The sequence below is a fragment of the Zootoca vivipara genome, chromosome Z (genome assembly GCF_963506605.1).
Source record: "Zootoca vivipara chromosome Z, rZooViv1.1, whole genome shotgun sequence".
Classification (NCBI taxonomy): domain Eukaryota; kingdom Metazoa; phylum Chordata; class Lepidosauria; order Squamata; family Lacertidae; genus Zootoca; species Zootoca vivipara.
Genome location: NC_083294.1, coordinates 30707013 through 30778600, shown reverse-complemented (window position 1 = coordinate 30778600; position 71588 = coordinate 30707013). Strand labels below are relative to the sequence as shown.

The 71588-nt window shown below is 45.8% G+C and overlaps 1 protein-coding gene across 3 annotated transcripts; it reads right to left on the bottom strand.

The window, feature by feature from the left end:
- Positions 1-42787: 42787 nt before the first annotated feature.
- Positions 42788-69696, bottom strand: OCRL (OCRL inositol polyphosphate-5-phosphatase). Of its 3 annotated transcripts, XM_060270636.1 has the most exons (24): positions 69406-69696; positions 67990-68060; positions 66779-66855; positions 66280-66318; positions 62748-62858; positions 62567-62659; positions 61744-61864; positions 61512-61661; positions 59916-60017; positions 59485-59599; positions 58677-58793; positions 58355-58542; positions 56966-57077; positions 55333-55442; positions 53694-53829; positions 53125-53235; positions 52402-52567; positions 51301-51536; positions 50876-50899; positions 48311-48430; positions 47699-47783; positions 46863-46990; positions 45542-45653; positions 43759-45458 (listed from the first exon to the last, which is right to left on the bottom strand). In XM_060270636.1, the coding sequence occupies exons 1-24, from the start codon at positions 69469-69471 to the stop codon at positions 45334-45336; spliced, it is 2715 nt and encodes a 904-aa protein (XP_060126619.1). In that variant the 5' UTR covers positions 69472-69696; the 3' UTR covers positions 43759-45333. The 3 variants fall into 3 exon arrangements, with proteins under 3 accessions (XP_060126620.1, XP_060126619.1, XP_034969183.2); XM_060270637.1 differs by lacking the exon at positions 62567-62659 and having other exon boundaries at positions 42788-45458; XM_035113292.2 differs by lacking the exon at positions 50876-50899 and having other exon boundaries at positions 43761-45458.
- Between the last annotated feature and the right edge of the window lie 1892 nt (positions 69697-71588).

The window sequence follows — 71588 nt, the reverse complement described above, 5'->3', positions numbered from 1 at the left end:
ATGCGCAGAACGGCACTTTGACAACCGAAGACTTTGACTTACGAAGACGGCCGTGGAATGGATCGTCTTCGTAAGTCGAGGTACCACTGTAGTTGTGCTCTGTGTTATAAACCAAGCACAGCTAGTTGTCATTGTTTTTCAGATGTATTCCTATTACTGAAAAGTTCAGTGTGGCACAAGCAAATTTTTACTCTGAGAATCCCATTTGCACATTTTATGAATGAGAAAATGTGATCTGCACTGGCAAAGGCTTGATTTCAGCCAGGCTGCAGAACTAGGCCATGTGTGTGTGTGTGTGTGTGTGTGTGTGTGTGTGTGTGTGTGTGTGTGATGTGTCTGGTGAAGAATGCCCCTGAGCATGCACAGAGTGTGTTTCCTGCCTCACTGAGTAACTGCACCTTACTCTCAGGCTCTTAGAAGATATAGAGGCATGACTTCCAGATTGATGGTTTTGACTTCTTAGCTTCCCACACCTCAAGATATAAAATATTCTATATGTATGATTATGAACACAGCCCTGGCAAATCAAGCTTAAGACAGATGAGCATGCCAGTTCATGCTTGTGTTTGCTTTAGGGGTTGGCACAGTTTGGACTTTTCAGCCCTGTGTAAGGAGCTGTTTTGTACCAAGTCCAAATCATACCACTGATCCCATCTAGCTCAGGACTGGTGGTAGCTTTCCAAAATATCAAGCAGATCAGTGCTTCTGGTTTGCCCCAGACGGAGCATTGAGAGGAATGTGTCAAAACCAACACATTCATCGCTCTGCCCACTGTGGCCCCCAGAAGGTTGCCTGGGAGGGAATGTGGCCCTTGTGTTGAACCAGTAAACTCTGGTTTACTGCATTTGACCCTGACTCCACGCAGGCCACTTTGAGTAGCTAGACCTGGGGGCTGGTGGAAAGGTGACAGGGACGAAACAGAAAGGAGAGGAAGTAGGGGGTATGGATGTATATAGTAGGAAGAAGGAACTTATGTGACCTGATGAGGTCAGGAGTCCCTTGGGAGATTCCAGAAATATCCCCCCCCTCCCCTTTCATTGATGCTTCCTCCTTAAGAGGAAGGAGCATGGAGCACGGAGGAGCACAATCCTTTGTTCCCAGAGGTCCAGTCCCCCCACCCTTCCCGGGTCCTGGAAGTCTGCCCACACATCAGAGTAAGGAGTAGTCATTGTGGACCCTAGGAGCATGCCCTTCCAAAGGAGGTTTGAAACCCTCATTTCAACATGCACTTTCCCCAGACAGAAGACTGCTTTATGGCCACCTGACAATACATCGCTTACAAATTCAGTGTTCTGGGTTTAGCAAAAACATTTAAACCTGGTTGTTAGTTGAGTTCTAAGCTCACCCGTTCAAACACATGTATCTCTAGATCAGGAATGCACACAGTGTGTGATTTCATGGTATTAGTTTGAAATAAGAATGGTACTTGTTCAGTTTTGCAGGAATCTCCACCGTCAAAAGAAGGCAAATTTATAGTTCTTAAAGCTCTGAAGTCTCTGATGTGTTTGGTTGTAACGGCTGTTTCACTTATGCCTTCATTCGGTGCACCTGATGAAGTGTAAGTCTTGCATCTGCCTGGTTAAGTACAGTTGCAAGGGATGAAGTACTATGAAACACCTGCCAAGTTCTCCTGTAATTTACCTTGTTCTGCCACGCACTGACTTGTGCCTGGGGTGTATCCGTTTCACGTACGTGCATGCAATTCGGTATATAGTTCACAATTCAGTGTCCTGATATGTCTCACCTCTTTCTCTTATTCCTTCCCAAAACAAGATTCTAGTCCTTGTTGTCATTGGCTGTTTTGATACCTGGGAGCGGCATGACTGAATGAGTGTTGTTCTTGGTGCAAATGCACATTTATTTTGTCTCGCTGCTGCTGCTATTTTTCCAAGAGGTTTTTTTTTTTTTTTACACACTATGGAAATCTGTTTATCAGAAGTGATGGCAAGATGAGTGCATACTCACCAAACACAACAGTATCTCTCTCACACACAAACTGCCTTCAACACTCAGGGCGGGAAAGGAGAACACTATCTCCAGTCTTAAAAGTAGATTAAAAGATTCCAGGCTGTGCTCTGAATTGATCTCATTGGATGGCATTTGGAGAGATTTTTTTTTTACAGTTACAAATATCTTTTGATTCATTGCAGTAATGTTAGGTGTGTGGCCCAACACTGAGGTGGCAGGTGTTTGTGTGTGCATGCTCCTACCCAAGAGACATGTCTATGCTGTGCCATCACATATTCCTGAGAAATATGTGTCCTTTATATTATTTGAAGCAGGGGTGGCGTACTTGTGGTCATCCAGTGTTGTCCCAGTCAGCCTGGCCTGTGGACAGAGATGACGGGGGTTGTAGCCCCAAAACATCTTGAGTGCACCAGGTTGAGAAAGCCTGCTTTAAAGCCAGGACAGTGAACCTGTGGCCCTCCAGAAGTGGCTAGACTACAACTCCTATCATCCCTGACCACTAGCCATGCTGGCTAGGGCAAATGGGAACTGGAGTCCAACCACTTCTGGAGATGGCAAAGGCTTGTTTTTGCATACAATGTTTTGAGAGTGGGAATTGGGAGATTTGGGGGGTGCATTTTCACTCAGTAACTTTCTGCTTCTTCCCCTCCACCCTTCTCAGGACCTCTGTCAGAAACATCTGATGGGAACGAACCTGCAGAAGCACACCTCTTGAACCTGGTGCATCCCAAGAGAGTTCGGAGTGCTGTGGGGCACCGGCAGAATGGCTGGCGGAAGTACCGGCGCCCTCGTCCCCGCCTTTCGCACAAGGGGCCTATGCCTTTCTAGAGCAGGTATAGGAACTTCCAAAGTTGCCTTATACTAAGTCAGACTGTCTAGATCAGTATTGTCTGCACTGCCTGCCTGGGGCTCTCCAGCATTTCAAGCAAAGAGTCTTCCCCAACCCTTTCTGGAGATGCAGGGACCTTCTGCATCCCAAGCAGGTGTTCTGCCACTGAGCTGCAGCTCTCCCCCCCCCTCCCCAAGATCAGGGGCAATACAGTGCCAGCACCCAGAGTGTTGTGGTCCTCTGACAATGCTTATGATAGAATGGCTTCCATATTTTGGTCTCTCCCAAGGCATGGGGTGGGGAAGAATAAAAGGGAGTGCATTCATCCACCTATAGGTCTTATTCTGATGGCAGCTGAGGTTATTGGGGTGGGGGTTGTAGTGGGCTGCTTGCCCAGCACTTGTCCAAAAAGAGGACTCTAAATAAATGCCCAGATTTTGTTTTGTCGAACAGCATATTTAAGCTGCTCTCTAGCCAAGCCTATCCTTTGTGGAGGAAAAGGCTACCAGTAGCTGCTAGCCATGATGGCTGTGATCTGCCTTTGCAGTTGGAGGCAGGATTGCTTCTGAAAGACCAGTTGATTGGGTAGCAGAGAAGGAACTTGTGCTCAGCTCCTGTTTGCAGGTTTCCCACGGGCATCAGACTGGCCACTGTGAGACCAGGATGCTGGGCTAGATGGGCTCCTCTTACATTAAAGCAACTTCCAGCTAAAACCCTCACAATGGGCAAACCCTATTAAGAAACAAGACTGTAAAAACAAAAACCACGAAACAAATAAAACAGCATGGACTAGACAATAAAGAGCAAAACCCATCAGGAAAGCTAAGTATAGAAAGGGAAGTTTTGCAGAAATGTATTTGTATAAATTTATTTTAGACCAGAGGTAGCCAGTGTGGGGTTCTCCAGATGTTGCTGGACTCCAGCTCCCACCATGCCAAGCCAGCATGGCCAGCGGTCAGAGAATAATGGGAGTTGTAGCCCATAGCACAGGCATCCCCAAACTTCGCCCCTCCAGATGTTTTGGACTACAATTCCCATCATCCCTGACCACTGGTCCTGTTAGCTAGGGATCATGGGAGTTGTAGGCCAAAACATCTGGAGGGGCGAAGTTTGGGGGTGCCTGCCATAGCATCTGGAGGACACCAGGTGGGGAAAGTTGATCTAGACTAGCGCTTCCCAAACTTGGGTCTCCAGCTGTTTTTGGACTACAATTCCCATCGTCCCTAGTCTTACTAGCTAGGGATGATGGGAGTTGTAGTCCAAAAACAGCTGGAGACCCAAGTTTGGGAAACACTGGTCTAGAGACTGTACATACAGTAGTAGAAGTCGACTGCCCACATTGTTTTGCTGTTTATACCAAACACAACTAAATGTATCCTCTCCTCCCCTTCATAACAGGCAGAAGGGGGTGTTAGACATGGGTGCCTTGACCCGAAAACCTGTCTCAGCTTTGGAAGGAGGCTGGCTTGGAAATGCAGGAGTGGGGAACCTCCTATGGCCCTTCAAGTGTTGCTGAACTACAGCTCCCATCATTCCTGGCCATTGGCCAGGCTTGCTACGAATGGTGGGAGTTGTAGTTTAGCAACTTGTGGAGAGCTAAAGGTTCTCCACTCCATGGTTAGTGTAAGAAAACCAACTCTCTGACTTAGTGTTCCTTTGTCTTTGTTTGCAGGATCAAGTCCCGCCCAGGAAAGGCCAGCCTTCATGCGTCTGCTCTGCTTGGTAAACTATCCGCTTGCATGGGGCTTCCACCCATGGTAGAACGTGACCCCACCGGCCTAGACGACACCGAGTGGAAGGATGTACGAGTGCAGCGCTGTTGTTGTCCTCTTGCGTTATCTCTTAGTGTTATCTCCTACTCAGGCTGGTTTCAGCTGCTTGCACCTCATCTTCTCTATCCCTCCTTCTCTTCGCCTTAACTCAGCTACTGAAACCAGAGGCTGAGGCTTAGAGTACCCTTCTGCAACCTGGTGCTTTCTGAAGGCTGCTGGGAGTTGTAGTCCTGGATGGCACCAGGATAGGGAATGGTGTTTTGAAGGAGATGCTGAGGTTACCCAGAATGGGAGTGGGGGAGATGAAGAAACGGGTAACAATGGGCCTGCAAGGATCCCTACACCTCGTGACATGTCCCTCATGTTTGGAGGAATGTGCCAAGATGTGGCTTGTGGCAAAAGCACTCCTGTCCTCCTAAGTCAGCTGCTGGGCCCCTTCTGCAGCAGAGGACAGAGTTGGAGCCAGAAGGCCTTTGGCCTGTGAGAAGCACTTTGTCAGATGGAGAATGTGCACCCAGGTGTTTCAGCCACCCCATTTTGCATCCGACCCATCACTGGGCCCTCTTAATGTAGGGCAGCCACCTCCTCATTCCCCCTTTGGTGAGGCTCCTGTGTTTTTGACATATGCAGGGAAATGCAGCAATGCAGATGCTAGAACTTTCCCCCTAGATGCAGTTCTACCCTAGGGAAAAGCTGCACCAACCGAATTTCTGCCTGCCCTACAATTGTTAGGTATAAGAGCCCTGCCCAGGGTGAGAATGGCAACCCATTTCTATGCCAGATTACAAGTCTAGACCTTTCTTGGTACCAGGAGCAGATGGTGCTCAGCTGACCTCCCATCAGTTGTGTCGCTGCTGCTTACTGGGAAGTGAAGTGGTGTGGTTGGCGCCATGCAATGTATAAGCTGAGCCAATCCAGTGCTCCTGCTGGTGCGTTTACATCACACCAACCTCCCCTCTACCTCCTTGTAGGCGGTAGTTGGGGCTTCCTTGATGGGAGGTCAGGAGAGCGATGCCACCCCACCAATCCATTTGCTACCACTTGGTGCAGAATTTGGGCATACTCTGAGACATGCATCCTGTAACTGTAAGTACGGACTGATTTGGAAAAACCTCTGCCAAAACCTGTCCCTCAGCCTTTTCCAAAAGCAAGTTTTGACCAATTTGGGCAGGTTTGTTACAATTTGTACTCCCCACTGTTTGACATGGTCTCCAACACATGGAGCCAGGTCACAGGATATCTGGCCAACCCACTTGGCAACAGCTGCTGTAAGAGGTTATGTGGGTACAGCAACCACTTTATTTGGCCAGAGGATGAGAGAGGTAGGCCGGAAGTAGTGACCTAGTGGGAGCCAGCTAAACAAAGTGGCCATGAGCTATAAGTCAGAAAGAATTGGTTCAGACTTTAAACCTTGATCATAAACTTACTGGGTGACCTTAGGCTGAGAGAACAGGGATATGCCTATCCGCAAGCCAAGGTTAATAACATGGGCATACTTTATAGGGGTGTTGTATGGATGAATGAGGCAAATATCTACAAAAAACACTGAACACCTATGAAGTGCCAAGTGTTGTGGTTATGGGCTGATTTGGTTGACCAGAGACATTTGGGGTTCTTTAATTCACTTTTGCTTGTGGCTTTGGCACATGTTAAGCATTTAAGGTGTGTGTGCATGGATCGGGTGAGGTGGGTGTACCTGCTGTCTGTTTTGCACTGGGAGGGTGGTTTGGGCCAAAGGGTCTTGCTGTGAGGAAATGGCATGTGTTGGCAGTGAGCAGGAGCCTGGCCTGGAAGCTCACATCTGTATAACCTTTTTCAGGTGGCTGTTGACTTTCTTTGTACAAAAACACTAATTTATACCAGCTGAGGACATCTTATTGTGGGTTTTCTGTGTGTGTGTATGTGTGTAAAGATTTGTTCTATGTAAATATAGCTTTATAATAAAGAAATATGAAAACAATAAACCCTTATTATTATATTGAACTTGCAGGCAGTGTTTTTTTCCCCTTTCCCTGCCCTCCTTTTTGTGGGGTGGGTACTGGTGGGCTGAGCCATAACAACTGGGAACATGGAACTGATGCAGATGGATGGAGGATTAAATCTGTAAATAAAAATTTAACCTGTCCCACCTGTGTGTGAGAAATCTGAGAATAATCAGGCTGTGAAGCCCTTTTTAGCAGAGTAAACCCAGTTATGTGTTTTTGCAGCTTACTGGAAGCTGGGAATTAGGTGATCACACCTTTTATCCCTGTTTACATGTGATCTGCTGACCTTTCCTCTCTTTGTCCCCTTTTCTAAGAATAAATGACATCTTTTTGTAAGAATAGGAAGGTTTACATTCAATGGTGCCTGTTAATACTTCTAAGTAATATTCAATTAAAAATGCCTCTTGGTTACAAAATACAAAGCTAGTTCCCAAAATGGAGTTTGGGCTCTGAGCATGTTTGTCTGCTCACATCTAGGGTTGCCAGACTCAATAGAGGACAGGACTTCTGTGCCTTTAGTTGCCCTGCTCTCTTTTGAGTCTGGAAACCTTAAAGAGAAACCAGCAGACCCTTTGTTTAATTTCCAAGCAAAGGATCTGCTGGTTTTCTCTTTAAGGTTTCCAGACTCAAAAGAGAGCAGGGCAATTAAAGGCACAGAAGTCCTGTCCTCTATTGAGTCTGGCAACCCTACTCACGTCGCTGGCTTGAAAGAAGAGCAAGAGAGCTCAGAGAGTAAGGAAGTACAAAGGATTGTCTCCTTTGTTAGAAATTCCCACCAAAGCATGGGCGTACCCAGGATCAAAACTAGGGGGGGGGCAAGGGGAGGGGCCAAGGCACGGAAGGGGAGGGGCCACAAAGTGGGCGGGAACAGCGAACTCGCGCTCCGCCGGGCTGTGCCCCTCCCTAGAAGCAGGGCTGGTGGGCGGAGGCGGAGCCCAGCGGAGTGCGAGTTCAGCGTGCCCGCCCGCCACGCCGTGCTCGCTGGTTCCCCGCCGCGCTTGGCCTTGCCAGAGGGCGCGACGGGGAGCTGGAGGGAGGGCGCAGCGCGGCGGGCGGGAACGGCGAACTCGCGCTCCGCCGGGCTGTGCCCCTCCCTAGCAGCAGGGCTGGTGGGCGGAGGCGGAGCCCAGCCCAGCGGAGCGCGAGTTCGGCGTTCCCGCCCACCGCGCCGCGCTCCCTGGTTCCCCGCCGCGCTTGGCCTTGCCTGAGGGCGTGCCGGGGAGCTGGAGGGAGGGTGCGGCGCGGTGCGGCGGGAATGGCGAACTCGCGCTCCGCCGGGCTGTGCTCCGCCTCTGCCCACCAGCCCTGCTTCTAGAGTAGGGCAGCTGCCCTAACTTGCCGCATGGTGGGTACGCCCTTGCACCAAAGCATTAAGGAAGTGACCTCATATAGAAGTCATATAGAAGTCTCTTCTATATTGATTCAGGGACTCTATGAGTGTCGGCCCCCCACGTGCCTGACTAGCAATCATGGATTTGTGAATTCGACTGGAAATCCCACAGAAACCTCAGGCCCAGGGCAAGATATGGTCCTCTAAGCCTCTCTCCTTGGCCCTCAAAAGTCTGACACACACTAGGCCTCATTGACCCAGCTTTGCACTCTGATTGTTTCTGCCCAGCTGGAATGTCCCATTGAGGCTAGATAGCTCAATCAGTAGAGCATCTTTAATCCTAGGGTTATGGGTTCGAGCCCCATGTTGAGTGAAAGATGCCCCTCGTGGCCACTTCCAAGTCTACAATTGTATTATTCTGACACTGATAATGCCTGTTGCTTGTCTGAGTGTGAGTTTGTGTAGAAAGGGAAAGTTTCCATGCATTGCTCCACCCAATTTTGCCTTTGGCCATACCCACCACTCTTAGGTGGCCCTCAGAAGGTAGCCCAGAAGGGAATGCGGCCGTTGAGGTTCCACACCTCTGCATTAAGAAATCCTCTTGGCGAACAGAGGAAGTTGCCTTATGGTGGCCCATACTTCATGTCCATTAAGCCTAGTATTGTCTGCTCTGCTCGGACAGGTAGTGGCTCTCCAGGGTGCCCAGCAGAGAAGGGTCTTTCCCATCACTGGCTGCCTTGTCCTTTCAACTGGAGGCATTTCAACTTGTAACTTTTATTCAATGCATATGATCTAGGCTCTGGGCTCCTTTCCCAGGACTCTGGCATCTTTCTCTCACCAGGGTGTGGCCAGGATTCAAACCCGGATCCTCTCAGAACCTAAGTGAGAAAAATGGCCCTAGACCAGCAATCCCAACTTCCTTTACCATCATTGGGACTATGTTGAGGCTGACGTGTTACAGGAATTGGCTAAGACCCTGAGAAAGACAAGAACCAGACTTAACTGCAGCTCCTGGGTACAAATGCTACTACCGGTACCATTTAGTTTAGTTTACCACATCCCACTAAAAAAACAAAGTTCCAAAACAACTTACCACCAAGAAAAAATTGCAATAATAAAATCACATAAGCATTAAAAGAAAATTTAACAGTGCAGTATCATATGGTGCTGGAGGAGACTCTTGAGAGTCCCATGGACTGCAAGAAGATCAAACCTATCCATTCTTAAGGAAATCAGCCCTGAATGCTCACTGGAAGGGCAGATCGTGAAGCTGAGGCTTCAATACTTTGGCCACCTCATGAGAAGAGAAGAAAGACCCTGATGTTGGGAAAGATTGAGGGCACTAGGAGAAGGGGACGACAGAGGATGAGATGGTTGGACAGTGTTCTCGAAGCTACGAACATGAGTTTGACCAAACTGCGGGAGGCAGTGCAAGACAGGAGTGCCTGGCATGCTCTGGTCCATGGGGTCACGAAGAGTCGGACACGACTAAATGACTAAACAACAACAAATCATTTTATTGGTGCTGACAAAATACTTGGGAAAACTGAAACACCTTTGCCTGGCACCAAAATGATGACAAGGTTGATGCTAGCTGGGCCTTCCTGGGGAGAGCGTACCATAAAGCTGCCACCCGTTTATGTCATGCTGTCTGGACCTCAGAGGTGGCATGCAGAGAAGGACCGTGGATGATGATCTCTGGGTCCCCACGGGTTCATAAGGTAAAAGGGTGGTGGCTTCTGTGATGTTCACCTCTCAAAATTCATTGTAATAGGGGCATAATATCATGATGGGGGATTGGGAAAAATTGTGGAAAAATAATATTAAGTTTACAGCACGTAATGTTTTGAAAGAAAATGTTATGAAAATGATGTATAGGTGGTATTTAACACCAGTAAAACGTGCAAGAATTTACCATACACATGATAATAAATGCTGGAAATGTAAAGTTGTAGAAGGAACGTTTTACCACATGTGGTAGACTTGCTCCATAGTAAAAGACTTCTGGGAAAAGATTTATAATGAATTAAAGAAGGTGTTGAAAAACACATTTATCAAGAAACCAGAAGCCTTCTTATTGGGCATAGTCAAAAAAGAAATTCCCAAAGAAGATGTTACTTTTTTTTTTTGTATGCCACAATAGCAGCGAGAATTTTGATAGCCAAGAATTGGAAGACACAAGAAATACCAACTGTTGGAGAATGGCAGATGAAAATGATGGACTATATGGAGCTGGCTGAACTGACTGGGAGGCTCCGCAACCAGGGAGAAGAGACGGTGGGAAAAGATTGGAAGAAATTTAAAGAATATTTAAAGAAACATTGTAATATTTGAGGTTTTAATATAGACTCGGAAGAAGTTATAGGCTGTAATGTAAGGTTATGTTAAGAGTTTAAAGACAATATGAAAATAAGATTCTAAAGGGTGAATAAGTAGAAATTATTATAAGGAGACTTGAAAAATGATTCATAGTGAGGAGTTACAAGTTACTAAAGATGAATTACAATGAACCGCAGACGGGGGATTCGAGGAAGTCACCCTAAAATGGTAAAGAAAGAATAAGAATTTGTAAAGATAGATTTTTGTTGTTGTATGTGTATTTTTTTTGTGTTTGTATTGTTTTTGTGTGTAGAGGTATTTGTTTTTTTGTTATATGTGCTTAGAAAATCAATAAAATTTAAAAACAAAAACAAAATTCATTGTGATAGAGGGGAAAGAGTGGGAAGACAAATTGTATGAAAATGCTGCAGTCCAGGGATGTGGAACCTGTGGCTCTCTCCGAACCCAAAGGGTGCTCATCAATGGCTCCTCCTCATCTTGGAGAGTAGTGACTAGTGGGGTGCCACAGGGTTCTGTCTTGGGCCCAGTCTTATTCAACATCTTTATCAATGACTTGGATGATGGGCTTGAAGGCATCCTGAGCAAGTTTGCAGATGACACCAAATTGGGAGGGGTGGCTAATACCCCAGAGGACAGGGTCACACTTCAAAATGACCTTAATAGATTAGACAACTGGGCCAAAGCAAACAAGATGAATTTTAACAAGGAGAAATGTAAAGTACTACACTTGGGCAAAAAAAATGAAAGGCACAAATACAGGATGGGAGACACCTGGCTTGAGAGCAGTACATGTGAAAAGGATCTAGGAGTCTTGGTAGACCACAAACTTGACATGAGTCAACAGTGTGATGCAGCAGCTAAAAAAGCCAATGCAATTCTGGGCTGCATCAATAGGAGTATAGCATCTTGATCAATAGTGCCACTGTATTCTGCTCTGGTCAGACCTCACCTGGAGTACTGTGTCCAGTTCTGGGCACCACAGTTCAAGAAGGATACTGACAAGCTGGAATGTGTCCAGAAGAGGGCAACCAAAATGGTCAAAGGCCTGGAAACGATGCCTTATGAGGAACGGCTTAGGGAGCTGGGTATGTTTAGCCTCGAGAAGAGAAGCTTAAGGGGTGTCTTATTTAGTGCAGCTGGTGTTTGATTAACCCCACAACAATAATTTATATTGTGCTTAATGAAGAGATAAGCTTAATTATAATTTATTTACTGCACACCATATGCCATTCCATTTTTGTTCTGATATAAAATCAAGCTCTATCCCCCTAATCTACTATATATTTAGGGAAAGTATCTATGCATTTGGACACCTCTTCAGGTGCTGAACACAGAGTTTCTCTTTATTTGGATACAACTGGACACCTTTTTGAATCAAGATGGTGGGCTGAACCTTTCAAAACTGCACTGGATTCAACCAGATAAGGCAACCAGGTAGAGCAGTTTCTCCCCAAGTTGGTGCCCTCCAGATGTTGTTGGACTCCAATTGCCATTACTCCAGCCAGCATGGCCAATGGTCAGGGAGGTGATGGGAGCATAGCTGCCAAGTTCTCCCTTTTTTTAAGGGAAATCCCCTTATGCTGAATAGGCTTCCTCGCAAGAAAAGGGAAAACTTGGCAGCTATGGATGGGAGTTGTAGTCCACCAACAAACACTTGGAGGTCACCAAGCTGGAGAAGGTTGAGGTAGACTGAAGGAGGAGCCCATGGTGGGTGACTTGGCTCAGGACATTCCAGAACCTGGAACTGGCTTTGCAGTGGAATTCCATCCCTTCTGACTCAGAGGTCCCACTGAATTCAATTAGACTAACTTTTATGCGCTGACTGCAGCAAGTCAGCACTGTTTTGAGCGAAGACAAGTGCGTTGGGGTGTGTGTGTGGTTTGGGAAAGGTGGGGCTCAGGTCTTCCAGAGCTGCAGCCTTTTGATCTATTCCATCTTCAGCTTTCTATCTTCCTTCTGCTTATATTCCATGCTTCAAATATCTCATTCAAATGTTTGGAGCTCCCTCCAGTGGCAGTCTGTGGTTGAGTTCAATCTGGGAGTTGTGCAGTTTTGTCCTATTTGGAGAAAAGTTGACTTAAAGAAAGCAGAGAAAAATCGAACTGAGTTTGATCATCTCCTGCAAAACTTACTAGGTCACGAGAAAGGAACAAGAGATGGAATTAACTAGAGAATTTATTTAAATAGAAGCATGGCTTTTTATTGACTATTGGAATACAAAGCTAAACAATGAAGTGGCATGTCGCATTAGAATTATTGTACTCAAATTGCTCCTATTAATTCTCTCTTCTCTTTCCACCCCTCTCATCTCTTTCATCTCTCTTTCATCCCCCCACTCTCGCTTTCTCTTCCTCACCCCACCCCATATAAACTAGAGTATTTTTAATACTGATTTATGGAGAATTTAAAAGGGTGAAGTAAATGACTTTGAGATTACTTATATCCATAATATCTCCATTAATATGCCTGACTAAATCATACACTAAGGCAGGCTTCCTCAACCTCAGTCCTCCGGATGTCTTTGGCCTACAACTCCCATGATCTCTAGCTAGCAGGACCAGTGGTCAGGGATGATGGGAATTGAAGTCTCAAAACATCTGGAGGGCCGAGGTTGAGGAAGCCTGTGCTAAAGTGTTACAGTATATATATTCCTGCCAAAATAGTGTCTGATTTTTGAGCTTAGCCACTTTAATAAGGCACCCCCATAAATCTACAGTTGCTTCCTTCTCCTTTTTTGTTTCAAAATATTTTTATAACGAAGTTTGGATTCAGCTACTTGGATTAGATTTTTGTGTGATGATAGCTGTCCGTTGTTTTTGAAATTTGAATACGCCGACATGAGAGCTTCTTTGGCCTTAATACTGTACAATCTTTATCAAACCATGGTTGGGATGCTGGAGCAGCCCTTCTCAGCGTAGATTGTGGGTCGTGACTCAAATAGGATTGCAGTTCTTGGGTCAAATTTTCATACTGGATTTTGACCCTGGTCTGTTGATATAATTTGCTGTCTCATCCTCGTAAATATTTTATTTGCTAGGACTTGCTTCAGCTGGAGATCTAATTTGGTAGTCCATCTTTTCCTGCAGTTGATTTTCATTTGTGGAAGAACCTTTATTGAATTGGAAATCTCTGGGTGATACTTCTGAGTAGCAAGTGCTATCTGGATATAAACAGGTAGATGGTCACTGTTAATATAAGGGAGGACTCTGAAGGTCTTCACCCTTGCTAATAACGGTTTGGAGATGGCAAAATAGTCTAATATTGAAGCTCTATTTCCGGATAGGTGAGTATATTCTCTCGGGTAATCTGAATTACGATATGTAAATTTAACTTATTAATAGTCATTGCTATACACAACCCTGCAAAATTTACCTTCATATCTTTAGAATGTCTAGCCCGTGTAGTGTAGTTCATGTCAAGCTCTATCTCAGGAGGGATTATTTGATATTTATTGTATAGTTCTTCATCGGACGGCCCCATTCGTGCATTGAAATCTCCCCCAAGGATTATGGTGATGTCATACTTAGATTCTCGATGTATTGTTCCAGTTTATTCCAATTTGATTTAATTTAGTCTACACGATACTGGGGGGGGGGTAGGTATGCATTAATTATTATCAAGGAAACCGATTATTGTTGTAACAGAACAGCTGTTGCTATTTGTTGGCACGCTGGTAGAGGGGTAAATTTTGCGTTGAGGTTGGTAGAGGCCAGGATCAACAGTCCTCCTTTCGGTCTGCCTTGTCCGTACCCTGTTTGGGCCTTCAATCTGTGGGATATAAACCCTTTTAATTGAGCATCATCAGTAGCCCAAGTTTCCTGTATAAGGATTACATCAAATTTTGAAATAAAGTCAGCACAATCGACATCTTTGGTTCTATTCCAGCTGGCCATATTCCACAAAATGATTTGGAGACTATGCTGGTCTGCTGAGAGTCAGTTATTTTCCTTGGAGATCATTAAAGGTGTACTCGAAGTCTGCATTACCTCTTCTACTGATTTAAATAAAGTTCCATCTTTCCCGATATTGGAAGACCGAAGATATCTGTCGCTCCAGCTGATTATCTAACCCATTTAGAGATACCATCACACAGATGGGCGATTACTCTGGCCAGGTTTCATATACTGCCATCAGAGGTTCTATATGGGAAGTTTAGACAAGTTCCCCAAGAAGACAGACTCTGTCCGTGCAGTTCTGGAGAAATAGAGACCACCGCCCATGTATTTTTTCGTTGCTCCTTTTACAGAGACCTCTGAAACGAATCTACCCTAAAGATATTTGATGAGTTACCCGGACGATCTGAAGAATTGCAAATTAAATGGCTCCTTTCAGACTCTAATCCAAAGGTCACCGCTACGGTGGAAGGATTTTGTGCAAATACTATCAAAATTCGGTGTGCCTACACAGGAAGTACTGAAATTAACTCCTGAAAAGAGCCAGACAGATTCCATCCTAATTTATAGCGCAAAGTAAATAATCAATATATAAATAAGGATCAAAGGTTGATTGATCCATTTTAGATAAGTTATTTTAGTTTATTTTTAAAAAAATGTTTAAAAAAACATTAATGGTGTAATGTAAATTACTGTGCTGGTCGGTGACTGTAATAAAGATTTATCTATCTTCCTGCCAATTGCATTTGTTATATAAACTATTATAAGACATCAGATATGGGAATATTGGTATATTGTTAATTTATATATATGAGATAAAAAACTTAGAATGCTGATATGAAAACACCTTCATGTATGCCAAAGACAACTTGCCTACAAGCTCTTAACTATAGCACTTGACAATACAGAGGCACTCCTTGTGGCTTAACAGAATGTATGAAAAACGTCCAACAAAAATTGCAGCATGGAATACCTGCTGAAAGCTCTACTCTGCAAAGGAAAATTACCTTTTATGACTTGACTGCCATTTAGGAATCTCAATAGCTTCTGAGACTTGTAGGACTTTCAGGAACATCAAACACACACACACACACACACCGCTCGAACAGAGCCATTGTGGCATAGTGGAATAGCGGAATATTAAGGCTAAAGCCTAGGAGACCAGGCTTCAAATCTCCTAGTCAGTGTTAAGCTGTGGTCCAGACCCCTCCAATCCCTGGATCCAGCAAGTGTTAATCAGGTGCTAAAGGTAAAGGCAAAGGGACCCCTGACCATTAGGTCCAGTCGTGACCGACTCTGGGGTTGCATGCTCATCTTGCATTATTGGCCGAGGGAGCCGGCGTACAGCTTCCAGGTCATGTGGCCAGCATGACAAAGCTGCTTCTGGCAAACCAGAGCAGCACATGGAAACGCCGTTTACCTTTCCGCTGTAGCGGTTCCTATTTATCTACTTGCATTTTTGACGTGCTTTTGAACTGCTAGGTTGGCAGGAGCTGGGACCGAGCAACAGGAGCTCACCCCGTCACAGGGATTCGAACTGCCAACATTCTGATCAGCAAGCCCTAGGCTCAGTGGTTTAACCCACAGTGCCACCTGGGTCCTTTAATCAGGTGCTAATCAAACCTAATTCTATGAAATAACCAAACAAGCCTCCTTGTGAGGTGATGGGAGATTAAGGGGCTCGGTGCAACATGGCAACTGGGTGGGACCCCTTCCCTCAGCAGAAGAAAGCCAGGGTTGAGACCTAGAAGTAAAGCAGCAAGCTGGAAAGCCAGAGAGGCAGGACACGGTGTTTGATTTCTGTTTGAACGCAAGGCTGTGGTTATGGGAAAAGCAAGACCCTCCATTGCGGGTTAAAGATTGCATGTATGATTCTACAATCATTTCCCCCTGGTTTCCCCTAATGCAGCTCATAAATGCCAGTGGGAGAAGGCCTTGGGGAAGTAACTCTCAGCCTAAATGATGTCACAAAGCCATGGTGATCAACCTAGAATCATAGAACCGTAGAGTTGGAAGGGACCACGAGGATCATCTAATCCAACGCTTTGCAGCGCAGGAATATTTTCCCCAACGTGGGGCTCGAACCCACAACCCTGAGATTAAGAGTCTCATGCTCTACTGACTGAGCCAACCACTATTAATACACAGTTGGCACAGCAGAAACCAGGGAGACAGGACAATGCCCAGAAAGTGTATAGGTTGTGAATTTTCTTGTTGTTATCTTTTTTTTTTAAAAAAAAGAAGAATATAATTTAGTTTGGTAAGCTATATAAATTAACTGATAGGCAGCCATAATGATAACAACTTAACTAAGCTGCTGAAACAAACAGTCATTTATGTAGTACAAGCAACCTTGGGCCCAGTGCTGCTTGGGAATTACAAGAAACAAACAGAATCAGTGCAGTTTTGGAATCAGTGGTTGAAAGCAGCACAGTTTAGAAAATTACAAAACGGCACCCAATTTTATCCAAAGCATAGATGAAAAGCTGCTTTTTGACTGGCAGAACGATTGTGCATAATATTGTTATATTATATTAATATATGGTAGGATTTTGATTATTTGGAGTTTTGAAGGGAAGATTGCAGGGCAGTAGGAAAATGCAGGCTAAGCTTCCTTTCCAAGCCAGGGCCTCACCTGGGATAGAGTCATTAACATGACAAAATGTGTTGATGGCCCATCTGAGAGGAATCTTGGCAGACTGAGGTTGCCATGTTGTGGGGGTGGGGCGGTGTTTGAAGTGTCAGGAAAAGAGAGGTTTTTTTTAGCAAGGTGTTCTGGGAAGAGGAAGGGAGAATAAAAGACTGGGATCCATCTTGGGCACACTGGCTGAAGGCTGGCTGGGAGAAATGCCTTTGACTCCTCTGCTGTGGGGTACAAGCAGGGACGTCTTAAGCATATCCGGCACCATGGTGCAAAGCTCCCTCTGGTGCCCCCCCCTTTCCCAGAGTTATCCACCTTTTTTTAGGGAGGACGGCGCTGCTGGTGGGGCAGGAGGAGGCGGGCAGCTCTCCGGTGGGGAAGAGGCGGAGGATGGATGCAACGCCTCCTGGCTCAGCTGGCTGCTTCATGCCGCAGTGGACACAGCAGATGGAGGCTCCAGGCACAGCGCTGCTTTGGCGCGGCATGGCAAAGGTGGATGAGGGTGGCAAGCTGGTGCCAGGAGGCGCCGCATCCAGCCTCCGCCTCTTCCCTGGCTCCCTCCAGAACTTGGTGCCCTGGCGCCCTGCGCCACTAGCCTCTATGGGTAAGAAGCCCCTGGGTACAGGCCCCTCTTGAAATGATCATGCTGCAAGCTCTGGATTCCCTCCATGCAGACTGAAGGTGTAAATAGGTGGATAAAACATCTTTCTTGAAGCTGCAATAGTCTCTGCCATGTCTTAGTTCCCCTGCGTGAGTGCCTGGAACTGCATGCTCTTGCTACCGCTTGGCAGAGAGAGTGGAAGATGACCAATTTTGAAATAGTATTTTAAGCGGTGTCCTAATGCATAAGAAGCAGGCATATGACTTTCCAAAAATATATAGCACAAATATATTTCCATTCCACTTCTATCCTGCTTTTCCTATGAGGAACTCAAGACCAGACCCTCCTAGTGTCCCTATTTTCCAGGGACAGTTCTGGATTTACAGAAGCCGCCCCAGTTTCTGATTTGGTCTCAGAATATCCCGTTTTTCCTTCGGATGTCCCTATTTTCATTGGAGAAATGTTGGAGGGGGTGGAGTTATCTAACCCCTGAGCCAGCTGAAGGCAGCCCTGTATGTATAGGGAATATATTTTTTTTATGTTTAATGCTTTATTATGTTTTTATATCTGTTGCACTCTGAGCAGAGTGGCTGGGGCAACCCAGTCAGGTGTGTGGGGTATAAATAGTAGATGATGATGATGATGATGATGATGATGATGATTGAATAGGATGTCCCTATTTTAATTGAAGAAAGGTTGGAGGGTATGCTCAAGGCAGTGTACATGTTTCTCTCTCCCCGCCACCTTCCCAGTTTTATCTTCATTACAACCACTCTGTAAGACAGGAAAGGCTAGGCCCTCGCACTGTTGCTGGACTAAAACTCCCACACACATGACAGGTTATGCTAGCTGGGTCTCAAGGTAGCTTGAGTTCAAAATCTCTGGGTTAGGCAGAGACTAACCTGGAGAGACTGGCTCCAAACCACCCAGTGAGTCTCATGGCGAAATGGGCCTTTGAGCCAGAGTCTCCTCAAGACCTGCTAAACAGACAGGCTCTTCTTTTAGGGCTTCTGAGTCACAGGCTTGCTAAGGAGAATGTCAGGCAATTGGGGGGGGGAGGAATCTCCTTAAAATGTCAAAGACGTACACTCTTTCAGGCCCCAATAGACATCTAACACTTCCATTTCATTAAAAACGACGACAGACAGACAGACAGACAGACAGACACACACACACACACATACACACACACACACCATTTTACTGGTTCCATTTCAATTTAAGAGAGGGTCCTCGATACATTTCTGTCAAATCTCTCGTGTTTTCTGGCCCATCAGCCGGCCCCCAATTTAGCCAAGAATAGGTCCCCAACTTGAGGGAAATCTGGCAAGGAACCAGAAAAATACAACCCTGCAGCAATGATAAGCTTCAGGGCTATCCTATGGCTCCTAAGTTCTGTCTCTCATGATGTGATTATAGCAAGAACAGTTAACCTTTGCCCAGGCCCCTGAAGTTGTTGGACATCAGCTCCAAGCTAGCATGGCCTATGGTCAAGGATGATGGGAGATGGAGTCTAGCAACTTCTGGGAAGGTGCAATCTCCTCATCCTTGGATTACGAAACACGCTGCAGCACATGCACATGGCTGGAGGGGTGAGATAGCATCATGGCCTCTACAGCTCCACAAAAACATCAAGCCAGGACTCCCCCCCCCCAAAAAAACCCTGATAATGATGCACTTCAATTCCTCTTCAAACCCAGGAGACTCCCCTAAGACTCTGAAATGTCATTGACATCTTGCATAGCTTGTTTGGCTGCTTTCAACCTTGAAGCATTAGTACAACAGGAGGAATTAAAATATAGCTACATGTACCTTGGTGTACTCCAAAGCCTTTGTCATGACTGCCACATGCCCCGGAGAGACAGGGTACAGACATACTGTAGTCCTTGATCAGATCATTATGTACAGTTCTATAACAAGAGCTGTGCTGGATCAAGAGTCCAGTTAATCCAGTCCAGTTAATCCAGTGTTCTGTTCCTGCAGAGGTCAAGGAGATGGCTCTGAGGAAGCTCACAAACAGGATATGATTGAATTAGCATCCATCCATACATAAGGTGCTATTTTTCTAGAAAAAGAGGTGCTGGAACTCACCATGAATGCTTCCTTTGTTCTCGTATAAAGGCACAGGTACCCACCTAAGAGGTGCGGGAACTGAATTCCGGTGAGTTCCCCCTTAAAAAAAGCCTCACATTCATAATTTTATTTGTGTTCTGCCTTTCCATATTTAAAACTATGCTCAAGGCATAGTTTTGTATTCTGCCTTTCCATATTTAAAACTATGCTCAAGGCATAGTTTTTTCCCCAACATGACAAAAACACATAATTACAAACACAAGTAGGCATAAATAATATTGCTAAGAGTTTGGGTGGCACAGTTTGTTTGTTTGTGTGTGTCAGTCCCCGCTAATTCCTGGATCCAGCAAGTGTTAAAAGCTAATCAGGCCTTCTAATTCTGTGAAATAGCCAAACTAGCTTCCTTGTAAGGTGATGGGGGATTTAAGGGGCTCAGTGCAAGATGGCTACTAGGTGGGGCCCCCTCCCTCAGCAGAAAAAGCTAGGGTTGAGACCTTGAAGTAAAGCAGGAAGCTGGAGGGAGTCAGTGCAATGTTAGACTTCTGCTTGAATCAAAGGCTGTAGCTATAGGAGATACAAGACCCTAGGTAAAGGTAAAGGGACCCCTGACCATTAGGTCCAGTCGTGACCGACTCTGGGGTTGAGTGCTCATCTTGCATTATTGGCCGAGGGAGCCGGCATATAGCTTCCAGGTCATGTGGCCAGTATGACAAAGCCGCTTCTGGCAAACCAGAGCAGCACATGGAAACGCCGTTTACCTTCCCGCTGTAGCGGTTCCTATTTATCTACTTGCATTTTGACGTGCTTTCGAACTGCTAGGTTGGCAGGAGCTTACAAGACCCTATGGGGTGATAATACTGTGAACCCCTCCATTGTAGGCTCAGATTGCATATGTGTGTGTAAATACACCATATATTCTAAAGACCCCATGGTCTCTGCTGTGCCCCATTTCCATGGAGTCTCACACAGCTCAGAGATTTGGCTGGTGTGCAACAACAAATAAAACATGAACAAACACACAACCAAATTAAAACAATTTCCACATAAATCATAACATCTAAAATAAATATGCAAAAAAATGAATACCAATAACAGCCAGGGGCAGAGGAAGGGGGTGCGGTGGGGGTAGTATGCCCCGGGTGTCACCACTGAGGGGGGTGACAAAATGCCAGGTGGCAGTCACGGTGGGGTGTGCAGCGCGCCCGAGCCACACGTCCCTCCTGGGAGAGACACGGTGGCTTGGGCGCATGCAGGCTCCGCACTGCCCCAAACGGTCCGTCCGCTGCCTCCCCCTCAGCTGTAGGGCGGCTGAGTGGGAGGAGGCAGGCAGACTCCTCAGAGGCCCTGTGGAGCGTCCTGCCCCGGCTAGCTCCGCTGGGCCCAGGCATGCCCGCCGCCCCAGGCTCCCGATTGGCTTGTTCCGCTGCTGATAACAGCAACAAGGCCCTCCCCCACAACATTATCCCAGCCCAATAGTCTGTAATCAGCAGCCTTAGCTTTCCACCTCCCAGGCCAGGTGGAAAAGGCTTGCAAGGTAGGAAGCAGGTCTTCCTGACTCACAGCCGAGCTGGTCAAGGGAACAGTTGAGATAACACCAGCTCCTAAGCAGCGGCATAGCTAGCCGCTCAGGTGCCTGGTGTGGGGGCGTGTCTTGCAGCTGGGGGCGGGGCAAGATGCTCGTGGGGGTGGGGCGATCCACCCATGGGAGCAGGGCAAGCCTCTCCGACAGTTGTGGCCTGTTTGCTGCCTCCCCCTCAGCTGTAGGGCGGCTGACGGAGAGGCGGTGGGCAGAGGAAAGTCCCACGCTGCCGTTTCAGGTAGTGTGGAACCTACAGGCCCCTAAGCCACCATGTCACTCCTCTTAAGGTAGCTGAGGCTAAGAGATAGGGACTGGTCCCAAGGGTCATCCAGCAAGCTTTATGGCTGAATGGGGATTTGAACATGGGCTTTGCTACTCCTAGTCCAACACTCTAACCACTGTATCACACTGTTTAGGGATTTATAGATGAAAACCAGCACTCCAGATTGTTCTTGAAAGCAGAATAGATGCTAGTGGAGATGCTGTAATATTGGTCCTAGGTAACATATGGAGCTTCCATATTCTGAAGCAGTTCAAGTTCTGGTATGTTCTTCAAAAGGTAGTGAACTAGCTTAGTTTAATTAATTCTTTGAGCTACACCAAAAATTGTTGCCAGAATTTCTAAGTAAAATGAAGGCGGATTAAGTTCGTTTTGGGAATGGAACTTTGAACAATCTTGAGTTCCTCTTCAAGTTCATTCATTCTCTGTGGATTGTGGTTGCTTTTCAAAAAAAAAATAAGCAATTCACATCCTGGTATGTGTGTGTTGATGTTTTCTTAGCTTTCTTAAGTATATTTTATACTTCAGCACGGCAGCTTGGGATGAGGTGGGGGAATGGCTGAGGATCATTTGGATGAACCGTAACTGTGAACTGAACTACTGTAATTCATTCTGCAAAGGGACAAATGTGAACTGGAATTAGTTCCTCTTTGGACATGTTGAATTAGAACTAGTTCCTATTTAAAATGAACTTTAACACACTACAAAATAATACAGTCTGCATTGGATAACTTGTGTCCAGACTGTCTCTTCTCAAGATGGGCCACAGCTAGTAACACCAATGTAAACTGACAAAAGACCTTTCGATCCTAGCTTCCGCCTGCGCACCCGGATTTGGCTTCAAATCTAAACATCAAAAATTAAAAAGCACCCCAAGCTGCAAACCTGATGCTTGGAGGCTAAATCTCTCTCCACAGCAGGAAGAACACCATATCTCTGAACCACCCCCGTGTAGTCGGGATTTGATTTCAGTTGATAAGCCTACAATGACAGCCGCCTTAATGGAAAAGTACCACATCTGTTAATGCTGTTATCGGATCTGATGTGATGTCAAAATATGATTTTCTTCAAGGAGTGTCACAATGACTTTTCTTGATCCACTGGCTTAATAGTTCTGATGGTACAAAGAGATGCAGCCTTGGGCCATGCAAAAAGCTATGCTTGGAGGGAATATGTGGCATTATAATTCTTTTCTGTAAAAGAGGTATTAGAACCAGGGCTTTTTTTCAACCGGAACTTGCTGAAACTCAGCCCCACCACTTCTCAGGTGGGTGCCGTTGCCATTATAAGAGAACAAGGGAGGTTTTCATGGTGAGATCCGGCTCCTCTTTTCCTAGAAAAATAGCACTGATTAGAACTTACATCATCAGTAGACAAACTAAGGCCCGGGGGCCGGATCCGGCCCAATCGCCTTCTAAATCCGACCCGCAGATGGTCCGGGAATCAGCATGTTTTTACATGAGTAGAATGTGTCCTTTTATTTAAAATGCATCTCTGGGTTATTTGTGGGGCCTGCCTGGTGTTTTTACATGAGTACAATGAGTGCTTTTATTTAAAATGCATCTCTGGGTTATTTGTGGGGCATAGGAATTTGTTCATTTTCCCTCCCAAAAATATAGTCCAGCCCCCCACAAGGTCTGAGGGACAGTGGACCAGCCCCCTGCTGAAAAAGTTTGCTGACCCTTGACTTACATTCTAAGCTTCCTGAGTGCAACAAGGTTTAGACCTAGGAATATGCCTTACGCTGTATTAGACCATTGTGAAAATCCAACTTAGCACTGACTACACTGACTGGCAGCAACTCTCCAGGATATCAAGCAAGGAACTCTTCCAGCCCTACCTGCAAATTCTAGGGATTGAACCTAGAACCTTCTGTCTGTAAGGCAGGTGCTCTACCACTTGAACAAACTGATCATGTATACTTGTGCTTCTGTGAATGTGCAGTTTTGGAGAATTTTGTTTGCAGATTATGTCCAACAGCCTGCATATGGGCAGGGGTTGCCTCTGGGCCTGAGCCCTCATTTTCCTAACCACCCCCTAAAAACACAATTTAGCTTTGTCCTGGCAAAAGCAGTCGGTGTAAAACACAAGAAGCTGCTTGGTCCATTTAACTCTGCATTGTTTACTAGCAGCTGATTTCCAGGGTTTCAGGCAAGGGGTCTCTCCCAGCCCTTTTTGAAGATGCTGGTGCTTCAAGCTGGGGCCTTCTGCATGCAGCCTAGGACCTATCCAGCTGCTGAAATATGTGGTGGTGTACAGCCCGTCCCACAAAATAAGAAGAAAATAATTCCCACACGATGTCCAAAACAGAGAAGTCCGGGTGGCCTGCACTAATTACTGCTGGAACCTGGCACTGTCAGCCGCCACCAACCGTCAGAAGGAAGGCTGTTGTTTTGATAAGTGTTTGTTTGCAATCCAACTAGGAAACACTTGAGTGCAGTGCGGCATGTGGGCAAAGGATATAAGCAACAAGCCTATGCCAAGCTAGATCAAACCCTTTTCTGATATCAGGGAGGGTGAAAAAGGGTGAACAGCTGAGATAAAGAAATTTTAGGAACTGAAGTTGTATCAGGAGAAAAATATGCCTGTTTCAAACAGGGGTTACATAAGCCCTTTTGAATATATGGCAATAATATGTGTTTGGATTGTGCAAAAGAGAATCCAAGAAGGCAACAAGAAGTGAATCTCAGTGTTCAAAGTTTCCACTTTCTTGGGGTGGGGGTGGGGGGTGGGAAACACACTAAGCTTTTAGACACTGGTCAGGAATGGAAGGAGACAGAGAATGCTTTTCTTAACTCTGAAGATACAGTGCATGAAATCATATAAGCCTACACCAGGGATGGGGAACCTGTGGCTCTCATGTGTCATTACTGCAAACCCTCCAAGTGTCCCTATTTTCCAGGGACGTCCCTGATTTAGAGGAGCTGTCCCGATTTCTGAATGTCCCACTTTTCCTGTTCCTATTTTCACTGGAGGAGACTCCAGTGAAATTATGGTGCTGGAGGAGACTCTTGAGAGTCCCATGGACTGCAAGAAGATCAAACCTATGGACTGCAAGAAGATCAAACCTATTTGAATTATGGTGCTGGAGGAGACTCTTGAGAGTCCCATGGACTGCAAGAAGATCAAACCTATCCATTCTTAAGGAAATCAGCCCTGAGTGCTCCCTGGAAGGACAGATCGTGAAGCTGAGGCTCCAATACTTTGGCCACCTCATGAGAAGAGAAGAATCATTGGAAAAGACCCTGATGTTGGGAAAGATTGAGGGCACTAGGAGAAGGGGACGACAGAGGACAAGATGGTTGGACAGTGTTCTCGAAGCTACGAACATGAGTTTGACCAAACTACGGGAGGCAGTGCAAGACAGGAGTGCCTGGCGTGCTCTGGTCCATGGGGTCACGAAGAGTCGGACACGACTAAACGACTAAACAACAACAATTTTCACTGGAGAAATGTTGGAGGGTATGGAGTTATTCGACTCCTGAGCTGTCTGAAGGCAATCCTGTACAGGGAAGTTTGTTTAATGTTTAATGTTTGATTATATTTTTATACAGTATATCTTGGAAGCTGCCTAGAGTGGCTGGGGCAACCCAGTATGATGTGTGGAGTATAAACAGTAAAATTATCATTATGGAATGGGACATCCCTATTTTCATCGGAGAAAGGTTGGAGGCTTTATGGAGACTCCAATTCTAGCTTTGCCCCCATCCTCCTCCCTGCCTAGTTCTACAAGAGCAACACAGAGACTAAGGCCTCATTCATTCCATATATTTAATGCACTGTGGCAGCACTATTAAACAGGCCTGGCTTCCCCCAAAGAATGCTGGGAGCTGTAGTTTTTTTAAGGTGCTGAGAGTTGTTAGGATGTTTTTATTGTAATGATGTGTACATTTTAATATCTCTCTCTCTCACACACACACAAAATATTAATGTTTAATTGCAGACCCCCCAAGTGTCCCTATTTTTTCAGAGATTCCCAGATTTACAGAAGCCATCCCAGTTTCTGATTTGTTCCCAGAATGTTCCTCTTTTCCTTAGGATGTCCCTATTTTCACTGGAGAAATGTTGGAGGATATGTTACTGGTTTCAACAGAAGCAAGCAGAAAAGATGAAAAAAGGCTCATCCACACTTTTGCTTGTCCTGTACTTAGAAAGCTCAGGTCTGATCAGTTTTCTGTTTCTCCTGTGCTTGCTAGGCATGAGTAAAAGCTGTCTTCTGTTTGCCCCACTGCTTGCCTCAAAGCTGCTTTGCAAGTGGTGTGTGTGTGTGTGTGTGTGTGTGTACGTTCAGTTTTCATTTGGACTATGGGAGAGGGGGATAAGCCCCTTCCTCCCTGTGATCCCCTTGCCCACCTGTTATTTACAAGGTGGGTGGAAAGACACCGCTTGAATGCATTCACAGATCTCGTCAACTGAAGGCCACCGCCAACCAGGCCCCTCTGTTGGACCTTGAGCTCTGCCCACGTCTGCCTGCAGCCTGCAAAAGACAACGGGGTGGCAACCACTGGCCCTGGAAGTGACTAGGGAACAGCTGGCTTCAACCCTGCTGGGCCCTGGGGTTGCTGCTGGCAACAGGGCTTGCTGAGAGGCCTCTTGATGAGCCAAAGCAAAGATAGAGTTGCAAGCCAAGCTGCAGCATAAATTTAATATGCCCCTGCTGGGCCGTGTTCAGAAAGTGGTGGTGGGGGATGAGTGCTCAGACCCCCTGGCCTCTCACTTGTGGGGTGCCTCAGGGTTCTGTCCTCTCCCCCATGCTTTTTAACATCTATATGAAGCCGCTGGGAGAGATCATCAGGGGGTTTGGGCTGGGTGTTCACCAGTATGCGGATGACACCCAACTCTATCTCTCTTTTAAATCAGAACCAGTGAAGGCCGTGAATGTCCTGTGTGAGTGTCTGGAGGCGGTTGGAGGATGGGTGGCGGCTAACAGATTGAGGTTGAATCCTGACAAGACAGAAGTACTGTTTTGGGGGGACAGGGGGCGGGCGGGTGTGGGGGACTCCCTGGTCCTGAATGGGATAACTGTCTTGAAGGACCAGGGGCACAGCCTGGGAGTCATTTTGGAGTCACAGCTGTCCATGGAGGCACAGATTAATTCTGTGTCCAGGGCGGCTGTCTACCAGCTCCATCTGGTACGCAGGCTGAGACCCTACCTGCTCGCAGACTGACTCACTCACCAGAGTGGTGCATGCTCTAGTTATCTCCCGCTTGGACTACTGCAATGCGCTCTACGTGGGGCTACCTTTGAAGGTGACCCGGAAACTGCAATTAATCCAGAATGCGGCAGCTAGACTGGTGACTGGGAGCAGCCGCCAAGACCACATAACAGCAGTCCTAAGAGACCTACATTGGCTCCCAGTACGTTTCCGAGCACGATTCAAAGTGTTGGTGCTGACCTTTAAAGCCCTAAACGGCCTCGGTCCTATATACCTGAAGGAGCATCTCCACCCCCATCGTCCAGCCTGGACACTGAGATCCAGCGCCGAGGGCCTTCTGGCGGTTCCCTCACTGCGAGAAGCAAAGCTACAGGGAACCAGGCAGAGGGCCTTCTCGGTAGTGGCACCCGCCCTGTGGAACGCCCTTCCATCAGAGGTCAAGGAGATAAAAAACTACCTGACATTTAGAAAACACCTAAAGGCAGCCCTGTTTAGGGAAGTTTTTAATCTGTGATATTTTAATGTAATTTGGTATTTGTGGAAGCTGCCCAAAGTGGCGGGGGAAATCCAGCCAGATGGGCGGGGTATAAATAAATAAATAAATAATGATAATGATAATGATAATAATAAATAATCATACAAAAAAATCAGTGCCCTTTTTTATATATAGAAAAAGAGGTACAGGCACTCACCATTCTTTTTCTTAGAATGCCAGTGGGGCCCACCTGAGAGGTTTCAGAACCCACCTGAGAGGTGCCATAACTGAGTTCCAGCAAATTCCCACTGGGAAAAAAAGCCCTGCTAACAGTGATATTTGTATATGCCCTGAAATGCCAGATTCTACAACCTGCATAGATTATCCTGTTCAAGGACGTCTGTGTATTGTTACAGGCTACCCCAATCTCTGAGTGGTGAGCAGTACTAGGCACTTTCCCAGGCTTCTATTTCCTTTGAATGAGGAACAAAAGATCAACAACTTTGGCAAAACAAAAACAAGTTGTGCCTGGATTTCACTTTTTAAAATATGGCAACCCTAACAGCCTTGCTCGTTCTTTAGGGGTGTTGATGGGGACACTTAAGACATTTTGTCTTCCAAAGGAACCTGTATGACTAGTTCAGCAATTTCCTTTTGTCAAATTTCAACCTCATTGGGGTACCCACATGCAAAGAATTGGAATGGGCTCATGCAGACTGACCCCCTCAAACCTACAATATATTTGTTTCTGTCAAGGAGTATCACAACCTTTAGAGGTTCAAACCTCCTTAATATGTTTGTTCTTCAGGCAGTGGTCAGGAGTGAAGATGGCAGGCATCTAATCTGTCCCATGAAGCCCAGGACGGGTTGGTATTCTCCTTCAATTGTGTGTGTGTGTGTGTGTGTGTGTGTGTGTGTGTGTGTGTGTGTATATATAAATTATTGGAGGAGGGTAAAAATGGTTTGCAAAAATGGCTGCCACAACTCACCTGTTACCCGCTCCTGCCTTTGTCTGTCTGTGCCGTTTGCGGCGCATCCTCCATATTGTCTCCTTTTATTGACTTTATTTTATTTTAGTATAGAAATGAAATAAATAATAATGATAATAATAATAATAATAACAATAACAACAATAATGTTCATTGAAATGTTGTGTCTAAAGGCTGCAGCCGATGGAGAGATCACCCCTCCCTCAACTTTCTATCAGATTATTTAGATTTGGTAAATAATTCTTATTGCTGTTCTTATTGTATTGATTATTATAATTGATTTATGTAGTTCTGACGGTTTAGCTGCCTTGGGCATGAAAACAGAAAGGCAGGATACAAACCTAATCTAATAAAGAGCCTTCCTCCTCCTCCTGAGCCTGGGGCCAGGACCATAGCCTGAGAGAGAGTGTGATGCAGTGTTCCCCAATTATTTTGGAGGAATTCCACACCACACATTTAAAGCTCTTACACCACTTTAAAGAGTCCATGCTTTCCCTAAAGAATCCTGGGAACTGTAGTTTGCTAAGGGTGCTGAGAGATGTTAGATCTTTAACAAGCGGAGGTTCCCAGGATGTGTTGGGTGAATCTGTGACTCTTAGTGCAACGGTTCTTTAAATGTGTGGTTTTGTCAGTTGTCCTCATAAGAGTACTGGGGTTCGGATTGCTGTGTGTGTGTGTGTGTGTGTGTGTGTGTGTGTGTGTGTGTGTGTATTGCAGAATGGTTTAATTATCTCATTCTCATCCTAGCACATCGTCTTCATTCAACTCTGGCTGTTGAATGAATGCTTTGTTATAATCATTATTATGTTTAAGTGGGCTTTGGCCTCCTTCCAGACAGCAGCTTGAAAGGGAAACAGAGGGAAACTCAAATGATGACAGAAGGCAAAAGCATCCAACAACCAAGAGTTTTGATTTGGGTGTGATACTTTTAAAATTCCCCAAGCCATCCCAAAGCCCCAAAGGCTCGGCCCGATTTCACTCTGGTCCATCTAAGTATCTCCTTTCCACCTATGCCTCCCCTCCCAAAAAAATATTCACAATTAAGAAATCAGAAAACAACCCCCCCCCCACCTCCCTTTCGACAGAACTAGATGGAATTCAGGCATAGCAGCTCCTGCAGAGAGGTTAAAACCAAAATGTTTTAAAGAGACAATTTATCAAACAATATATCTCCCCATAGCTCAGTCAGTAGAGTATGAGACTCGTAATCTCAGGGTTGTTGGTTTGAGCCCCACGTTGGGCAAATTATTCCTGCATTGCAGGGGGTTGAACTAGATGACGGTTGTGGTCCCTTCCAACTCTACAATTCCATGATATCCTGTGAGTAGCAGTCAACAGTTCTGCTCAGAATAGATGCATCAAAATCAACACATCCATGTAATTTGTGCCCAGCAATTTAAATAGGTCTGCTGTGAAAAGGACTAATGTTGACTATTACAACCCTGATGTTTTCTGATTATTTTATAAAGCGTTTCCCTCAATACAAAAAAATGGAGGCAGAGACAATTTACTGAATTTCAAAACCACCAAAACTTTATTGAATGAACGAATCAATTTATTACAGTCACAAACCAGAATATGGACTTATACAGAGATAGAAAACGGATGTAGAAAACAGATACAGATGTAGATATATATGTAGGTTAAAATTAAAATCTATGAGCTAGAACATGGTAAATGATACAGATGTAAAACAATTAAAATATGTAGTTTAAGACCTTAACCGCTAATTTAAAATATGTATGTTAATGCTTTATTATAATTAAGGCAAGTAAAATAATTATTACTCTTAATATTATTCATTGCTATGAGGCTTATTGAAGCAATTCAGAATACAGTGGTACCACGGATTACAAACGCTTCAGGTTACAAACTCCGCTAACCCAGAAATAGTACCTCAGGTTAAGAACTTTGCTTCAGGATGAGAACAGAAATTGTGCGGTGGCAGCAGGAGGCCCCATTAGCTAAAGTGGCGTTCAGGTTAAGAACAGTTTCAGGTTAAGAACGGACCTCCGGAACGAATTAAGATCTTAACCAGAGGTACCACTGTACAATCAACATTAGCAGAACACTTTCCTTTACAAGGACAATTTAAGAAGCAACAATTTAAAAACAATAGAAAAGTAATATTGCATAGGAAAGAATTCAAAAACAACAGCAATGATCACGATTAGCAACAACACACACAATTAAACAGAAAGCAAAAATTGCCACTCCATCACTGCTGAGCCTTGAAACTTAGACTTGTGTCTTATCCCCGTAATCGAAATCGACATCAAGTATTATGTCATCTGGAAGAGAATGAAGGAGAAGAGAGATTAATTTATGCCACATTTACTGATTCACCAAATTTACCTGGCACCCATTCAACCATACAATGAGGCCTTCAGGGCTGGGGTTCTATTTATGGATCCTGTCTTTGGTGGCAACGACTCCTTCCAATCCTGCAGTTTGGCCCTGGAGAGAAATAGCCACGTTTGCCCTGTGGCAGGATTTCATAGCCACATGACCCAGGAGCTCTGCATCAAGCAAGGATATTGCAGCTACTGAGTGGGCCCTCCTTAGTCTGGAAAGTGAGTCCTACGTCCCCAGGCTGTGGGTGTTACCTTCTTTGGGGCAGAAGTGAGCCAGCTCCAGAGGGACGAGAACACGCTGTAGAGAAAAGAAAATGCTGGATCAGATGACTGATCTGATGCTAAACCCTCCACAAATAATGGGTACAAGAGAATGTGGAAGCAGACCCCAAGCCAGGGAAGACTTGCTTCCATCATGGGATGAGTGAGTTCTATTGCTTGGCCCCAATCCCTTGCCCCAGGCAACCTCAATGGGTCCTGCAGCCTACTAGGCAGAGGTGGAAGTGTAACACCAAGGAAGAGGGCAGGAAATGCTTCCAGAATTATCTGGCATCCCAGGGACACATAATGTGTTGTGTGCCTGATACCAGACTGTGATTCCTACTGTGGGAATCCTTTCATAAGCCACTATGGGAGCCTCTTGGGGCTGCTAAGGTGAGATGCAAGTGTGCCAAAGAAATTAATCAATAAAGGTGAGATACTTACCTTCAGGCGAGGGAGAGCTCTTGCATAGGACATCAGCGAGCTAATGCCACTGGCTGCCAGCTGCCTCTCCGCTGCAATCGCACTTGTTGTGTAACCTCTCAGTTCCTGTGGGAGGAAAGAGGACCTCAGAATCAGGGGGCTGGTCTGGGTGAAAGAGGCAGACCACTGTGAAGCCCCTCACACTCTCAGAGAGAGATCTGTTTCTCATTGGCCTCAACTGTTCTAAAATGGCAATGTCCTCCAGCCCCAAATTGTAGCTCTGCACCAAAGACCCTCCTTTGGCTGTTTGGGCAAGTGGGCCTTTGCTGGCTATTCCATGTGGCCAGCTTGCCTTCCAAGAGGGGAAGGGCCCAAGAGGTGCACTGCTGAGAAAGTATATGCTAGGTGGCGGCTTCTCCATGAAAGCTTTCTAGGTAAAACAGCCACCAATGCCATCAATATACTTACATTCATCAGCAAGTTCAGGATCTTAGTGCTTGGAGCCTCCCAGAGGAGGCCTCCCAGCATCAGAGTATAACGTTCTTCTAACTCCTACGGGCAATGGCAATTTTCATCCACGTGGATCCATTGAGGGAGGGAGAGGATGCGCCAAGCAGGGGAAAGAGAGATCAGATGTTGAACAATGGGTGTGATGCTTAAAGCGTGTGAAGAAGAAATAACCATAGAAGTCAAATTTCAAGACTAACAACTTACCTGCTTGTCGGGCTCAGTTTTTACCTCAATGACCGCCGCAAAGGCTGCATGCACAATCAGGCTATGGAGCTTCAGTGGTAATTTGGGCTTCATGAGGCTGGAGAGACGGAGGGAAAAGCTTTTAGACTCTGTCTCCTTGGAGTCTTCCTCATATTGAGGGGGGGGGCATCAAATCCATTTCATTCTCTTGAACTTCTAGTGAATGCATGTGTTAGCTTAAACTGCTTTTTACAATCAAGCAGTGTATAAATTTTACAGGATAAAAATGAATAAAAGTAAAATTAAAATAAACACACGAGGGCACTGTTTATGTGGCAGTCTACCTGGCACTTTGTTTGCAAGCCTCTAGGTCCTAAAAGCTGAGCCCCTAAAAGCTGAGCCGTTTCAAAGTTATCTCTAAACAATATATCTTCTATTTTATCTCTCACATCTCCACTCATCCTGTAAATAGTTGCTGCATAAATAAAGCTTTTTGAACACAAGAAACTCAAGAAATTGTAAGCAATTATTCCAATCTAATTCACTGAAGTGGCAAGGTCTGGTAACACCTTTCCACATTCTGCTTCCCCCCCCCCAAGCTTCTTGTCAAGCTCAAAAAAAACCCCGTATACCTCAGTTGGAAAAGGGCTTCCAGAGCCATAGCAAGGACCAATTCAGGCTGCACAAAGCATGCAATCCGTCCCATGAGATCCTGAAAGAGAACAGAGGGCGGGGGGGGGGGGTCAGTTCCTGATGGACATCAGGTTGATTCCTCCAACCCCAAACTCAGGGCAGGAATTGGCAATTTGATACCAAATGCCAGCACAATCCTTTTCTTGGCCAGACCCCACCAGGCCTTCCTTCTGTCCAACACCCCCCAAATCCCATCCGCAGCTCTCCTGCCCACCTCACCCCTGGGTACCTCATGCAACCTCTCACTCACCGCAATTGCCTTGACAGCCATACTTTTTGAGTACCTCAACCTGTCCTTCTCTCTCTGGCGGGCCTCCGAGCAAGTGGCCAGGACGCAGGAGAGGAACATCTCATCCTTCTCCAGTTGCTGAAATGGCAAGAGTCAGACTGTCAATCCATGGCAGGAGGGCTTCTCTGCCTCTGAGACCGCCAAAATGGGGGTATAAACAGCATTGGTGGGTGGGGGTGGGTGAGGGATTTAGTATGTACTGTGCTGTTTTCTCAAATACTAACCGCACGCGATGCCACGACCTTGCCAGTCTCTGAACCATCTGCAACAAGAGAAGAAGGAATGGACATGGGAGCAGGTTAGTTCATTTCTACTTATTTTCCACAGTTGAGTATTAAAGCATTAAGGCCACCCCTCCTTACGCTCCAAAATGAAAATGAACGTGAAGCATTTTGCTCACCTGGGCCCACAGCAACCTTGGACTTCTTGGGGACTTTGAGGGTCCTCTTCTTCTTGCGGGCTGCCATGTCCCTCAGTCGCCTGAACCTAGAAGATAAGGAGAGGGGCAGACGTTGTTGTTGTTGTTGTTGTTGTTGTTGTTGTTGTTGTTGTTTGTTGTTGTTGTTGTTTGTTGTTGTTGTTGTTGTTGTTACACTGCCCTATACCCGCAGGTCTCAGTTACAACCAGTGCTTTTTTTTCTGGAGGGATGCAGGGGTACGCATACCCCTAAACGTTTTGTGAATCTTTGCACTTTTGTCCATTTACTCTACTGTATTTATTTCCCCCAATCTGAACTATAAAATGGTGGTTTTCTTGAGTCAAAATGAGAGTACCCCTAAACATTTTTTAAAAGAAAAAAAAGCACTGGTTACAACATAAAAATTGCAATATAAAAATGCATAATAAAGGTGAAAAACAACCCAGTAAACCCCCCTCCCCAACACATTTCAAAAGCTGAGACAGAAGCCTACAACCAAAATGGTGTGTGTGTGTGTGCGTGTGCGCGCAAGAGGAGAGAGAGAGTCTTTGCAGCATAGCCATAACACAAATATGGGTAGCCTAACAGTTCGTAGGCGGAGCCGTAGCATTTCACATGCTACTTCGGCTGCTAACTGAACTGCAGGACATCGTATCAACAAGGAAAGCAGCATTTGGTGTTGTTGCACCTCCTCAGGTATTTGTTGATTTGTCGCCACGAGGGGTTGTAGCTGTGGGAGGTATAGTTTAATGAGGTTTCTGGTTATTTGTACCCTAGGTGCCCACTCACACACAAAAACAAATCTCACTGCAGCCAACCAAAGACCACCAACCACACTCTAGGTCACCCCCCCCCCAACCTCTCTCACCACTAAGGAAATGCAACAGGTGAATAGTAAGTGAACCCACACAAGCGATGCTTACACAAAACCCCACACATACACTAAGCAGAAGAGAAGCATTGCCACCCGACCCCCACCCCACTCACCATTCCACCTCCACCTCTTTTCCCCTTTTATTCTGAATGTAACACCAATGTCTCAACAAATGAAACTGATCTGTAGTAAATGTAACTTGAAAAAAGGAGACAATGTACATATTTTTGTAAACTAAGAAATCTTTAATAATTTATTTATTTATTATTATTGGGGGGGGGGGAACCAACAAGGAAAGGAGTTATCCAAGATGATCATGGCCTTGGAGAGAAAGCTTTGAATCATCTAATTTTAGAATGGTGGTGGGAACTTCTTCACATCATGTTTAATCAGTTTCTGAAATTTGCAGGCACCCGATGCTACAAGGACAAGTAGCCTGCAGACAAGTAGCCTGCAGGGCTGGGAAGCAGATTACACCAATTATTGGAGGAGAAAAACAGCATCTCTTACCATGACAGAACATAACTATATAGAGCTTCCAGGAACAGAGGCACTCTACCTCTGAAGCCAACTGCTAGAGGACAAGCAGCAAGAATGGACTACTGCTTGTGAGTTTTACAGGATACATCAGTTTGGACTAGATGGGCTTTACCTCTGATCCAGCAACAGGGCTCTTTTCGTGTTTTTCATACACCCACAGACCCCAAACGGCTCTCCACAGGAACACAGTGGTGCATTTCATGTTTGTGTGTGTGTGTGTGTAGGGGGGATTCCAACACTCCCCCCCCACAAAGCAGAGATAAGGGAAGCATTTCCAGCATTTAAAAAACCCTCAGCATCTTGCTTTTAGGACAACCCTGCGCTGCCTAGAGAGTAAAGGGGGCTGCTAGGAAGGTCGTCAAAGCATCAAGGCATAGATGAGCCGAAGAACGCGATGGAAACTCTCTTAGAGCCAGAGTGACTGACAGAACATCTGTCTGTTGCAGTTGATGGCTGAAGAGTTGAGAAACGGAGAAGGGGTAGAGAGAGAGGGTGTGTGTGTGTATAGTGGTTAGAATTCTGGACTAGGAGGACCTGGAAGATCCGATTGCAAATCCCCACTCAGTCATGAAGTGCACTGTTTGATATTGGGTCCAGTCACTCTCATCCTAGCCTGCCTAACAGGTTTGTTGTGAGGGGGAAAACAGGGGGAAAGACAAGCCATAAATGCCACCTTGAACTGCTTGGATGAAAAGTGGGCTATGAGTGTAATAAAAAGCATCCAAAAAATAATAATCATGGAAGGTACCCTGGGGATCATCTATTCCAACCCCCGGCAGTGCAGGAATATGCAGCTGTACCTTATGGGAATCGAACCTGCAGCCTTGGTGCTATCTGCAGCTCACTCTAACCAGCTGAGCTACAATGAGATTTGAGGGAGAATGGGAAGGCAGGGAAAGGGGGGTGGGAGAGAAGTTAAACTGTTCAGGAAGGGGTTAAATTCCATGGGGATTCTGGCCGTGTGGGGGACCCCAAACCCTTGCCCCAGAAGATTTTTTTAAAAAGAAGAAGAAGCAGAAGAAATCCTACTTACAGATTCCCGATGCTGGCCATCTCTTCAGGTGAAATCCCCTCCTGTTTAAACTAAACTGCTTTAAAATGCTCACACAACACTAACTCTGAACCTTGTCTCTAACCCTATTGCTACTCCTCTCTGTCTAAAATATACAGGAAAATATGTGCACAAAATATACAAATGAAAATGAAATGATAAAATGAAATGATAAATAAAGTTAAAGCAAAAAAAAGAGAGAAAAGTTAAAGCAAAGCAAAGTCTACACCTATCTCCCCTGTTGGTCACTCGCTTTCTTGCTTGCTTCTCCGTCCCAGTTCTGTCTCTACCAACTCCTCCCAACTAACCCACGACGGGGATGTGTAGCTGCTGTCTTTTATACAAGCAGCAAGAGATGTCACAAAGATGGGCAGGACACTGTTCCCTTGACAACCCACCCACCTTGACCCTGAACTAATCTTCCCCCCTCTTTAGTTGCGATGTTTTCTCCCTAACTTTGGGACACCTGTTGTTTGTCTGCAGCTTTACGAATCACTTTTTATCTCAAACCAGTTCATACATTTTCTCGCAAGATTTCTAAAGAGAGGCCACCCCAACATTTGTTGAAATACAGTAGAGAATTCATGCCTCCCAAGTTTAGGGGTGTCTTGCTTTGCATGCAGGAGATCCCAGGTTCAGTCCAGGATCTCCACCAGACAGGGCTGGGAATGTCCCCTGTTTGAAAACCCCGCAGAGCTGCTGCCAGTCAGTGTAGGCAGTGCTAAGCTAGATTGACTCTGTAAAGTGCAACTTCCTATGAATGCTCCTTTTATACGATTTATCAAAACACAAGCAAGCTACCTTGTCAACAAGTTGTGAGAGTTCATTCATGACTTTTAACAAACAGCATAAACAATTTTATTATTTTTATGTAAGTACAGAAATCCTGAATATGAAAGGAAGGAAACCTCCTGCCTCTGCAGTAAAGGCAGCTGCACAGCCAGGTGAGCTGTCCCGATGCCAATTGAAATAGACCCTCCAAAGTTTCAAAGGGAATTTTGAGCATCTGAGCACAACTGAGCCGTCTTCTGCGTTAACGTGAAGTGCAGAAAGTTGCAGGACCAGGCATTGGACTTCCTGTTTCAAAGGTGAAAAGGGAATTTTGAACATCTGAGCACAGCTGGGCCGTCTTCTGAGTTAACGTGAAGTGCAGAAAGTTATTGCCTTGAGCCTCCTCAGTCTTTAGGACAGGTGCAGGGGTTGGGCATTTCAGGGTGCCAGCCAAGGCCCGTGCCCCAGTACTTAATGCTGATTCTATTGAGTCCATCAGTATATTGTTGTGAAGTGACCTGGCATTTTTAATGAAGTGTATAGGCTTGTCTTACATCTTATTATTATTATTATTATTAATTATTATAATTATAATTATAATTATTATTAACAATTATAAATTCCATGCATTTGATCGATAACCAACTGGTAAATCTTCATAATTGGTTCTGGCTTCGTGTAGGAGATTGAACGCATTCTTCTATTTCTTAACCCTGTATTCCACCCACCCCCCTCCTCCTATACTTGGATGGTGCTGACTTCTCATCTCTAAAGAGTGAAATGTTTATGAGTACTGCAGATCTAGTCTCAGATCTCAAACCTCTACCCCAAACAGTGTGCTCCACTGAATAAACCCGAAAGACAGGGGAGCCTGTGACCCTCTAGATGGGACATTTATTTTGACTAATATATGCTTTTCATTCACACTCCCTTCTCATACGTTTTTTGCTGGGAAGCTGCACTGCAAAATTCCATTTCTTATTGTTTGGGGTAGTGCAGATTAGGCAAGTGTTCTTTTAAACACCGACAGAATCAAATCTCTCCTGGACCTCTAGGTTTTTGTAAATAGTTGCTTTCATCTTGGCTGCTGAAGTGAACAACTGTTTTTAGTGCTCAGTTTGTGTGTGAAGAAGCATATTGCTTCAAAATCTGCCCCCCCCCTTTCCCTGTCCTTTTTCATTTTTGTGTGTTGTTAAGATTCCAGCAGGCCCTGTCTTGTTTTACTTGACAGTATGGAAGCCAGTCTAGGAGCCTTCTTTGGCTGACAAGCAGGGTACAAATGCTCCAAATAAAAAATAAAATATATAAATGCCAATTTGCTTATCTATCTTATTTCAAGAGGCAAGAAAAGACTCCTTCTTGGGGTATGCACTTTAGCACTGAGGTTCTGACGGTGCTGGTTCTTCCTAAAACGGAACTCAACAATGCAGCCTTGGTGAAATACAAGCAGTTAATTAGCAAGGGTACTGGAGATTATCATGGTTTGTAGCAGATTTGGGAAACGGACCTGCAACTGCAAATCGATTTGCACAAGTGGGATCAAACATGGACCAAAGAGCTCTGTTGAAAACAATACTGTACCAGCCAGGATTCAGAAGGCTATGCTTAATGTTCTCCTGACATGGCATTGGACAGGACTTTGGCTGTAGAGTCTGGATTTCTGCTCTTGGGTCTTTAGTACATTATCTGCTATCAAAGTCGTGTCTTCCACACCTCTTTGTCTCTGGAAAGTGCCTTGCATCCTGATATCAAACAAAAAGCATCCACCCCCCCCCTTTCTCTGTGTTTTTTTTTATGTAAACCTGTCTTGTTTTCAATCCACTTTGTTTTATTCCAAGAGGCAGTAAGGCCTCCCTTCTTGGGATGTGCACCCAAATGTTAAGGTGATGATTATGATAGAATTTCTATATCCCAACCTTCCTCCTGAAGGAGCCCAAAGTGGCAAACACACCCAGTTTTTCTTAAGTAATTCCAAAACAACCAAAACATTCTAAAAACAGTTAAAAAAATCTTCCAGGTCATTTGTTGGATTATCTTGAGTTGCGATTCCTGCATCGCAGGGGTTGGAATGGATGACCTTGGGAGGTCCCTTCCAACTCTTCAATTCTGTGATTCCGTGATCTGAAAAATATTTGTCAAAAGTGAATTAGACTTCTGAGTACTTCCTCCTTGCCTCAAAGTGGAACTATGGTAACTACAAAACTCCCCTCTAATTAGAGTGCTAGAAGGGCCACAACTCAGGGTCCCATGTTTGTAGAATCATAGAATTTTAGAGCTGGAAGGGACAACGAGGGTCATCTGGTCCAGCCCCCTACAATGCAGGAATCTTTTGCCCATAGAAACCACGACCCTGAGATTTAAGAGTCTCATGCTCTGCTGACTGAGCTGTCTAATCTTCCAACACCTCCAAATAGGACTACAGTGGTACCTTGGTTCTCAAACTTAATCTGCTCCAGAAGTCTGTTCCAAAACCAAGGCGCACTTTCCCATAGAAAGTAATGAAAAACGGATTAATCCGTTCCAGACTTTTAAAAACAACCCCTAAAACAGCAATTTAACATGAATTTTACTATTTAACGGGACCATTGATCCAGAAAATCATCAATGTACTGTACCTATAAAATAAATAAGACAGTATAGTAGATGATAATAAAATTATTTTTATTTCCTTACCTGGGCTGATGATAGTCATTGTTTGAACTTTGGGGGGGCTTTTATCCATTTCTTCAGTCACACAATCAATCAAGCAGTAGCTGAACTGGGTTCCACACAGTCACAAAAACTAATTAACCGAAAAAGCATCAAAAACAAAAACGCAAAATAAAGAGCAAAAACAAAAGCGCTAAACTTAATCCGCTCCGGAAATCCGTTTGACTTCTGAAATGTTTGAAAACCAAGGCGCAGCTTCTGACTGGTGCAGGCACCCCGGAAATAATAGCCAACAACTGCATTGGACATTCGGCTTCCGAAAAACGTTAGAAAACCGGTACACTTATTTCTGGGTTTTCGGCTTTTGCGAACCAAGGTGTTTGAGAACCAAGGTTCCACTGTAATGTAAAGGCCCCTTGTCTGAAACCCTTGAGAGCTTCTGTGGGCCAACCTAGACAACACAGGGATAGAGGGATCATGGGGGTGACTTGTTCCATAACAGCAGATGGCATGCAGAAATTCAAACTGTACCGGTAGCATTCTCCTGGCATGGAGGCAAAGTGATGTAAACTATCTAGCTATCTAGCTATGTCTTGCATGCACTCCTCTTAGCCAAAGCAACAATAATTGCAAGTGTGGAGCCACACAAACACGTCTTATCTCGACACTGTCTTGGGGGAAACTCACGATGCTGAAAAATCCATTTGCTCAATTTCTGCACATTGAGACAGGAGCAGAAGAAAACAGTTAGCTTAAAGCACACACAGAGTAGGGGGGGCTCATTAAAAAATGCTTATTTGGAAGGGAGTGGATTGACGTTTGCTCCGATTTAAAAGCAAAAGAGCAGGCTTTCACAGAGAAAGGAGCAGAGTAAGGTGGAAACTACTCGGACCCGTGCTATCCAGGGTCATTGACAGGAGGGATGAGTCCGGCATTGCATTGTTTTGTCGTGTTTTCAGTAACAACTATTTATTACAGACATTTACAGAAAATTAATCTAAAACCTCTGCTTGTAAGAGGCTATGTGCATTTGAAGAAGCCCGTCGTAATCTTTACATGTTTAATAAAGAAAACCCACATTGCGTGAAATGTATCTTTAGAACATAGGTTGCGTCATGTCCCCATTTGTTGCCTTAGTTTCTCCATCAATGCAACACCCACAATTTGCGGACACTACTATTCCATCATATTGGCATCAGGTGTTTTCCAGGCCAGTGAATGTCAACAACCCCTTCTTCTAAAGCTGTTTCCCCAGTTTCATCAAAAATAGAAAGAAATGCCATTTGGTAGCCCATTGATAAGGTTTGGGAAGTAATGAAATACATTTCTGAAAGTTATTTATGGATGCACAAGGCCACCACATCTTTGCTTAAGGTGAATGGAAAGGAACATTTCCCCACACGGCAAACCACTGTCCCCGAATATCGTCTGCTGCTTTGTCATTTCAACCCATTGTGTGTCTTAGTAAGATTTTGTACATTTCAGAAAGCTTTCCCTTGCCTACAAATGAATTGCATGATTTTTCAAAAACTTATTTTGGTTATCATTTAAAGCAGTGTAAGATGCTTGTTTACATTTCCCCCTCACATTTGGTGACTAGGTAGGGATATGTAGTTTTGTGTTTTGTCTTGTTTAAGAGTTCATAAGGAGTCCTGCTGCTTCCCAGTTTTATTTTTGGGTTTTTTTATTTGTTTACAAAAAGGTAATCCAGTTGTAACCTTTTTCTAGGTACAATTCTGTACGCTCTGTACATTCTGGTACTACCTGTTCATTCATGGTCACTCCAAATCCCTTTGTTTCTTTTAGCAATGTGTCCTTGTGTATCTGCGCAAGCTTTTCAAAGCCTGCTACCTTTGCTTACAGAATTTTCCCTTAGGGGCGCTTTTAACATGTCTCGTAATAAATGTGGATAATAGGAATCTCCTTCATTAATTTCAAAAGCCATTTTATTTCTTCCATGATTTTCCTCTGTTGTTAATTTATTTTGTAAAAGCAAGTGGGGTTTAGTCACCAGGAAGGGAGGTTGATTCTGCGGTTTTTTGCTCAATAAGTCATGGTCATTTCAAGAGCCATAGGGCCTGAGATGGTTCCAGCTCTAATTTACGTATAAGATTAGGAGTCCAAGAATGTGAAATCAGTACTGCAGAAGGTCAGCTCTCACATACTTCCCCCCTAAATAGTGGGTGAAGTCCTTTTGGGAAGGACTCAAAGGTCTCCAAGTGTCAAGTTTTGCAGTACTGAAGGACTATCCATATCTAGATCTATTATAACACTGAATCCTCCTCCCCACGCAAAACATTTTGCTATCTATTCGCTCATCTAATTTCCATGAAGGACATTCTAAGGAAATTGAATTTGGATAATAAAAGTTTCCAGTGGAGTATATTTATATATTTTAGTGAAGGTAAGCAATTTATAATGACCACAGAACCAGTAAAACTCATTACAAAGAGACACAACATTTAAAAGCAGATACAAATAATTAGACATTATTCTTTTCTCAAGAAGCCAGCTAAATTTCATTTCCCATTTTCTTTTAAGCATGCTTTTTATTAAAAGTTTTTAACCAACAACAAGGTGGTAAGCTGCTGAATATAGGCAGACTATCATTTCTCAAGGGTCATTCCAAATGTGGCTCCAACTGATGGCTCAAAAATAAGCTGCACCCTGTGAGTCCAGAGGGCAACTGGTGCCATTGTCCCCATTAGCATTTTGTAAGGAAGGCCACCAAGATTTCATAAAGCTGTCTGCCTTGATGATACTTTCAATGAGGATACCTTTGATAAGCCATCGACAATGCATAAACGAGGGCAGGTGGCTTGGTGAGCAGGGAAATTCTTTGAAAAGATTTTGATCAGCGATGTGCCTTTGCTTTGGGCAAAGGATGATGGTGGATGGATCATAGCTACCTAACTCAGCACTGTCTGTACTGATTGGCAGTGGCTCTACAAGGTTCCAGGCAGGTGACGTTTTCAGTTTCACCTGGAGATGCTGGAGACTGTTCTGGGACCTCCTGCATGCAAAACAGATGCGAGCTATGGTCCTCCCTTGAGTTAGGCGATCAATGGTCTGACTCTGTGGAAGGCACCATGCTATTCCCCTTTAAATTAGCCATTCATACAGAATACATGAGAACTGGAATTTTGGTCTTGAATTGATTTTTGGATCGCCTGCATGCCAAGCACATACTTCCACCACTGGGCCAGCACTCTTCCTCAGTGATTGAGGTCTCAATGCACGCAGCCATCCAGCAAGCAAAAAATGTTATTGCTAGAAGCGCAGAGTAGGGAGCAAGAGATTCAGGGGCCGGTTTTAGACCCACAGTGCTCTCGTTTATTCTACAGCCTGCTTGACATTGTGCCTCCTTTCCCCCTACCTTTTATTCCTATTAAAGTTTCACAATGTCGCTGCTTGGGATTCTGGATAATTTATGTGTCTAGATGCTTGTCATGTATGCCAGGCAATCTGGCACAAGTGGGTAGGGTTGCCATCCACCTGGAATTGCCGGGATTTGGCCTTTGGAAACAAGTGTCTGTGTGGTAAACGCTTTAATGTCCAGGAAAATCCAAACGTATAGCAATTCTACATGTGGGGAGTAGGGACACAAGCGGAAATCAGAATAAAGCAAAAGCTGGGAAAGTTAAAACAGAAACACACACACACACACACACAGTTTATTCCTCAAGATTTGTGTTTAAGACACAGGATCATAAAATTGTAGAGTTGGAAGGGACACAAGAGGACCATCTAGTTCAGTTATTCCCAGTCAGGGGTCCGTTGCCCCATCCCTTGCCTCCCTCCAACTATTTTTTTTTGTCATTTTTGCATGGCAATATCACAAATATTATGGGCAGTGTTGTTTTTTAGTATACCTAAAATCCTTTGCTTATTACCCCACATTTTGTTCAAAAAATTGCTTTGCAGAGGTAACTACCATAGTTTTATCAAAATTTTCAAAAGTAGGGGGCCTGTGGCTTGGCTTTGGAAATATAAGGGGTCTTCAGTAATTAGCTAATTGGGAACCACTGATCTAGTTCAATCCCCTACAATGCAGGAATAATGCAGTTGGTCTATACAGGGATCAAACTTATGACCTTGGCATTATCAGCACCCCGCTCTGAACATCTGTGCCACCTTCAGAGTTGTTGTCGTGGGAGTTGTAGTTCACCAAAGTAAATATTGCAAGGATCCTCTTTTCACACCAAGGACAGACCATTCCAAACATCTATCTTATACACAATATTTATCTCCCAAGCTCTTCTTGTGTTTTAAGATGCTGGGGTGTAGGGAGCTGAAAATTCCACTGGGCAGAAGCCCCTTTTGTGAATAAATAGAGCTCTGTCTTCAATCCCAATTTTAATTTGGAAAACTCATCCATTTTCCTTTAACACACTCCCCTCCCCCCACTTTCCTTCATTCCACTCTTTTCCATATCGAAAGCAATTTCTAATGTCCACTCCCAGGAAAAGCCTAGGATGTTTTTGCTTGAGGCAGAAACACCCTGAGCCCTGCCTCTGCTTCCTCCTCCAGCCCTTGGCTTCTCCTTCAGGAAAGGAGGCTGGAGAGGAACAGGTTGTTGGTGAAACACTCACAAGGGCATGACCGTGGTCATGGTGGTCACAATAGTGACATGGCTGCAAGCATGGTGCTCTATGGACCTGGATCTACTGCTTGAGGCAATGGCCTCGCAACGCTTCATGCGCAGGTTGGCCCTGCCCAGTTGGATTCTTTCAGTGGGGAAGGGGGAAGTTCCCAATCCCGTTCCGCTGCTCTCCACCTGCATCCCCTCAAAGTAATCCATCTAGTCTCCACTCCACTCCGCTTCAAATGAAAATAAATAATAAAAGATCTCCCATCCAGACTCTGCAGTCTCCATACCTGCTCTCAGAGCTCCAGTCTCCTTTGGTCATTTTTTTGGACTCCCTTGAGAAGAACAACTGGACATCTAGGAGTTGCTGTTGGTGGTGGCGGGAGCAGGGCTCAGCTCCTCCTGCTCTTAAGTGTGCTCTGCTCAGTTCTGCAGCCTTATCCCTTGGCACCAGGTGCACATATGCTCTCATAACCCCCCCCCCCCACTTAAGCCAAGCCCAGTTCATTTTCTTCCTCTGTTCTCCCTCCTACCACTGAGCCCTGGAGACAAAGGTTAATGGGGAGAGGGGAGGGCAGACCTCCCCTCAAGAGTCTATGCAATAATTCGCAGCCAGCTGCTGCTGCTGGGCTGAAACTTGCAAGCTGGAAGCAGAGTTGTGTGTGTGTGTGTTGTTTGTTTGTTTGTTTGTTTGTTTGTTTAAAAGTTGCTCTCACCCTCCAAAAGCTCACAAGCTTCAAAGGGGTATGAGGAAGGAAAGCAATTTAGAAACACCTTGGGAAAGCAATGCACCTGCAAGCCTTGTTGTTAAGAGCTAAATCATATTCCACGGTATCTGCACAACCTGATGCCCCATGCAGCACCCCCTCCCCACAGCCTCTCCTAAGAAGGCTTCATTTGAGAGGTCTGGCTGAGCTTCAGAGCAGTGGAGAATCCAGCAAAGGCAAGTGTGGCTCCCCTCCAAACACCAGAACAATCTTTGCACAATGGATATTTTATTTTGAAACAACAGTTTTCCAATAAATTATACAATTTAAAAAAGAGAGAGAGTGCACCAAGTACAGGAATCCAGGACAGAAAACCAGAAAGACAAAGTTGGAGAACTTGGGGTCGGGTGGGGAGCCCATACCAACCCAGCTGTACCCACTGCCTCAACTCCCCTCCTGCTTCCCAGCCTGCACCCTCTCATCCTCCCTGATCCCTTTAGGCAGTGCTTAGTGTTTCATGAAGAATTAACACCATAGAAGGGGGGGGGGCACGACGGCCGGTAGGACTATGAATATGCGTCACACACTCTACTTGGCAGAATGGGGACAGATATCTGAACTATACAGAGCAGGCTAAGTAGTATGTGGGCCACATTAGGTGCCCTGCCCCTTCTCAACCAGCATCAACGAGTTGGGGGGGGGGGCAGAGAAAGAGGCCCTGCAATCCCAGGACAGGCTAGGAGTCCTTATCCCTTGTACCCACCAAGTTTATCACATGCTCAGCTGCAGCAGAAGGGGAGGGAGTGGAATACTGCACAGGGACTGAGAGCAGGGGAATGACTGTCCTCCAACAGGGTCCCTCCCAAAGCACCCTTAACCTGCCAATGCCCTGGAACCATGTGGAAAACAGTGTCAGGAGTCAAGAGGAAAAGGTGGGAAGGGCGAAGCACAGGGAAGGGAGCTTGCACATGGCAAGATGGCACAATGGGAAGGGCAGGAAACTGATTCACCCCCGTGGCACCAGAGAACAGAGGCTGGGCCTTGCCTGTTCCCTCCCAACTTCGTCTCCAGGCTGCCTTGTGGCTGGCGTGGAGCCCACGCTTGGCACCTTTAGTAGTCATCTGCCCCCAGCAGGAAGCCCAGGAGGAAGCTGATGGCACGCTGGCGCTCCTGTGGGTTCGGCTTCGACAGAACATTGGGCGGAGGCCGTAGCAGGAGGCTGGCGAAGAGGGTGGCTGCAGGGAAGCGAAAACATTTGCATGAGAGGAGGCGGGAGCAGGAGGAAGGCCAGCTCCCAGCCAGGACAGGCAGGCCTTACCTAGCATATTGGCACTGACGTTGTTGCTCTCGGAGTATTTCAGCAGCTCCCGCAGGAAAGCCATCACGTAGCGGAACACGTTCCGGTGCGACCGTGGCAACTGGCAGATCACCTGCAAGATAGGGAGGGTCAGCTCGGAGCTTCCATGCAAAGCTTTGGGTGGAGGAGGGGCATGGATCACTAGCACAGTGTACTTTTTATGTTTGCAGGTTTAGACCTGGCATAATAATAATAATAATAATAATAATAATAATAATAATATATTATTTATACCCCGCCCATCTGGCTGGGTTTCCGCAACCACTCTGGGCGGCTTCCAACAGGAAAATAGAATAAAATCATTGATTAAACATTAAAAGCCTCCCTAAATATATATTTTTTAAAATGGTAACCGGACTAGAACTCTGCTGGGAACTTTGGGGAATCATACAATTGTAGAGTCGGAAGGGATCACAAGGGTTAGCTAGTCCAACCCCCTGCAATGCCTAATGTGGGGCTCAAACTCATGACACTGAGATTAAGAGTCTCATGCTCTACCAAATGAGATATCTTGGGGGAAGGGCCGTAGCTCTGCAGTAAACCACCTGCTTTTCATGCAGAAAGTCTCAGGTTCCACCCTCAGCATCTCTTTTTTTTTTTAAATATTTTTATTAATTTTCCAATTAAAACCAATTATATCACATTCAATATTTCAAATTATACACATATATATATCAATCAAACCGAATGTTATGCCAAATCATCTAAAGAATTTTTTATTTGGGTTCCCATGCTTCAAGAAATTGGGAATTCCTCGCAACTGTCCACTGCCGTCTTTTTTCTAAAGTTCAAATCGTCCACCCTCAGCATCTCCAGGTACGGTAGGGGACATCCCCTGTCTGAAATCCTTGAGAGCCACTGCTTGTCAATTTAGACAATACTGAGCTAGATGGCCCAGTGGTCTGATTCAGTATATGGCCACTGAAACAGGTGGGTTATTGTTACAACTCCTTGTCAGAAAGCAAAAAGGCAACATGTGTATACACACCCCACACACAACCGAGACGGATGATTATCAAAGGAGACATCAACTCCTGTGCTACTATGTTAATCCAACAGCATCCACTGTCAACACTCAGCAGCCTCTGCAGTTAACAAGGCTTCCCAGACCAGACTAACCCTCCTGCCAGTGTGCCGGTTTACTGCCTTTCAGGGATGTTTTAGTGGCTTTCCTGTTACTTGCTGCAGCATTTGGACTAGATGACCTTTGCAATCCCTTTTGATTCTATGATTCTGTATACACCGCACACCAGCCAGGAAGAGATGGGGCTCTGTGGCCTACCTGGCGACAGAGGCGGCTGTCATGTGAGCACTCCAGGCAGCGCTGATACAGTTCATAGCAAATGACCGGTTCTGGCAGTGCCTCCAGGAAGATGAGCAGAGCTTCGGCCACCGAGTGGTTACTGCCAGCTATTGACAGCCTGTCAAGGAAAGTGTTCTATTCTGTTACCTGCACCATGCCTCCTTCCCAGGCTGGTCCAAAGCAAGAAGCTTTGTTCTTATACATCTGAGCCCACCTTGCAAGTTCCCCCTTTTTGTGGAAGGTAGACCTTGAACCCACAGCCCTGAGATTAAGAGTGTCACACTCTACCAACTGAGCCATCCCACTGTAATTATCCCACACCTCCCCTCTTGACGAAGCTGCCTGCAAAGATGATCTGCAGAGGAAATGTCCATCTGCAGGCATGAATTCAATCCAAACAGCAAATGCAGCTTCAAAAGTGTGGTCAACAAAGCCTGCTTGCTGAAGAACAATTGAACGCACCCTTGAAGCTCCTTTGCAGCCATGTATTTACCTGTCTCCACACCTGATAGCACATATGATGCTAGATGTGGGGCCTACAGGCCTGTCAAGATTCCCCACCTCTGCTCTATCTAGCCAGGCTGGTGTTTTCAAATGGGGGTTAAAGCTGTTAAGCTGTTTGGATGAATGACTGAACTTTACTGTGGGCATTTCATTTTGATTGTTTTTACTGTGATGTGTCCCAGAGCCTTAAAGATGGGGTGGCCTAGGAACCTAAGCCACCAGGTGTTTAAAAGTGAGGTCCACTCCAGCCAAGAGCTAAACAAAACCACCAACCAGCCCTGCTCCCCAACAATGTCCCCCAAAGAGGATACGGATCATCTCGGGAATGCTGGTGTCCAGGCACTCAATTATCTCCTGCAGCTCGTCCTGCATGCCCGGGGTCTGGAAGAGGTCCTCCTGCCAGACAGAAGCAGAGTATCACACATGCATTAGGAAGGGATGGGGTACATCCTGGATAGCATGAAGAACAATCCAGCCCTGGGTTGCATAATGTGAGGTCAAGGAATGCAACAAGGAATGCCCATCACCAAGAGAACTTGCACAAGGGCTGAGAATTTTATCCAGTCTGCTTTCCACAGTAGCATTCCTACCACCCTTCTCATGATTTTGGGCAATAGGAGAGTGAAATCATTCCCCCCCTTCTTCTAGTGGTGAGAGTCAAAGAGCCACTTTGCTAGGGATAGACAGACAATGGTTGTGAACACCTGGGTTTTCTGAGCCGCTCTAAGGAATACTGTATGCTGGATGTCCCACCTGCTGCCGCTCCACTAAGGTGACACTATACTCACAGCAGTAGTTTGTAAGAGAGAGTTGGTAGCTAAGACATAAATAAATTGTGACGTTTGGAACCTGCGCACCCCAAAACTGGTACTGGATTCCAGCCAACACCCATCATTTAAATGGTACAGTCCCCCTCAGCTCACCTGGTGGCAGGCATTCTTGAAGAGGTGGTCCACCAAGAGCCATATCTCCTTGGGTATGTGCAAAGGCCGCTCAGTGGAGTCATCACCATCCTGGGATACTATATCCAGAAACTGCTTCTCCTGGAGGTCCAATGACAAGAGGGACTGGCATGAATGTGTGCCTGTATGCATTTTTTCCTTGCTTCAGCTGGGTGGACAAGTCTTGCCCTCAGAGGACACAACTAGGGCTGGGCGATATCTGGCTTTCAACATTGTGAAATATCACTAGCTAAACATTGCAATATACCAATATATCAGGATGTCTGAAATAAGGATGGAGCTATGTAGAGGCATTGGCTGGCTTCACCGTTTTTCCCGCATTGTGATTTTTGCTAGTGCCTGCTCTTGTGCTGGCAGGAGGGCAGGGGAAAACTGAGCCGGCAGAGTTAACAGGGGCTGCAGGAATCTAGAGAAGCATTGTTTGGCTTCACAGTTTTCCCCCACATTGTTTTTTTTTTCATAGCACACACACACATCATGATTCGCAATATATTGCCAGGTCAGAAATTACGAAACCAGTATCACTATATAGACTTCAAGCCGATTTGAAAATATATATATTTTGACATATCATCCGGCCATAGCCCCAGCAAGCATCTCAAGTGGAAAAACAAAAAAGAAATTGCTCACACCCCAAATCCAAGCTCCCCCTCCCCCTATTAATATGCAGCTAGTAATCTCCCACTCCGGATGTGCAGTTCACCCAAAAGCTTAGTAAATATGCAGCTGTGGACATGAGGTTTGGCTAACATTGTATTTTAATTGTTGTAACCTGCCCTGGGACCTTAGGGTGAAGGGCAGGAAATAGTAACAGCAACAGCAACAGAACATGGATGGGCCTTCATAGGTTGATGGGCTGCAGCCCCAGGCATGATGGGATAATGGGGGTCACATGTTCACCGCCCCTTGTCTAGAGCACGTTGCAGAGGCAGTGGTGGAAACTGAACCACAGCTGGAGCCTGAGCTCACTACTTTGTATGGGCAAAGCACCACACAGCAGCTGGTGAACAATGCCTCCTGCCTCCTTCCCATCTTCCTCTCCAGATGTTCAGGGTGGTTAGTTCTATCTCAAGCCACCACGTTCAAGAGAAAGAGAAAGAGAGGAGGAGGGAGCAAGAGAGTATTAGGAACACAGCAATGGCAAGCAGCCCATCACTAAAAGGAGTTGGCAAGGATGGAGAATTTGATCCCAACTCCACTTCCTCGCATCCCCAGGGAAGCTGTTGATTAGGACCCAATTCATCCCCACGCCAATACTCCCCGTCCCTGTCTCTAGAGACAGAGTGTGTGTATTGGTGTGGGGAATGACACATACTGTATCAGAGTCTTAGTGCAAGAGTAGCTGATGCATGCTGAAGAACACAGGAACCTTGCTGGGTTAGGTCAGCATTTTGTTCCCACAATGGCCAACCACATGCCCTTGGGACGTCCATAGGGACACGGGGACAATAACACTCTGTCCATCATGTTCCCCAGAAACTGGTAATCAAAAGCATGTGGTTTATGATAATAGTGGCAATAAATAGCTCTGACCGGTAGCCACTGATAAACATCTCCTCCATGATTCTAAATGTCTACAGCTGTCCAAATTGGCAGTCACCAGTGTCTCCTTGTGGCTATGATAATACACCCAAGTAAATCTGATTTGAGAGGAGTGACATTTCCCTGAGCCACCCCAAAGCAGCCACTACTGCTTCCCAAATGCCAGTGCTCAGGTGGTGGTAAGAGTAAGGGAGAGTGGCACAGCCTGTGCAGTAGTTGCTGAGCACAGAGACAAGGAGAAAACTGGCTCTTGGGGCCAGAGGGGGCTGGTGCCTGCATAATGAGACTGGGCTTTCTGGCTCCCATGCTGCCTGCCAATCGCAAGTACACCTAGAGCAAAATCAGTTACAAGCAGTGACGGTAAATTCTGGTTTTGTCTCCATTCTCCTCTGCCGAGTTCTACAAGGGCCACGTTGAGACTAGAGAAAAGAAGGAAGCAGATAGCTGGAGCCACTACCTGGTCTGGATTTAAGTAAGAAGGCAGGCAGGTGAGGGTTGCCCGAGAGGAAAGTGAGGTTGGTGGGGTAGTGCCTGGTTTGCCCTAATGGACCAGCTGCCATTGCATGGAGCACCTGCTGATCGTTGACAAGTGCCTTCCAGTACAGGCAACTCCATTTACGTGCGTTTGAGGCACATGCACACTGCCACAAACCTGGAAGTGGCACTTGAAGGGGCAAAAATGTCCCCCCAAAGAGCACAAAAGCGGCAAAGTGGCACGGAAACAGCATCTAGACTCCCTCCCAGGAGCCTTTGCACCAACCTTTGAGGCCTGTGGAGAGTTGGAGTTTGAGCAAGGAGTTTTGCAGGGAGTCTTTTAAAAAGGGTTTCCAGAGGTTTAGGAGGTGCTTGCAGGCTTTTCCAATGCTGTCCCCAATATATGTGATTTCATTTAAATGCACAGTACCTCGGAATGCAACCCCCGTGTAAATACCTGATTTGAGCTCGCTACAAGAACATCTAGAGAGATATCAAACCAACTGTTACCTTTTCTAGGAAGCTGTCTTCTCCCTGAGATCAGAGGAGGAAGGCAAGAGCAAAAGAAAAGTGGAAAAAAGACAACAAAGTATGTTAGTGGCACAGACCCTGAGGAGAGAAAGAAAGAGCCCATTCACTGAACAGTATCTGGGCAGATGGCAGGGAAATGCACACGGTTTAGTGGCCCTGCGAAAGGGCAGGTGGGAGGACAAGAACTTGGGATGACTCAGTCAACAGCAAACAAAGGACATGAAACAGCATACAAGAAGCGAATGCACAGCTACAGAAGCTGAAGCTGAATGCAGCGAAAGACCCCCCCCCCACCACACACATTTTTGAGTGGAAGAGCAGCTGTTTTTCAAGCAGGCAAGCAGAGTGGGAGGGTTAGACACTCAGCAAACGAACCCGCCAGGTAAATCAACCCCTTTCCCTACCAGGTCAATAAGTTTGGTGACGGGGACTTCGCGGATCGGCTGCCTCATCCGACACAAGGCTTCCAAGGAGGTCCCGAAGCAGCTTGGTAGGTAGCTCCCACTGATGGTGAGGAAATAGTCCTTGCCACGGTCAAGGTGAAGGACGAGGATATCCTCAATCTTATCTTCTCCCGAATTGAGAAGCGTCACAGAGTCCTTGCTGACGTACACATCCAGGGAGATGTCCACCGTCTCATCTAAAACGGGAGGAAGTCAGGTAGATACACTCTTTGGAACAGCCAGATTTGTTTGTTTGTTTGTTTGTAAATTAAAAGTTAAGATAGTGAAAATTTAACAGAAAATTTAACAGGACACAAGACGAGCCTGCTGTATCAGGCCAATGGCCCATCTAGTACAGCATCCTGTTCTCACAGGTGTGTGTGGGAAACCTTAACTTCAAGAATGAAGAACAGAAGCTACTCAATTCCCACCCCCACCTCACTTTCCTCTCTATTCCTCCAAAGCAGCAGCTGCACAGAATATGGTGACAGGATACAGGGGGGTAAGAGAAAGTGATCCTAACAAAAGAATATAAAAAGGAAAAGCATTTATTTATCTCCTAAAGGATTTTTGTGCCCCCAATGTAACTTTCTTTTTTAGTTTGCATTTCATTGAGTTTTTAAAAGTTTGGCTAGTTCTATATGTTCCCCAAGATATTTTTGTGCCTCCACAATGTAAAAATACGTGCTTTTTAAAAAAGTAATTTTTTGACGGACTGCTGTCACTGGTCCCCTGTGATGCCAAAAGGTTTTTTTGGACCCTCCAGCATTTTTTGCTTCAATTCATTTGTGTGTGTGTGTGTGTAAAGCTGGTCACACCCACTTTTACACTTTGGGCTCACCTGCTTTGACATGTGGCCCTTGGAGGCTTGAGCATGGGGCAATGTTGACCTGAGAAATGTTAAGCCTCTCCTGCTCTACAAAACTCCCAAGGTTTGATGGCGGAGGCTTGGGAAGAGGAGAAAAGGGTGTGTATATGAAAAGGAAAAGGAAAGGCCTTCCCTAGATGACCCTTGGGGGTCCCTTCCCAACTCTACAATTCTATGATTCGAGAGAGACTCACTGGGCTCCAAGTATCCCTCGCAGGGCTCAGCGCGAAGCCATGGCTTACAATAGTGGCTGTCATTGAGTTTGGGGATGAAGGAGAAATGGAGGGTGACCTGCCCGTTGTTTGTGATCTGGAACTTCTCCTTCTGCAGCTGCCGGAACTTCACATTCTCAAACGAAAACTGCAGAGCAAAACGTTGGGGGGGGGAGGGGAAAGAGAGTGCTTGCCTTCAGCAGATGGCAAGGAAACATGCTCCAGGGGGAAGTTTGTCCTTGGCCCTGGGCTCTCATTTAGGGGACTGCACATGCAACAGGTCCAAATGCCACCTCACAGTGGCTACGTTTGCTCTAGAGTGTCCACGTGGGGGCTCTCCAGATATTGCTGCACTTGCAACTTCCCATCACCACGGGCCGTGTTGGCTGGAGATGATGGGAGTTGTAGACCAACATCTGGAGGGCACCACACTGGCTACCCCTGGAGTATTTGCCTGCAACGAACAGCAAGAGGCTGCAGCTCAGTGGAAGGGCATCTGCTTTGCATGCAAAGGTCCCAGGTTCTATCCCCAGCATCTCCAAGTAGGGCTGGGAGAGATCCCCCGGAATTCCAGGGGAACCGCTCCCAGACAGTAAAAACAAGACTGAGCTAGATGGGCCAAGGGCCTGGCGTGATATAAAGCAGGCTTCTTTTCCCCCAGCAAACCCTCTTTAACGGATTGGAGAGGATCCTATTCATCTTTACCTCCCTCCTGCTGAGCTCCAGTGAGGGAAGGAATTCATTCTCCATTCTGTCCATCAACCGAACAATATCCTCAAACACTTTCCGGTACCGGCGGTCATCCACAACCTTCACCTATGGGGTGGGGGGGGAAACAGAGGACACTTGTTGGGGCTGTGGACTCAAAAGGGGGGGGGCAATGTGTTAAGAGCAGAAATGCCTGATGTACCACCCTGTTCCCAGCCCTGAAAGAGGCAAGTAGCTCTGAGAGCTTCCCCAGGGATGGCAGCGGCCGTGACTTCCAGACCCAATGGGCTGAAGCCAAATGCTCCAAGCCAAGTACCACAGAAGTACACCTGGTCTGCCATGCCTGCAGGAGCAGTGTGTACTCAGAACAGTGGAGAATGGAAGCATAGGGATTTAACAGAGCCAAGACCTGCCCACTCCTTGCACCGGAAGTCATTTGCCAAGGAGGAGTTCTGTGGAAAGGGGTCTGGTTGTTGGTCAGGACCTGCCCAGATTCAAGGAGGTGCCACATAGCAGGCAACTAAAAAACCTTAATAGACGATAGCCCCAGCCAGGGCAGGTGTTACCCCTATGAGGAAGAGGGAGCTGACGGGCTTGTGGTCGCTCGTTTTCAATTCCATGTGGCTTCGGTAGCTGAGCTGATTCACGCTGCCTCCTCTCCAGAGGATTCGGTCACACCATGCTGGCACACGGCACTTCCCACTGCAAGGAGACAGGAGAGACATCAGGACTGTTGGACTGGCTGAGGAAACACACAAGGCCCACACAGTCAACCTTTGGCTCATACACGGTCTGTGATCTTGACCATGGTCAACAGCTGGAGATGATGGGACTTGGGAGTCCAACTTCTGAAGGGGTGGACCTTGCAGGTGTGCAGGTATTTTGCCTCATGTAGAGAGTTGTTAGGAAATCAAAAGCTGCTTTCTACCAGGTCAGAATGAATTTCTGACCTACCCCAGTTTTGATTCCTGAATTGCAGGGGGTTGGACTCGATGACCCTCATGATCCTTTCCAACTCCGCAATTAATTAATTAAGTCTACTCAGCAGCTACTGGCAGCAGCTCTCTGTGGCCCAATCCCTTTTCAGGTGGAAGTGCCATAGAGTTTCAACTTGAGACTCTGCATACAAAGCATATGGCACACCACCGAATTATGATCCCTCCCAAAGGCAATGGTCCCCATTATTTTTGTTCAGACACTATCTTTTCAGTGATCCAAGCTTCAGGAAATGTAAAAATACCATTTCTGGCACCTGAATTGCTGCCCAAAGGAGCCTGCCGTTTTCCAGCTACGTCACTACATGTTCCGTCTGTCCTTTTGATTCCCCCATAACCACAGCAAGAGAAATTAAACTAGCAGGCCTAGGTGGCTTCTTACAGTTGTCAATAGCCACAATAATATGCAAATTCGTGGATGGTGAGGCTCAATGGCTACTAGCCATAATGGGCACAGACCCACAGCAACAGAAGCAGTATGGCTTGGAGGAGGGGAGAGTGCTGTTGCACTCAGGTCCTGTTTGTGGGCTCCCCAAGAGGCATCTCATTGGCCAGTGTGAGAACACGATGCTGGACTAGATGGGCCAATAGCCTGATCCAGCAGGGCTGCTCTCATGCTCTTATGCCCTGGCAGACTCATCTTGAGAGAGCACTAATTCCCAGACTTCCTTGACACAAACAAGATTCTCATTCAGCCCCCGTTCATACTTTCTGCTGCACCTTTCAATGAATCGCAACACCATGAAACAGAGGACGCTGGTTATCAGGACAAATGTGGGGAAAAGGCTGCTTGCGGAAAAGAAGCCAAAATATTTCCCAGAGACTTTGAGCAGGGATGGGTTGAGCAAGACAACGTATCACAGCTTTGCATTTAACAACTCGCCTAGCAGCCTTTGGCGGCCAGGAATTCCATGCAAGCAAAGTGAGCGGGGGGAGGAGACGTGGATCTCTCTCTTCCTTCTTTGCTTGGTGTCCATTCTGGCTGCAGAGGAACAGAAGTCCATCCAGCCCTCAACTCTATCCCTCCTCCACCAGCTTGCTTAGCAGAAAGCAATTTTTAAATTATATTTTTTTTTACTAGCCTGCTCAAGTTGATGGAAAGGCAGGACACTACTAGCATCTCAGCAGACTAGGAAAAACAAACAAGCCTTGCAGGCTAAAGGTTTTGAGGGCTTATTTACAAAGGCCCAACTATCAAGCAGGTGCTTACCTGGAATCCCAGCGATCTGTTTTAGAGTCGAATTTGTACGTCGGGATGAACTTGATCTCTCCCTCTGTGAAATCAGCAAAAGCTGTCTTTTGGGTACGCTGAATGTTCAGCTAAAGCCAAAAAGAAATGGCTTATCAGCAGAGAAGCAGAAGACCCCCTGTTGCCTGACAATGGAGTCTATTAACAGCCACTATTGTGCTGGAAGACCAAGGTGAAGTACTAGTAGGGTAGCCAGGTGCAAAAAAGGGGTAAACCTCCTGAAATCCTATCTTATACACAATTATTAAAGGTACAGGGTGCTTGTGCATTTTTGCCCCTGGTCATCTTAAGTTACTTTGTTGCATCACACGACAGGAAAATCCTCTAACTCAGAAGTAGCAGATGCGTGGCCCTCACAATGCTGCAGAACTACAATTCCCATCATCCCTGATTACTGGCCATGATGGTTGGAGCCAATAGGAACTGCAGCTCAATAACATCTGGCAGACCACAGGTTAGCCATACCTACAATAGACAATGTTATATGTACCAATAATTCATACAAACTGTTAACAACCACCAGAATACACCCCCGACACTATGAACAACTGCAAAACCATCCTTTTGCATCATACGTTGGCTCCCAGTACATTTCCGAACACAAATTAAAGTGTTGGTATCAACCTTTAAAGCCCTGAATGGCCTCAGCCCAGTATATACCTGAAAAAGCGTCTCCACCCCTATCATTCAGCCCAGACACTGAGGTCCAGCACTGAGGGCCTTCTGGTGGTTCCCTCACTGCGAGAAGTGAAGTTACAGGGAACCAGGCAGAGGGCCTTCCCAGTAGTGGCACCTGCCCTGTGGGACGCCCTCCCATCAGATGTCAAGGAGATAAGTAACTATACAACATTTAGGGAAGTTTTTAATGTTTTATTATGGTTTTGTATATGTTGGAAGTCTGAGGCTGCCCACCCTTGCCTTGCAGCAGTGCAGCATCCTTCTAAAAGGGCTAAGGCATTACTATGCTCACAGAGCTTAAATCCACCATAAGGTGCAGCAATCAGGCCTCTGTTTCAACACAAAATACCGATGATCCTTATGCCAAGTGGGAGAAAGGTTATAAACATTATGAACATACAAACCTTGGAGAGAAAAATTAAAAACAAAAAGCATCAGCAATTTAATTTGATTTAATGGAAGTATCGGCTGATAAGAACATGTGAGCAATGCAGATTTTCCAGATAGATGCAAAACCTAGAGCAGGAAACCTTAGACCTTTAGATATTGCTGGACGGCAGCTATCGTTGTCCCTGACCACTTGCCAGGGACATACCGGGGCTGATGGGAGTTCAACAACATCTGGAGAGTGTGCTGACCTAAGAAAGCCCTATAACTGGGTAATCGCAGAGCAGTCCTACTTATGCATATTCCAAGGCAACTCTCCAACTTAATTGGGACTTGCTTCTAATTAAGGTTGCACAAAACTGCAACCTTAAAAAGCATTTGTAGAAGTCGCAATCATTCTATGTTATAGCTACACTTTGCTCCTAACTGTCTGAAAGTGGTTTCTCTAGCCTAGGCTGGGGTATCCCACGCAGGAAATAAACAGGGCAATATCCTAAACCACCACATATAACACAAATATGCCCCTCACCTGGTCATAGGTCAGAAGTCTCTGAAGCTCATTTTTAGTGATCAGAGTTTTCACGTCGTTGGCATCAGGAAGGCAAAGCCTGTAGTTCAGATCACCCAACCAGATGACAATGCTGGGAGGGAAAAAGCAAAGAAACCACAGCTACAGGCAAGCTCGCCGGGGGGGGGGGGGAGGGAGAGGGGGCAGCCTGCTGCCACTTCCTGCAATATGAAGTGAGACTGATAACTAGGATTGGGCAGTATGATCATATTAGGCTAGTGCTCTGTGAACTACACTGGCTCCAGGCCCAATTCAGGGTATCCCTTTCAGCCTTTAAAACGTTTCAGGGTTTGGGGAAAGGGTACCAGAAGAAGGCCCACTTATTTTTGCACTGCCTCTCCACTAACTAGAATCCTTAGCAGGGGCAGCCCTTTCCCAGGGAACTCCTGCTCTTTCAAGTATGACAGGGCCTTTTCAGTAATGGCACCCTACCTTTTAGAATAATCTTCTCAAAGAGGCTCACCTGGCCCCTGCTTTGATGTCATTTCATCAAAGACTTTTAATTTTTTTCCTGGTTCTTTAATTCATGAGTAGGGCGCTTGTGGCCCTCCAAACACTGCTGTAGTACACAGGAACATAGTAGTACACAGGAACACCTTATACTGAGGCAGACCATTGGCCCATCAAGCTCAGGACTGACAGCAGCTTTCAGGCAGAGATCATTCCCAGTCCTATCTGCACACACTGGTGATTAAGCCTGGAACCTTCTCCGTGCAAAATGACAGCTCTGCTTTTGTGTTACTGCCCTTAACAAACTGCAACTCCCACCCCCTTGCTCACTGGAGAAGTTACCCACGTTTGCTATAATCTAATCTAATCTAATCCATTTCTGCCAGTAGGTTTATGTTGCTCTCTTTAGATCTGCTGCTATTAAGGTACTGTTTATATGCTTTAAATTACCTTGAGTTGCATTTCTGATTATTATTTTAAATAAGCCACTCTGGGGAAGAAATCCCCACAATAACCAGAAATTAATGAATGAAGCCCAGCACTCGCTTCCACAGATGTTTAGTATCTGCCTGCCCTGAATGAAGCAGGAGCCTACAATGGGCACTTCTGGCTGCTCTAGCAGAAACCTTAGTGGTGCAGCTGCCACGGGGATAGCCGACACTCCACCCTCCTGGTGTTGCGGAAGTAGAACTCTCATGAGCCCCAGAGTCAGCAAGGCCAATTCTTAGCGCTTATGGGAGTTGTAGTCCATCAACATTTGGAGAGCACTATCTTGCCTACCCTTGAGCTATACACATGCAGGAAAGTTACAGAAACGTGACTCAATTTGCTTCTCCAGATAGTGGAGACCAACAAGTTACGTCAGCCAAGGCTCTCTCCCTCCAAGCCCTCGAAACGCACTCGTGTTTCATGATTGTCAGCTGCGGCAGACCCTGGTCAGGGGGCAGGAAGCTCATCCGGGCACAGATATCCTTGTAATCCTGGTTTCGGCGCTCGAAGTCTTCCACGTGGGCAGCAAGGTGGGAATTGACAATGCAGAAGCTGGTATTGTGGAAGACAAACCTCACGGCCACACCCCCCTTATTACCCTGCAGGGGCGGAGCAAAGATGGCTGTTAGCGAGCAAGCAGGAAAGAGGGGGAAACTGGTTGGCAGAGATTATAAAAACATATAGACAGATAGAAGAATAGACGTAGGGAATTCTGCTGCCAGGGTCTACTCACCATCTTCCCCATGATGCCTGTGCCCACTGTCTCCGTCATCACTTCCTTGATGTGGCTGAGCTGGTCCTTCCTGACAAAGATGAGCAACATCATCCCGACTAGACGCACCAGCTGCACCTAGAAGATGCAAGGTACTGGGATGTCTACCAGCTTTGTGCATTGCTTGCTGTCATGGGCCGGCTGGATGCAGATAGGAGTGGCAGGTGGCACCAACTGGGGATCCCCCAAGGGAAGACGTCTCAGAGCCAGGGAACTGGTGGGGGGGGGGGATGATGAGTTGTCAGAGGGAGAAGAGGGAGCAGACTGAGCAAGAGGAAGTGTTGGAAACTGAAGAGGCAAGAGGGCAGGAAGATTCTGTGGCAGACAGCAGTCCAGAATCAGAGGCAGAAGTGGAGGCTGGAGGCGGGGGTCAAGAGGCAGAGATCAGGCAGGCTGCTGAAGAAGCCAGGGGGTCTCCCCATCCTGCTGGTCTCCCAGAACACAGAGAGAAATTAAGAGGATGGAGCAAAGACAGTCAAGGTGTCAGAGTCTCAGGTTGCTTGGGAGGGACCAGGGGGAGGAGGAGACTTAAGAGAGTGGTGGGAAGGTAGCAACCTTCAGCCTTCACAACTAGCTCATTGGGGCAAGACCTGTTGGGAAAGGTTTCTGTGATCACTAGGCCTGCACAGGTTTCTTTGAATAAATAATTTTGGCTTCTTTTGAATAAAACTCCACTGACACCAGGTGTTTTTATTGCTGACTTACTCCTCCTCACTCCAGCTCCTGACAGCTGTCTGGCTGCTGAAGAATTGGGTGGGGTTGGACTTACTTTCTTGTACTTGGATTTGGAATGCAGAGCCTTTTCCACAGCTGTCAGCCACTCTTGCTCCTTTGTTGAGTCAAAGTAGAAGAAAGCCTCTGTGCTCAGGTCCAGCTCCTGGAACCTAATGCCAAAGTGCCATCAGATACAATACACATCCCTAGCAATGAGGCCATCCTTCCCCCAGAGCCACCTAGGCCTCTGGCTATCTTTGATGCTGCTGTAATCCACTGCCCACAGGGTGAAAGGATGGCACTGCCACTTTCATTACGGAAGAACGTTGCTTCCTGGCTAAAAGATACAAATTCTCAGGATTCTCCTATTTTGTTCCAAGTTTTAAGCAAAAGTCTTCACGCAACAGGACCTCAGTTTAGAAAGCAACTGTGGGCAAACAACGACTCTGAGAGAGGGGTCTCTGAACAGCTATTATGTCTGCTCACCCAATGCAGTAGATATCTGGGGGTTCAGGGTCACAGTTCAGCCAAGGTTCCAATCCACTGTCTGGAGACTGCCCATTCACATTCCATGTCCCCACGAAAAACCTGCAAGGAAGAGAAGGATATGGAGCTGCAGGAATAGGACTTCAATCTGAACAGACTTGCTGGTTAAATATGCAAAGACAACAGGAGTGTGTGGCAGGTAGGATTACAAAGGCAGGCAAGATCAGGACCAAGAACAAACAAGTAATACCAGCCATTTCTTCCTCAACTTAGCTGTTCTGGGCCCCAAAGGAACTTTGCTAATGAAAGGAAAAGGCTTTTTCCTTGGTTTTTTTTAACATGTGTCAGCCAGCCTGATATTTAAGCACTATCCCAGTAGCCACAGGCAACCAGAAATTCTTTGAAGGCAAGTGAGTTGGTTGATCTCTCCATTCTTCCTTCACCTGGCAATCTGGTTTCCAGGCTGGCTTTCAGGGAGCAGAAAACCACCTCTCAGATCTGCTGTGCCAAGCTTGTTTGGTAGAAGATTACTCTGTAACACCCTTTTCCTCTTTGCAAACCTTCTAAATGGCTAGCACCCTGTGTTTCCATGCTGGCCACGAAGGAATGGGCATTCCTGACTCCGAAGACAGCACAGAAATACAGCCTGTCTAGTAAAGGGGGGGAAAGAGCAAGTTAAAAAGCCTCTGTAAAACAGAAGGATCTAAAGCCGCTAACCACATACTGATAAACATATCATAAAAGCAGACATTAAAAACAAATTGCCGCCAGGTACTACTACCAGTACGAGGAAATAACCAGAGCAAAAACTTTGTTTGAAGTAGTAAGCCAGGCATCCCCAAACTGCGGCCCTCCAGATGTTTTGGCCTACAACTCCCATGATCCCTAGCTAACAGGATCAGTGGTCAGGGATGATGGGAATTGTAGTCCAAAACATCTGGAGGGCCGAAGTTTGGGGATGCCTGTAGTAAGCTTAGCATTATAAGGATGACCCACACCAAGCGTTTGGGGTGGGGTGTCGCACACCTCCCTGTCCTCCAGCACTTTTAGGAGGAGTTCAAAGGTTTTGCTTCAGTATTGGATTAACTGCATCTTGTCACAATGTCTGAAGCTATACAAACTGCTTAATTTTAACCATGGCTCACTGAAACAAGCCAACTTCAAATAATGAGTTTACAAGGCTGGTAAAATTAACCACCATAGGATCTGGACACACCAAACTGTGGTTAATTTACCATACAAGTGGAAGCTTCCAAGTAGACTTGGGGTGGGGGAGAAGTGTGCAAACCTGGAGGAGAGACTGCTGTCATGCTCATAATATGAAACCACGGTTCAGTATGTGTGAATGCAAACATCTGGCACCAAGGAAAATTGCCCACCAAAACTAATACGTTACATTACCCACCCATGTGGCCTGAGTGAACAGGACAGACTTTGCCTGCCACCCAACAATAAAGCTGTCATGTAGATGTCGCTTTCTCCAACCCCAACTATGAAAGAGTTTCCACTGGTGTTTCCATGGGCTGAACAGTCTGCTGAGGATAAATGGTGGGGGTGGGGCGGAGTTACAGCTGTGGCACTTTTGCATGATCTAACCTGAAATTCTGGATGTTGACATATTCCTTCTCTCTCTTGGCGAGGACGTGCTTGATGAGTCCCTCTCTCTGTCCAGACTGCGTATGTGTGGAAGGCACAAAGAGCTTGCGCATGGTGTTGGTCACTTTGGGTTGGTCCTTGCTCATACGCCTAAGGGAGATGAGAACAGAACTCAAGTAGCCCTTAAAACCAAGGAGCGGGGAGGGCACAGTACACCTCTAAGGCAACTTACGGCCTGCTTGGTGGCAGCGGTGGTGGTGGAGGCTCCCGGCGGGCACTCATTTGCTGATTCTGCAGGTTTCTTTTCTTCTCCATACTCATAACACTGAAGCTATCCTCGAATCCCAGAATTCCTGAGAGAAGAAAAGACTTCTGAGGTTAAAGATGCTTCAGAACCATTTGGGGAAGTTTCGGGAAAGGAACTTAGAAAATACATAACTGTGGGAAAATGTTACCGCCTCCCCACAGCACCACATTTGACGGACAATTGCCTCTCAGCTTATGCGTGTTTAGCAAGGATTGTGGAGGCAACAGGTCCTCCCCTCAAGGCCTTTTCCTCTAAAGGAGGTGTGAGGGACAGGGGATACCGGGAAGTCCCTCCCCTCTTAAGTTCCATCCCATCCCCAAGCGCTGGGGAGAGCAGGGAGAGCTCTGCCTCCAGCGGAGAATCAGGAAGTGGTGCCCGAGGCTCAGGCAAGGTTGCGGAGCCACTGACCCAGGTGGGACAGGAAAGGGGGAGCCCGGGGGGAAGGCCAATTCCCCCGACGCCAGAATTGCGCAGAAAACGTAGGGGGAAGAGGATGGGTCTCCCAAAGCTTCTTTGCTGGAAGAAAACGCGCCAATCTCCATTCGGAGGTTCTGACACCTGACCGAAAGCATGTATATAGATCGCTCTGAGCACTGTAAATAATCAGCACTTAATAAAAGTCTAAAAGGACTATGCTGCAAGGAGTCGTTACTCTAGAGTAGCCGCATCAGCGCCTCTGACAGCAGGCAACAAGTATTTAAAAATTCCAAGCAGAAATCACACAAGTTACATGTTGGTCTGGTTGTACCTGCAGAAGGGGGATCTACTGGCCCTGTGAGGCCTTTCACTTGGTGCCAGGAGGTATGATCCACAAGATCAGGGAAAGAAGTGTTTCGTGGGACTACAACAAAAACCAACAACAACACTCAGTGAGAGACTAGGCTATTTCCAACATCAAACATCAGAGATGGGGCATGGGAGTTGCTCACCTTCTTGGACTCTCAGAACCTCGGCGAGGAATCCCAAACACTGCTCCTCATCTGGGATCTCAAAGAGGTGCTCTGCTGTCCAATCCCCCTGCACTCGGATCTTGCAGCCAGCTTGAAGCACACACAGGAAAAGCACATGTCAGGAAACAGGGCACAACACCGATAAGGCAGAACACGGAAAATTGCTCGAATGCCCCCAACGTTTAAAGAGAGGGAGGGCAATAAACAGACAACAAAAATGAAGAAACAGCTTGAGGAACAATCGTACTGTAAAGTTTGACTTGTCATATTCATTACTTAATCCAAGGATGAACTTTCAGGCACACACAGTGAATGAGCAGAATATTCTTGCTTTGGCTCATACAGGAAGTGCATTACAAAAGACAAGAGATTTAGAGAGACTGCACTGTAATTGAGTGGACAAGTGGACTTGAAGCTGAGAAGCAGCCACAACTGAAGATGCATGAACTTCTAGACACAGATCAGGTTCACAGGAACCTGACACACTTCAAAATTTACTGCTTTTATACTACAGTAAAAAAACCGCAGCAAAACCTTGAAATGAAACACAATGGAGAGCATTAAACACTCTACTAAAAAGTTATAAAGGAATTGAGGAAAATTGCATTTTGTAGAATAAAAGTTCTGAAATAAGGTACATTTTAAAATAGCTGCCTATTCCCTGCTGCATTTCCAGGGCAACGGGGGTGGGGGGGAGGGGGAAATCCTGATGTGGACGGTGGGCAAGCCAAGTGCCAAAACTGGAAAGGACACCACCTTTCCTCTCTGCCAGTGGAAGCTGCTACATGAGGGCAAATGAGGCTCTACCCCACCAACCTCAGTCTGTGCGCAGCCAGCTCCTGCCTGCCTGCCTGCCTGCCTTCTAACTTACAGTCCTGTGGGTGGCCCTGACTGTTAGATTCCTCCTCCTTACTGGTAGTCTCAGTGCTGCCTGAGACACAGCACAGAGGATGGGGGACAAAGCTAGAATTAGTTGGCTCAGCCTATTATTGGCTATGGGTCCACCAATCCCAGTGGGTACCAGTCACAGCTGCTTTCTGCCATTCTTCACCTCATTGCCCCTTCCCTTGTGACCAGGGTAGATTTGACCTAAATCAAATCAATTTAGGTCACAATTTAAGTCACAGTTTAAATTATGATATAAATCACTAGTCAGTAAGACTTGATTTAAATCATTTTTTTATAGACAGACTCGTTCTTGCATATTTACAACCAGATGAAGGTTTCATTTTTGGAATAATAAATTTCAGAGTAGTTTTTACAGTTATATCAAAAGTTACTGATTTGGTTATACTTTTAGAAATACATAGACAGATAATTATGAAATTATTGTGAGGTTTAATAAGTTACTGGTAATTGTTTATATTTTTGGACAACTTTTCTGCTGTACTTTATTGGAAGGAGAAAAATAATCATTTCCTTAATAACAATTTAAACAATTTATTTAACTAAAACAATAACATTATAGCATACGTATCTATGTTTGTTAGCTGATGTGGTTAAATGATTGTTTCTAAATAAAAAAATTAGACTGAGTTTTAGCCTTTGGACTATAATGTAACTTAAATAGAAACTCTCTTTAGAAATATGTTTCCTCCAAAAGCATTTTATTTTAAAAATCTGATTTAATTTTAAAAAATCCAATTTAAATTTGAAGAAATCTGATTTTTATTTTTTTAAAAAACCCATTGATTTTTATCCACCCTGCTTGTGACCCTTATAAAATCAGGCCAAGGGCTAGAAGTGGCCCACAAGCTGGAGGTTTCCCAACTCTGCTACCGACTAACATGGATATCTGTTGGTTAGGAGGGACAACATTACACACTCTGGAAGCCACTATTTATGGCAGTTAAACAATGGACAACAAAAAGGAGAAAAGCTGGGACACACTGAAACAAAACAGGGAACCCTTGCACCCCTCTGATGTTATGGAACCCCAACTCCAATCAGCCCCAGCCAGCATGGACAATGGCCAGGAATTATGGGAGTTGTAGTCCAGCAATAACTGAAAGGCCAGGCGTTTCCCTGCTTTAGATGGACAGGACCAAACCGTCAATCTTCCACTGCCCCCCAGCATCCCAATCAAACAGAGAGGCACACTTTTCCTGAACAAGCAACACAACCCCCACCCCATGGTCAACAGGAGATGCCACTAGCAACAGGGAGGCAAACAGCTATTGCCTGCATAGTTGACAGGCTCTTGAGAATTCACCATTGAGCTACAGTATGGTGATGGGCCAATTTTCCTCACTTCTCTTAAAAGTGAGCACACACTTGTGAGTCATGTACAAGCAACCACCGTGCAAGAACTACTGGTATGTTATCTATATCTATCTGGAGAGAGATCAAGGAATGCTTTCAATATCCTGGACACCTCATAGAATGGTGTATATTCTAATTCTCGGTTTCCATGTGCTGGAATCCTTAGAAACAGGTGCATTTTGTGAATGAACACCTGTGTTTTCAAGATTTGACCTCAGAAGAAGTTCTTGATCCCAAGGGAACTGCTGAAGACATTGGTTGCAGTTCTTTGGTGGCTTTCTCAGCCATCTTCAAAACTCTTGTCTCTGATCTCATATCTTGATACATCCCTGCCTGTGACATTCACTCCTCCAGCTCTACCACACTTACACTTCAGAAGGTTTCCAGCAATATTAAATCCTGTGCTTGCATCTGCTTTGCATGCAGGAGATCCCAGGTTCAATCCCCAGCATCTCCAGGAAGTTCTGGGAGAGACTTTTGTCTCAAAATTTTGGAGAGCTGCTGCCAGTCAGCGTGGACATTACCAAGCTAGATGGCCCAATGTTATGACTTGGTACAAGGCAGCCCTGTATGTTCCTTCTCATGCCTGCAACTGTCTCCCAAAGAACTTATCTCACTTCCTTGAAAACCCTCATAAAACCCTGTATGTTCCAGGAAGTGTCTAGTAAATTCCTACCCTTTACTAAAACTGTACATGTAACTAGACTGAATGCTCTTCCCCAGCTTTCCTCTTCCTCCACTGTGAGCTCCTCAGAGCACTGATCTATTCAATTCTATTTTATTTACGGTCACAGACCATCTCACATACAGAATCAAAAATCATAAAACTCAATGATGTAGCATTAAAATTTACACGACAGGGACGGTACACGTGTATATATTACAAAAAGTCAGACTACTGCTGGGGTGAAAGGCTTTTTTTTAAAAAAAATCCATCCTCTGCCTTCATACTGCTTTACAGAGTCAGGACTAGATCAGTGCCCAATGTATGAATAGAGCACTGATCTAGTCCTGACTCTGTAAAGCAGTATGAAGGCAGAGGATTGAATAATAATAATAAAAAGCCTTTCATCCCAGCAGTAGTCTGACTTTTTTGGGAGTGGAGGGTGGGGGAAGACACAACATCCAGACATCAGGGTCAGGAAGAAGAGACAAGCAGGAACAAGAATGATGAGTCAAGGGGGAAAGATGACATGTCAATGACAGGCAAGATCTATTCCTGACAGCACTCTGGTCAAGGGAGACTCACTGTTTGCTGTTATGTCAATCAGCAGAGTTTCTTCAGCCTCTGGAAGAGAATTAGAAAGGATCAAGAATTAGAAAGGACCATACCAAAAGGCCCTCAATAGGAACATCTCTCTTGGCCTAGCCACAAAGAAAAGTCAAGTGCTGTCGGAGGAGCAGAGCACCATGATCTGGACCTCTGTAATGGAGGTACCACAGCACATTCCTGTTTCATGGAAACTGGTGCTGAGATCTACAAAGGTTCAGCACCGAGGAACAACAAAGCATGGTCTGAAGTCAATTCCATTATTGGAGACACCTGAACAACACACCACCAGGGGCTGCACAGTTACTCTTATGCACCAACAGGGAGCTGCATTCATGCCTGTACTCCAGTCTGGAAAGCATGGTTACAGAGGCATGGTTTCCATTTGTGGCTTTTGGGGTTTGGCCTTGTCCCCCCCCCACCTTGCTACAAGGAAGCAACAAATTCCCACAACAGAAGAGACAGAGAGGCTGGATACCTTGCACACACTTAAAACGACTGTTGATGGGAATCCTCTCTTGAACACTGGGGTCCTCCTGGGAACGGATAGTGAAACTGGAACAAGAGGAAAGGTGTGTAACAGTATGTTAATTGAGGGATACGGGGAGGTGCTGCGAGAAATCTCTATTTCTTTGTCATTCTGAGAGCCATACTCCTTCCTAGGCAACCTTCCAAAAGCAACATGCTAGTGCTGGGCAGGACCGGAGGCAAAAGAAAGAACAGGAATGAATGTAAATTTCAGCTTTGTACATGATAGTTTCCACAAATACCCTTTGTTATCCTCCATCCAGGCAAGCAAGAACTCAAAACACTTGGGAGTGCGCAGCAGGGCCATTGAGGGGAGTGGTCTAGGGAAAGTTTCAAGGGCCAGGAAAAGAAGCCTGGAGGGTCACATTTGGCCCCTGGGCCTGAGGTTCCACACTCCTGTGCTGAAAGATCCACCTAGTTATAGCTATCAGAACAAAGGACTAAGTTGTGGTTGAATTTAAGCATGAGATAGCAGCCCACGCATCCAAAACCACAGTCAGGGTTTTGGGGGCAGTTTCTTCCCCCTCAGCCAGAAAACCCATAGGGTAGCCCTGAGCAAGTCAGTAGGACAGCAAACCTATGCGCCTTCCTGGGAGTAAACACAAATGAACATTTCAGACTAAATTTGTGTGTGATTGGGCTGTAAATCTCATCTCAACAGAGTTCTGAGAGTCCAGTAATTTTAAGATTGGAGAATTTGTGTCTCTTCACAGTAATTTGGCAAGGATAAGCCACTGAGCAAGCCTCGTAGCTGAATACGATGCGAACCAAAGTCTGCCATGTCTGCAACTTTCCCTCTGCCCACTACATTGTCAGAATAAGGATAAATTATGATTACAGAACTAGGGCAGGAAAGAAACAAGGCAAGCCCAACATAAGGAAACATTTTTGCACCGATAATCATAAACTGCTATCTCCCAAAGTGAAATATAGTGTTGATATGACTTGACTGTCTTTTAGCCATGAATAGGCCAGGGCACAATGTACATCTGGACACACAGGGAGATGCCCAAGTCCTGCTCAGAACCTTGTTCTTAAAATAGCCAAGGCCAGTCCCAGGAGATACCAGGGGAGCCATGGAAGGAGTTGCCTCCTGCCCCAGTCTACAGAGTACAAATGAATGTGTGGGGTGGAAATCTTCAAACTCCAGTGGCAACTTACACATATTCTTCACCGCACTGTGATAGGCTCAGTTCACATGGCACTTTCTGGCCTCCCTTTACCTCCACACCCTGAGAACAAGCTAAGGAAAAGAGGGAAGATGGTACAGAAAAAAGCCCATGTAAAATCCTACCGTCCCAAACAATTCAGTGTGCTGCCAGCCACACATTTCTCCATAATCATATTCAACCCCATTACCCAATATCATATTACACAACCAAATGAATCCCTCTTCCTGAAGCTGTGATGTTGGTAGCCCTCCGCACTGCTCTGTGCCAGTTTCATCCTTCATCAATGAACCCTCGTCCCACTCAGTTTAATTGCTATGAAAAAGAGGCACAAAAGAAGGAGTGAAGCCTAAAGCTTGTCTCAGAGACCAAACGTGTGCTGGCTGGAAAAGCTGCCATTCCCATAATTTGTATTCAACTGCAGATAGCAGGTTATGGTCATTCAATGGCTGGGACTCCACACATGTCCCTTATATCCTTTACGACTTTAATAACATCACCCAATTCTGAAAACAACTCCCAGGGTTGAGCCAGAAAACAAGCAACAAACCAGTCTGGCCTGCTTCTCTGTGCCTGTCATGTGTGATCTAGTTGGGTTTCGTGCATTGCAGGGGGTTGGACTAGATGACCCTAGGTGGTCCCTTCCAACTTTACAATTCCATGATTAATCAAGGTTTGACATGGAGAAAGCAGCAAGTGCACGGACACAAAAAAAAGTGTATTTCTGGGTCAGAGCAACTGTACATCCAACCTGGCATCCTGTTTCCAACCAAGATGGTGAGCAAGAAAACAAAACACTTTGGAAGCATCCGACCCTCAGAGAGATACACTGCCTTGCAACATGCAGGCTCTAATTCAGCAGAGGGCGATCAATTTAAGGCTGCCCTTTAAAACCATCTCGGACTAACATCTTAAAAACAAACGTCCGAGGGAATAACACCCCCCCCCCGCCCCCACCGAAGGAGGTCTTCTATCTCCAAGCAGAAACGCAGCGGAGTGAAAAGGCTGCCGGGCAACAAGGGGGAGGGGGCCGTTTCGTGAAGCTCTGGGCTCTAACAGTGTGGCTCCCCCTACCTGTCAAATCCCTCCAACACACCTACCCCCGTTTCAAAGCCCCTCCCAGGCCCCCATCCCTTGCAATCCCCAGAACCAGACCCCAGATCTTAATCTGCGAGTCCCCACTGGCATAGCTGCCAAGTTCTCCCTTTTTTTAAGGGAAATTCCATTATGCTGAATAGGCTTCCTCGCGAGAAAAGAGAAAACTTGGCAGCTATGGTCCCCACACAGAATCATAGTAGAGCTGGAAGGGAACCGCGGGGGTCATCTAGTCCAACCCCCTGCAAACCGACCCCACCCCTTGGGACATTCGGCCTCGCCCGACGCCTCCAACCCAGCTGGAGAAGGATACGCGAAGGCTCCTCAGCTGCTGCTGCTGCTCCTTCCTCCCAGGCGTGGGCAGCGGAGGAGGCTCCATGCGCCCGTCTAGGCCCCCGTGGCGGGGATTTAAAGGGGAAGAAGGACAGGGGAGAAAGAAAGGGGGGTGCCCTTTGCTTGGCCGCTCGGTCCCGTCAGGGCCGTACTAACCCGGTCCGACCGACCGACCGCGCGCTCTCGCCCGCGCGCTCCCGACTCCCGGCGACCTTCGGCCGCGCGCACCGCGGAGAAGAGTGAGGAGACGAGCGCAGCGCCAGAGGGCAGGCAAGAGTGGCAGAGGCGGCGCTTCCGGTTCGCTTCTGCTTCCGGTCCCGCCGCCGCTGCCCCCTGGTGGCCGGAGGGGGTTCGCTGCGCGGCTTTGGAGCTTTGAGCTACAGAGCCACACCCTTTCTTCCGCCCACTCCCCACGCGCCTTTTTTTGAAAAAAATTAAGATATATTGTTCTCCTGTTACTAAATAGTACAAGCGATTCATAAAGCATATCCTCTCTCCGCACCCTGTTGTGTTCACAAGCGGACTTTGCTGAACCGCTTTACAAGGGCCAGGAGCTCGTTGGCTCTTCCCGAGGAATTCTGGGGACTGTAGTGCAGGTCCCAGCTGCCCTACAGCTCCCAGGAAACTTCGGGGGAAACCACGTGTTCCAATGGTGCAGCATTTGGAACGCCCTGCCTATTGAGATCAAGCAGGCGCCTTCGATGTACTTGCTGTGATGCCTGCTAAAAACAATATTGTTTGGACAAATCTACTTAGCTGCTTAGAAAGGAGGTAAATCAGTTTCAGTATTTCAACTTTTGTATGTTTTAAAGTAGGGTTGTGAAGTTTTCTCAAGTTTATTGTTTGATCGTTTTGTGTACTGCTTTGAGGTTTGTTTGTTTTTTGAACACTCAAGCAAGTGATAAAAAAGGAAGTGGGAACTAGGGAGAAGCTTCAACCACTTTACTTATCCAAATGGACAGCTACATAGTTCGGTGGTGTAGTTAGGATATTTTATCAGTTTTATTTCTTAATTGCTTAATTGCTGGAATAGTTCAGTTGATAGCAGGGTGGATAAAAATCAATGATTTTTTTTTAAAAAAATCAAAAAAATCGGATTTTTTTATTTAAATCGGATTTTTTTTATTTAAATCGATTTTTTTGATTTAAATTGGATTTTTTTTAATAAAATGCTTTTTGAGGAAAACATATTACCATCCAAAGGTTATTCCATCATGAAATAAAGATTAGTTTTTTAATTTTGTAGTATAAGGTTGTATATATTTAATTTTGGGGGTAAATAAATTCCATTAATCCATTCACAATGTCATGCTCTTCCAGAGGTTTTTGTAAGATTATTGGGCAGTTTCTCTGCCTACAAGATATTATCACAGGTGCTTGGTTTACTTTTGCAGTTCTCAAAACTGAATTTGACTCAACAGAGATCACATGCCTCTTCTTCACAGCAAAAATGTTATAACATGAACAGAGTTGAGAAAAAGACCTTAATCCTATTGTTCTACAAACCTATGAATACAGAAGCAACCCCTTCAGTGCTAAGTTTCAAGAAGTTCAGTGAATAGAATAGAAACAATATTTTTCTGATTGTTTGGAGTGGACAGTATTTAAGTTTTTCATGTGTAGGCTGGGCTGACAGTCTAAGTTTCTTAAAATATATATATTTTGTTTCTGTTTAGCCAAATTAGTTAACAAACATGGATGTTTGTTTAAGCAAATAACATTTGCTGAAATGTTATTGTTTCAGTTGAATAAATCTATTTAAATGGTTATTATTAAGGTAATGATTATTTTTCTCCTTCCTAAGTACAACAGTAAAGTTGTCCAAATATGAATGATTAACCTATTAAACTGGGGATAAAAAAAACTAATATGAAAAGTTGTTATTCTAAAAATCTTCATCTACTTGCATATTAAAGTTATACCAGCAAGAATTAGTCTTTATGATTTAAATCAACTATGATTTAAATCAAATCCACCCTGGTTGATAGAGCATGAGATTCTTAATCTTAGGGTTGTGGGTTTGAGCCCCACATTGGGCAAAACGATTCCTGTACAGTGGTACCTCATGTTGTAAATGGGATCCGTTCTGGCAGCCCATTCGCAACATGAAAAGGCCTCAACATGAAGCTCCACATCAGCGCATGCCATGATGTAATGCGGTGC

What these genes read in the sequence shown, in the direction of transcription:
- OCRL (XM_060270636.1), bottom strand. Translation starts at nt 69,471, where the DNA reads ATGGAGCCTCCTCCGCTGCCCACGCCTGGGAGGAAGGAGCAGCAGCAG. An exon ending in CCAAATCCAAGTACAAGAAA is followed by an intron (nt 58,794 to 59,484) that starts GTAAGTCCAACC and finishes TGCATCTTCTAG; the next exon opens with GTGCAGCTGGTGCGTCTAGT. An exon ending in GACTTCTGACCTATGACCAG is followed by an intron (nt 55,443 to 56,965) that starts GTGAGGGGCATA and finishes TTTTGGCTTTAG; the next exon opens with CTGAACATTCAGCGTACCCA.